The 65,150-nt window shown below is 47.3% G+C and overlaps 1 protein-coding gene across 1 annotated transcript; it reads right to left on the reverse strand.

The window, feature by feature from the left end:
* Nucleotides 1–25,895: 25,895 nt before the first annotated feature.
* On the reverse strand, nucleotides 25,896–59,894 carry USF2 (upstream transcription factor 2, c-fos interacting). The gene is made up of 10 exons (XM_056846825.1): nucleotides 59,793–59,894; nucleotides 45,386–45,432; nucleotides 44,133–44,248; nucleotides 43,108–43,227; nucleotides 37,672–37,825; nucleotides 35,862–35,949; nucleotides 34,327–34,385; nucleotides 32,524–32,618; nucleotides 27,216–27,344; nucleotides 25,896–26,087 (listed from the first exon to the last, which is right to left on the reverse strand). Exons 1-10 carry the CDS (start codon nucleotides 59,843–59,845, stop codon nucleotides 25,998–26,000), a joined length of 951 nt encoding a protein of 316 aa, XP_056702803.1. The 5' UTR covers nucleotides 59,846–59,894; the 3' UTR covers nucleotides 25,896–25,997.
* Nucleotides 59,895–65,150: the final 5,256 nt, after the last annotated feature.

A 65,150-nucleotide genomic window follows, 5' to 3' on the forward strand; every position in this document is an offset into this window, starting at 1 on the left:
AAAAACATGAATTTTATGGAATACGGCAGATAAAGGCGGTGCAGTGGGAACAGAAATTTAAACTCGTCTTGGATGCTTTCGTACTGGACACGTTTAAATTGTGAGGTAAGTTGCTACTGCGTTCACGGGCAAGGTTGGGTACCCCAATATTAAATCACAGTCTGTTTCCATGCCCTGAAATGCTTCTGCCACAGATTCCTGTAGATCAAATCCCTGTTAATAGGCACAGGAGCAGGCCAATGTGGATTCTTTGTTTCTGGTGACTGACCGTACACCTCATTACTCTTTTCTTTTATCATCCTAGGAAAGAGGTGTTGGAGGAGAGTGTTAACGGATTCCTTGGACTGCCAAAAAAACAAATCAGTGGGTTATAGATCAAATCAAGCCTGAACTGACCCTAGAAGTTAAAATGACTAAACTGAGGCTGTCGTATTTTGGTCACGTCATGAGACGACAAGAGTCACTGGAAAAGACAGTCATGCTAGGAAAAGTTGAAGGCAGCAGGAAAAGAGGAAGACCCAACAAGAGATGGATTGACTCAATAAAGCCACAGCCTTCAATTTGCAAAATCTGAGCAAGGCTGTCAAAGACCAGACATTTTGGAGGACTTTCATTCATAGGTTCGCCATAAGTCGGAAGTGACTTGACGGCCCCTAACACACACACACACAGGAAAGAGAAGGGGAAAGGGCAAGAGGAGGAGGAAGAACAGGAAGACTCAACACTGTATGTCAATGATGGAAATAGGGAGCAAGCGGTGTCTCTTAAAGAAGAAACGCCACCCAACTCTCAGAAGGAGGAGCAAATCAACATGTATAGCAAGCCCAAGGCAGGAGGGAGCCCAACTACTTACAAGGTAGGCAGTCCAGCATGGTGTAATGGTTAAGAGCGGTGGTTTGGAGCGGTGGACTCTGATCTGGAGAACCGGGTTTGATTCCCCACTCCTCCACATGAGCGGCGGATGTTAATCTGGTGAACTGGGTTGGTTTCCCCACTCCTACACATGAAGCCTCCTGGGTGACCTTGGGCTTGCCACAGTTCTCTTAGAGCTCTCTCAGCCCCACCTACCTCATAGGGTGTCTGTTATGGGGAGGGGAAGGTGTGATTGTAAGTTAGTTTGATTCTTCCTTAAGTGGTAGAGAAAGTCACCGTATAAAAACCAACTCTTCTTCCTCTTCCATGTGCAGTATAATGGTTAGAGCCCCGGACTTTGATTGGGGAGATCTAGCTTAAATATCCACTCTACTGTGAATCTCACTGGATGATCTCTGGCTGGCTATTCTATCTAAAGGGAGGATAGTTATAAAATTATACATGGGGTGGAGAAAGAGGATATGATGAAATTCTTTGCCCTCTTACATGACACTAGGACTGGGGGCACCCAATGAAATTGATGGTTAACAGATTCAAGCTGGAGAAAAGGGATTGCTTCTTCACTCAAAAAGTAATTATATTGTGGGATTCACAGCCAGAGGACAGAGGGATGGCCATGTGTATGGGCAGCTTTAAAGGGGGATTAGATGGGTTCATGAGAACATATGAGCACAAGGAAAGGGCCTGCTGGATCAAACCAAGGCCCATCAAGTCCAGCGGTCTGTTCACACAGTGGCCAACCAGATGGGAGAGAAATCCATAAACCATAACCAGGAAGAATAAAGGGAACCTCCACTTTCACCGGACATGATCCCCTGAATACCAGTGCTAGGAGGAAGTATTAAGGGGAGCCCCTTGGCTCTATGCCCTCTTTCTTGGCACATCCAGAACAACTGGTTGTCCACTGTGAAACACAATATTGAACTAGATGGACTACTGGTCTGATCCAGCAAGGTTCTTCCTGCGCTCTTCGAAACTCAGTTATAAAAAAATGTAGCCTTCTGTCACTTAGAGCAATTTATCAGCTCTGTGATAGACCATAATAAGGTCCAGGTTGTGGCTACAGCGACTGGCGGGAATGGCGGGGAGCCGGAGAGGCACGAGGTGGTATCTAGTTAAGACACCTACACAAACAGCCGTGCACTGTCGCCAAACGGTCAAGCTTTTGTGAGTTCAACACTCATACCTGACCAAATGAGCTTTGCCTCGCATCCGCTTATGCCCTGGAAAATTCTGTTGGTCTTGAAGGTGCTACAGAACTCAAACGTTGTTCTACTACTGCAGACTAACAGGGCTGCCCCACCAAAACTATCCACATGGTATAGGTTAACTTCCAGAATTCTCTGCAAAGTATGATTAGTACAATCCCTAGGGACCCCTTGTTGTGGGAAATATTAGCTTTACTTCCTGCTATATTGGTAGGGTTGCCAACCTCCAGGTACTAGCTGGAGATCTCCTGCTGTTACAACTGATCTCCAGCCGATAGGGATCGGTTCCCCTGGAGAAAAATGGCCGCTTTGGAGGGTGGACTCCAAATGGCATTGAAGTCCCTCCCCTCCCCAACCCCGCCCTCTTCAGGCTCTGCCCCAAAATCTCCCACCAGTGGCGAAGAGGGACCTGGCAACCCTATATATTGGGGGTGGGGGTATATTATGGAGTTAGAACAATAAAGAGAAGACAGAGAGGAAGGAAGGGGGGGTGATTCTTGACACGTATTCTAAATGGCATCACGTCTAAAAGAGGGATTTCTGCACCTGCTTATGTACACAGTGATGGGAGAATTTTTAAGTTCGTTGTGCATGGACTTTTCTCCGCCTGCCTCTTACCAAAGCAACGCCAGAGAGTGTAATAGGAAACCACAAACCATGTTCGTAGGACAGTCTCAGACCACACATTCATAGCAGTAAAGCATATAGGTTTATTGAACTTATAAAGGTTGTAAGGCATAGAGAAGAAGAATACTTTGATTTAACAACACCCTACATAGAGACTGATACACAGACAGACAGACAGACAGACAGAGCCGCTCTGGGTCATTCCAAAGGAGACAGAGAATGCTTTCTCCCTGGGAAGGACAAAGAAAGGATATTTGGACTGTCCCTTTTATAAGCTGGATCATCAGGAGAGGATCTCAAATGACCCCTCCCTGTCACATTCTTTAGGAAATGAGTTTTCACAAATCATGACTAAAATTGTTTTGTTCCATAATAATTCTTTCAGTGTCCGGGTCTGTTAACTGATTGTCCTGTCCATCCATCCATGTCCCAAAACAACCTCCTCCCTTAAGTGGACAGATAATTTGTTGTCTGTTTTAATGACCTTAGTGTTATAAACATAAATTTGGGGCATCTGATGTGCTGTGGGTGATTAACTGTTAGCAATGCAAATCTCCTGTTACTTTCTAAGGTCAGGAACCTAATGGAAAAGTTAGGGTCAGCTGAAGGGCTGCTTTCTGAAAGCCTTAGTCAGGTTTCGTGTGACTATAGGTTATAATATTAAGGTATGCATGTGGTTATTTTTAACCCAAACTCATTTAATATAAACAAATATATTTAATATGAACTAACGTCCAATACAAAAAATGGGCAAGTTGAAGTGTGGCTTTTTCCCCAGCGAGGCTTCAACTGGCCACTTGATTGGCTGTGCTGATTTAAATGTTGCTTTGGCAGCAGATTCCACCGCAGCACAAGGATTTTCACTGTGTGACAGAAGACAAGCTGGGGCAACCCTTTTGTAGCTGGCTTCACCTCCTGCAGCAGCCATTTTATGGCAGCCATGCTATGTATGGACCCTACAGGTGCCCACAGGCTCTAACGGGTTGGGGACCCCCTGGGTTAAAGGGACCAGTGGTCCGATTTGATATAAAGAAACTTCAAATGTGTTGTATTCACTGGTTAAGGCCAGTGGTTTGGAGTGGCAGACTCTAATCTGGTGAACCGGGTTGGTTTCCCTACTCCTACACATGAAGCTTTGGGCTAGTAACAGCTCTCTTAGAGCTCTCTCAGCCCCATCTGCCTCACAGGGTGTCTATTGTGGGGAGGGAAAGGTGATTGTAAGCCAGTTTGATTCTTCCTTAAGTAGTAGAGAAAGTCGGCATATAAAAACCTCCTCCTCCTCTTCTCCTTCTCCTTCTTCTCTGCTCTGCCTTTCTCAAGGATGTTTCTCGAAGTGTATAACCCCTGTCTCATTTCTTGCTTAGGATACATGCACTGAAGCCTACGAGATGATGGAAAGCAAAGACGAAAATTATGAGAATGTTGCGTCGTTGGGGCCTCTGGGGAATTTCGGGGACCTGAGCAACTGGCATCCCACTCCGGGGACTGACCAGATCTACTCCAACGTCTGAACCGAGACATCCCAGAATTTCTATTTGACAAGTGCTGACAGAACTAGATATATTAGTAGCTAAAGCAACTGGCGGGAATGGCGGGGAGCCGGAGAGGCACGAGGTGGGATCTAGTTAAGACACCTACACAAACAACCGTGCACTGTCGCCAAACGGTCAAGCTTTTGTGAGTTCAACACTCATACCTGACCAAATGAGCTTTGCCTCGCATCCGCTTATGCCCTGGAAAATTCTGTTGGTCTTGAAGGTGCTACAGGACTCAAACGTTGTTCTACTACTGCAGACTAACAGGGCTACCCCACCAAAACTATCCACATGGTATAGGTTAACTTCCAGAATCCTCTGCAAAGTATGATTAGTACAATCCCTAGGGACCCCTTGTTGTGGGAAATATTAGCTTTACTTCCTGCTATATTGGTAGGGTTGCCAACCTCCAGGTACTAGCTGGAGATCTCCTGCTGTTACAACGGATCTCCAGCCGATAGGGATCGGTTCCCCTGGAGAAAAATGGCCGCTTTGGAGGGTGGACTCCAAATGGCATTGAAGTCCCTCCCCTTCCCAACCCCGCCCTCCTCAGGCTCTGCCCCAAAACCTCCCACCAGTGGCGAAGAGGGACCTGGCAACCCTATATATTGGGGGTGGGGGTATATTATGGAGTTAGAACAATAAAGAGAAGACAGAGAGGAAGGAAGGGGGGGGGTGATTCTTGACACGTATTCTAAATGGCATCACGTCTAAAAGAGGGATTTCTGCACCTGCTTATGTACACAGTGATGGGAGAATTTTTAAGTTCGTTGTGCATGGACTTTTCTCTGTCTGCCTCTTACCAAAGCAACGCCAGAGAGTGTAATAGGAAACCACAAACCATGTTCGTAGGACAGTCTCAGACCACACATTCATAGCAGTAAAGCATATAGGTTTATTGAACTTACAAAGGTTGTAAGGCATAGAGAAGAATAATACTTAGACAGATTTAACAACACCCTACATAGAGACTGATACACAGACAGACAGACAAACAGAGCCGCTCTGGGTCATTCCAAAGGAGAGAGAGAATGCTTTCTCCCTGGGAAGGACAAAGAAAGGATATTTGGACTGTCCCTTTTATAAGCTGGATCATCAGGAGAGGGTCTCAAATGACCCCTCCTTGTCACATTCTTTAGGAAATGAGTTTTCACAAATCATGACTAAAATTGTTTAGAAATATCTTGTTCCATAATAATTCTTTCAGTGTCTGGATCTGTTAACTGATTGTCCTGTCCATCCATCCATGTCCCAAAACAACCTCCTCCCTTAAGTGGACAGATAATTTGTTGTCTGTTTTAATGACCTTAGTGTTATAAACATAAATTTGGGGCATCTGATGTGCTGTGGGTGATTAACTGTTAGCAATGCAAATCTCCTGTTACTTTCTAAGGTCAGGAACCTAATGGAAAAGTTGGGGTCAGCTGAAGGGCTGCTTTCTGAAAGCCTTAGTCAGGTTTCGTGTGACTATAGGTTATAATATTAAGGTATGCATGTGGTTATTTTTAACCCAAACTCATTTAATATAAACTAATATATTTAATATGAACTAACGTCCAATACAAAAAATTCTCGCGACACACAGTCAGTTAGAAATCCCAGCTGCAGCAAATACCGCAAAAATTGGGCTTGCAGCAGAAGTTGCATTCGAAATCAGCGCTCGAGCGCTTGGACCTCCGAGACACCTGTGGAGGGAAAAGGAAAGCTGTGAATGACTGGGATCCTGCTTGCCCCACATAAAGAGCTTACAGCCATGTCCGAATACACAGAATGGCTTTCAGAAACTGGTGGAACACACGATATAATGGAGTCATGAGCAGTTGCTAGGGTTGCTAGGGTTGCCAACCTCCAGGTACTAGCTGGGGATCCCCGCTATTACAACTGATCTCCAGCCAATAGAGATCAGTTCCCCTGGAGAAAATGGCCACTTTGGCCATTGGACTCTATGGCATTGAAGTCCCTCCCCTCCCTAAACCCCGCCCTCCTCAGGCTCCACCCCTAAAACCTCCCGCCAGTTGCCAAGAGGGACCTGCCAACCCTAGCAGTCGCTCGCTTTCCCTCAGAAGGGAGGCTGGCATTTTGCACGCCCAAAATGGCAGACAGGGCCTAGCCTGAACGTTAAGAGAGATGCTCACAGCTAAGGTTGCCAACTCTGGTTGGGAAATTCCTGGAGATTTAGGGTGGAGGGTGGAGTTTAGGGAGGGGAGGGAGCCCAGTCGGGAGAGGATGCCATACTGACTTGGCTGTTACCAATGACAGAACACTTTGAGGTTGGGGCAGGGCTTGGATGCAGAGCGTGGGAAGAACATCAGAGCAGATAGACTAGAGTCACAACCACCCCTTGGTTTCTGGTTCGATTTGGGAAATTCATTGATCTTCACTTGGTCAGCCTGCTGAGTGGACCAGCCCCCTTCTCAGCTGCAAAAAAAGGGCATGCTGCATGGAGAACGGGGCCATCTTTGAGTATTCACGCAACACTGTAAATTTGACAGTGCACGGATTTTGCCAAGAACTAGTTGATGCTATGGGTATCGGTTCTCCATATTCCATCCCAGGCCAGGAAAAACTGGCCTACTGGGTCATTCTCTAGGTTGAGTTGCCACTTTTTGTTTTCTAAAAACTCTTAGGCCATTTTTGCATGGTAATTAGCAGCGCCTTCCAGGCTCAATTGCCCTGCATACTTTTTTTTAAATTTTGCACTCTGAACCTTCATTCCGGAAGTGACTGCGAAGCCGGCGCATACCTGCTTCGCATTACTAAAGAGCCCATTTAACCCAACCATTGGAGTTTGCCACGAAGAATCTCCTTCTAGGAACCATGCAAAATAACAGAGGCGCGTTAGCTGTGCATATGCTAATGACTATGCAAACAGGAACAAAGGAGCAGGCGAGTGGGGGGGAGTGGAACTTCTCCTTTTGCATCGGGACCGTGAAAGGGCATTTTTAAAGTCACATTTAAAAAAAAATCTTTGAGCCAGCATCAAAATTGACCATGCAAAAATGGCTTTAGCTTCTTAGTGCCTCTAAACGTGTGCAGAGAACTTGCCCTAACAAAGGTGTTTCTGTGAAGGACTGACAGCCAGTAGAAGCTACACTCAAACTCTCCCTGGCAGTTTTAGTACCATTAAACAAACAAACAACAGAAACTTGGTGAATGCCCTTCCCAACATCACAAACAGAATGAATGTACCTTCTTCCGGTATCTATTTCTTTCAGTGCCACATCGCCCCCTTCCTTCCACAGTGAAATATTACAAGCCAGACCCAGAATCAGGATCAGTCTTACCTGCATGCCTGCAGTCTCAGCTATGCCATCTTCTGCATTGTGCGTTTCCAAACTGGCAAGGTCTCTCTTGACTTGTGTCTGTCAACAGAACGAAACACAGAGATCTGTTTCAATTCCTCTGTTTTGGAAGGGGGAAATCTTGCAAAGGTTTGTGAGTTTTTTTTACTAAGTTTCACTAAACCAGATGGTTTCACTAATCCCCCCCCCCCAATTTGCTTTCTCTCCTGAATGACTCTTTGTTTGGCTTTAGGAGCCCTGAGTTCAAATCCTATCTTTTGCTAGGTGTTTGTTGCTTCATGCAACACTGTAGGTCAGTGATGGCAAACCTTTTAGAGACCAAGTGCCCAAACTGCAACCAAAACCCACTTATTTATCGCCGAGTGCCAGTGCAGCAATTTAACCTGAACACTGAGGTTTTGTTTAGAAAAAACAACTCACACATTAACATCTTATTTTGCCTTAAAAGAAAAACACAATAACAGAGCTTTCAATGATACAAACAATTTTTTATCGAAAGGCATGCTTTTGAACAATTAATGTGATTTTTGCTGTTGTGTGCGTGCTGATAATTTGTCTACCCTTGGCTCATACTTTGTAAGTTTGAGAGCAACACATGCAGCACTCAGGTCATCTGTTAGTCTGTTTCTGGTGTCAGATTTGATATAATTCGAAGCTGAAAACAGCTGCTCACAAGCATAAGATGATCCAAACAAAGTGAGGAAAGCAATCCCAAGTTTTTTCATGGACTTAAAATTATTTGGCAGAGAATTCCACACTTTTAAGGAATTCTGAGTGGCAAATCCAAGGCAAAACCTCCCATTCATAAATGGCCAATAACCCCCCCATGCAGAGTTTTGAGAATCTGGATGGGGGAAATGTGCATCTGAGTGGCAAATCCAAGGCACAACCTCCCATTCACAAATGGCCAATTACCCCTCATGCAGAGTTTTGAGAATCTGGATGGGGAAAATGCGCGAGGGGCCAGCTTGCCCCAGCAAAGGGGTGTATTGGGGCGGGGGGGAGAGAGAGAGAGAGAGACCACCAGTCACATTTTAAAAAAGATCTTTGAGCGAGCATCAAAATTGACCATGCAAAACTGGCCTTAGCTTCTTAGTGCCTCTAAACGTTTGCAGAGAGCTTGCCCTAACAAAGGTGTTTCTATGAAGGACTGACAGCCAGTAGAAGCTACACGCAAAATCTCTCTTGCAGTTTCAGTACCATTAAACAAACAAACAACAGAAACTTGGTGAATGCCCTTCCCAACATCACAAACTGAATGAATGTACATTCTTCCAGTATCTATTTCTTTCAGTGCCACATCGCCCCCTTCCTTCCACAGTGAAATATTACAAGCCAGCCCCAGAATCAGGATCAGTCTTACCTGCATGCCTGAAGTCTCAGCTATGCCATCTTCTGCATTGTGCGTTTCCAAACTGGCAAGGTCTCTCTTGACTTGTGTCTGTCAACAGAACGAAACACAGAGATCTGTTTCAATTCCTCTGTTTTGGAAGGGGGAAATCTTGCAAAGATTTGCGGGGGGGGGGGGTTTGTTTGTTTTTTTACTAGGTTTCACTAAACCAGATGGTTTCACTAACCCCCCCTCCCTCAATTTGGTTTCCCTCCAGAATGACTCTTAGTTTGGCTTTAGGAGCCCTGAGTTCAAATCCTATCTTTTGCTAGGTTTGTTGCTTTGCATTGGAGACTATGCAGCACATCAAACCCTGTTTCAAATGGTTTCTGAAGACCGATTCTCACATTACAGGACAGGATAGGGTTACTGTTCTTATGCCATTCTGGCAATGTAGCACTGCAGAAGCCACACGAGGAAGTTGGAAGGGCTTGGAAAGAACCAGAACATTGGCTATGGTCAGGCTGGAGGGCAGAGGTTTACATTATTTTGAGGGGTCATCCCACATGATCCTACCTCTTTCGTGTGACTTCTGTTTTCCTGTATTATGAGGCACCAATATTAAAGTTGCTTTAGTGATAGCATGGGTGTCAAACATAAGGGCCGCTGGCCGGATCCAGCCCCTTGAGAGCTCTTATTCGGTCCGCAAGCCAGCTGAGGCAGCTACCCCCTCCTGCTCTCAATATGGGCTGGCGAGGCATGGCCCGTCCTGACCAAGTGACATTTATGTCACATCCGGTCCTTGTAACAAATGAGTTCAACACCCCTGAGTTATAGGCTAATTCACCCGTGTTTTTGCTCCACGAATAAACAGATGGTCCATGCTGCAAAAATCACAACCTCACACTCTTTATTAATTAATCTGGAACAGTTGCCAGACTGTGGTAGATTCATACTAACTAACTCATAGTAACTAATTCATAGACACAGTCATAGTAACTAATACTAGGGTGCCAACCTCCAGGTGGCACCAGGAGATCTCCAGCTATTACAATTGATCTCCAGATGATCAAGATCAGTTCCCCTGGAGAAGATGGCTGCTTTGGAAAGTGAACTCTGTGACATTATACCCAGTTGAGGTCCCTCCCCAAACCAAACCCCGCCTTCCTCAGGCTCCACCCCCCACCAAACCCCGCCTTCCTCAGGCTCCACCCCCCAAAAATTCCAGGTACTTCCCAACCCAGAACTGGTGGACCTAACTAATACCGATTACAATCCCCACTTCATTTTTAGGCCTTAAAAATGGAATCCACTGTTTTTTCCATCCACATAATGGTAATAATTCTGATATCTAAAAAAGGTAAAGGTCCCCTGTGCAATCACGGGGTCATTCCTGACCCATGTGGTGATGTCACATTGGGGTTGCCAACCTCCATGTACTAGCTGGAGATCTGCTATTACAACTGATCTCCAGCTGATAGAGGTCAGTTCCCCTGGAGAAAATGGCCCCTTTGGCCATTGGACTCTATGGCATTGAAGTCCCTCCCCAAACCCCGCCCTCCTCAGGCTCTGCCCCAGAAACCTCCTGCCAGTGGCGAAGAGGGACCTGGCAACCCTAGGTCACATCCTGACGTTTCCTAGGCAGACTTGGTTTACGGGGTGGTTTGCCAGTGCCTTCCCCAGTCATCTTCCCTTTACCCCAGCAAGCTGGGTACTCATCTTACCGCCCTCGGAAGGATGGAAGGCTGAGTCAATCTTGAGCCGACTACCTGAAACCGACTTTCGTCGGGCTCGAACTCAGTCGTGAGCTGAGCTTGGACTGCAGTACTGCAGCTTACCACTCTGCGCCACGGGGCTCCTAATACTGATATCTAAAATAATGTTAATGCTATTACTATCATTAAGTTACACTGTGTGTTGTTGAGCACCATGCTCATGGATTAAGGGTAATTAATCTGTGTGAAGTAGGTTGACCAAAAGAGAGAATAGGGAATAGAGGACAAAATGTACACAAAATTTGCATATTCAATTTACACAATCACTGTAGTTTAAATAGAAGTACTTAAGGATGCCAGCCTCTAGGTGGAAGCAGGGGATCCCCTGTAATTACAGCTCATTTTGAGAATCAGATTACAGCGATCAGGTCCCTTGGAGGGAATAGATGCTTTGGAGGGTAGACTTTATGGCATTGTAACCCCCTGAGGTCCCTTGTCTTCCCCAGGCCCCATCCCCAAATCTCCAGGAGTTTCCCAACCTGGCAACCCTACCCCGACCCCCCGCTAGAGTCCAGGGGGACTTGGCAACCCCAGAAATACTGCTCTTCACAGTATCACCCCTGTGTGCTAATCAGGGGCTAACTGTGGATGGGGCTAGTTGCAAGGTCCTTGTTTTCCCTTTCAAGGGTTCATAATCTTTAACACCCCCCGACCAAACAGCCCCGATAGCTTGAGCCATCCTGCTTCCAACTGCAAGGAGCTCCAAGCACTCCTTGGCTAGCGTTGCCACCTCCGGGTTGGGAAATACCTGGAGATTTTGGGGGAGGAGTCTGAGAAGGGCGGGGTGAAGAGAGGAGAGGGATTTCAATGCCATAGAGTCCAATGGCCAAAGTGGCCATTTTCTTTAGGGGAACTGACCTCTGTCGCCTGAAGATCCATTGTAATAGCGGGAGATCTCCAGCCACCACCTGGAGGCTGGCAACCCTACCCATGGCAGCTCAGGAACGGGGCCTCCACAACTCCTTTGGACGATTTGGCTGGACAGAAACAGAGGGCTGTCCTCTGGAAAAAGAGGACTTCTGGACTTCAGATACTCGCTGGAGATCTCCTGCTATTACAACTGATCTCCAGCCGACAGAGAGCAGTTCACCTGGAGAAAATGGCTGCTTTGGCAATTGGACTCTATGGCATTGAAGTCCCTCCCCTCCCCAAACCCAGCCCTCCTCAGGCTCTACCCCAAAAACCTTCTGCCGGCAGCAAAGAGGAACCTGGCAACCGTTCTTAATTTCTTCTCACCTGAATTATGAAGGCAGAGAGGCTTTGGGTGGTCACGCTGAGAAGAACAAAGACCAAGCAGAGAAGTTGCAGCTTCATGGTCCTTTCTTGTGGCCGGCCTTGGCTTGGGTTTTGTGTCCTTTCTTGGGCCGCCCGGTTCTCAGTCTCAGTCTGGGGAGGTTCTGTGATGCTTAAGGGAACCAGAGACCTACCTTTATACGCTGGAGAGCCCCTCCCTAGGCTGGAACTGGCCAATCTGCTGTGATTCAAGAAAGGACACTTTTGGGAAAGATAATCCTTGAACAAACAGGTCAATACGCTGATGGCGTTTGTAGAACTCATATTCTTCAAACACACACAGAGAACGGGCCAGATTTCCCAATGGGTGTAATTCAGGTTCTTCTATCAGGCTTACAGCCCTCTTACACCACATCCCTGAATGCTGTGCATGAGAAATGAATGGACAAAGTCAGATGTTTGGCAGCAGGAGTAATGCGCTTCAGTACATTTTTGGTGGTTTATTAATCGTTAATCCTTTCTAGGGCTTCCCCGAACATTTCAGAAGATTTACTGTAATTTTCTGACGTGAGACATTAAAAAAACAAACCGGCAAGTAAAGAACAAGGAAAGAACGCCTGTGGAGTAGAAATTTCCCTAGTTTTGCAACTCTTCTTCCACTCTGTGAGCAAAGCAAGTTTGACACATTTAAGAAACAAATTTGGAAAGACTGTCACCAGGAGGGGAGAAACCCCACTATTCCTGAGGAATGCTCAGAAAGGAGGACATGGTTCCATCACTAAATGCGGATCAGGTTTTGCTTGGCTACAGAGCTTGGAAGGACTGATATGAAAAGCGCGCCCAGATTTTGCATCTCATGCGTGCATGTTGATCGTTTTTAACCCAGATTTATTTCAGCTCTAGAACGCAAGGGGCTAGAACAGGTGTAGAGCTGGGGGCAAAAACAGCCTAATCGTTCCGTGAATGACATCTATTAGATCTTTGCAAACTGATTCAAGAGGAAGTGGCCTGCAGTTTTGTAGAGATCAAGAGAATAATCTTAAACGAGTCTACTCAGAATTGTATTCTAGTCTACTTCACTGTGCCCAGAAATGTGTTCTTCAGACTGCAAATTGGTAACAACAGCATCCTTTAAATGATCAAGACTTTCGAAGACTTTTCTTCTTGGCCAGAAATTTCCGATTCATGTTTTAAATGACTTTGGAAGGCTGCAAAAGCAATTTAATACCATGAACTAAACCCTGATGCATTTTTTTATCACGTATGCTCTTCACTGGGGAAAAACATTAAAAACTAATAACGGCATAAAAATCCAGCATCAATAGAAGATGTGCATTATGATATAAACCTTGATGGATTAGACCCAAACTGCCTCTAGTCCAGCATCTGATTTCCCATCATGGCCAACAAGATGCCCCAGGGAAGTCTACATTCAGGATATAAAAGCAGCACCCCTTCCCCCTGAGAAAATTTCACAGGTACACTGCCTCTATACCTGGAGGTTCCATTTGGCCAACAGACATTCTATTAGCCTATTAACATTTCTATCCTGCCTCTTTGCCACCAGGGAATTCAAGGGGGCATCTGTGCAATGACCAGAACAAGATTTATTTAGGTGCAGCAAGTTTGGTAGCCTTTGACAGAGCTCACATATATAGGGTTGCCAACCTCCAGGTGGTTGCTGGAGATCTCCCGTTATTATGACTGATCTCCAGGCGACATAAATCAGTTTCCCTGGAGAAAATGGCCACTTTTGGACACTATGGCATTGAAGTCCCTCCCGTCTCCAAACCCTGCCCTCCTCAGACTCCACTCCCAAAATATCCAGGTATTTCCCAACCCGGAGTTAGCAACCCTACTCCTTTATGACGTTGACTAGTCCTTTCTCAAGCTATCATTTGTCCAAGTTCTTTGTTTTCTAGAGTAACTAACATTTGTTTCTGTATATTTCAGAGCAAACTTTTCTAAAAGTAACAAAGATTTCCTAACATATTGAAATCAGATCATCCCTTGTGTCTGGTAGAAAGGAAATGTAAGAGATTAGGGATGAGAGAAAACAGATTTTATGTTCTTTATTCTGGAGTTCCCTTAAAACTACAACACATTGGCGAGGCATGCTTGAGTTTAAATTTGTTAGAGGTTTAAATTTGTTAGAGGTCAAATGTGTCTGTTTCTAATGAATTCAAAAAAGGCGGGAAACAGGGGAGCCGAATTCCCCGACTTCGAGGTGTTCGGCCAATAAATTCGGCAATATCGGGGTTTGGCACAGCAGCATAACCATCAGGCTCCCCCCCCCCCGCACGCCTTCACAAGCCTTCAAGGGGCCGTGAAGGTTCACGGAGGGGGGGGAGATCTGCGCCTAACAGCTGTTAGGTGCAGATCTGTTTAAAGGGCCCCCCCGCGTGCCTTCAGGGAAGCCCCGTGAAGGCGCGCATGGGGGGGGACAGATCTGCGCCTAACAGCTGTTAGGTGCAGATCTGTCCCCCCCCCGCGGGGCTTCCCTGAAGGCGAGCCGGGGGGGCCTTTAAACAGATCTGCGCCTACCCAGCTGTTAGGCGCAGATCTGTTTCCCCCCTTACACGCCTTCACGGGGTTTCCCTGAGGGGGCATGGTGGGCCCTTTAAACAGATCTGCGCCTCCCAGCTGGTAGGCGCAGATCTGTTTAAAGTGCCCCCCGCATGCCTTCAGGGAAGCCCCGCGGGGGGGGGGGAACAGATCTGCACCTAACAGCTGTTAAGCACAGATCTGTTTAAAGACCCCCTGCGCGCCTTCACGGGGCTTCCCTGAAGGCGCGCTGGGGGCTCTTCCCCCCCCCCCAAATTTCCCCTGAACTCTGGATCTCGCCGAATTTCACAGATCCGAAGCGGGGGAGTTCATCTTCAGCACGCCCCAAATTTAAAAGGGCCAAATTTTACTGAAGCCGAACTTTACCGAATTTTTTTTCAACAGCCCTATTTTGTATGAGTTCAACATTTCACGTTCATGTATGGACTGAAATGCTCAAATGATTGACATCGCTTGGAGAACACCTTTATCAAACATTCTGGTGAAGAATGTGCACTGCTCAAAACACGTTGGTCAAAAACAATCCTTTAGGGCCTCTGGGTAACATTTTGGTAGCGCCTTATTTGGTGTGAAGAGCAGTCTTAGAGAACACATAACATGGCATCTGGGGAGTACATGTGGAGGTCTTTGGGTCATATGACCTTCAGACAAAGAACCGTGGAGGTTGACTTCAAGGAAACTTGATGCTATAATTTCTCAAGTAGCAGCCCCCTTACGACAATCTGTTTTTGCAAATGAAATGGCTTTTAAAATAATTTGCGATGCAGCACGTTGCGTAGCGTTACTGCTTGGGAGGAAAAGTCCTACCTCAAAACAGGTTCATCTAACGTTGAATTTTGGAGCCTAGCCAAGATGCTTAGAAATGGTATTGTTTGCCTTTTAGGAATATTTACCTTTATTCCCAAATGTGTTTGGTTTTAAGGACACGGTGGAGGTAAGATTCAGAATAACAGTGTTTGTAGCAAGCAAAGGTTTTAGTTCAAAAATTTCCACAGTACAGTTTTTCTTACTTTGAAAACTGAAAAGGAGGCTCTAAATCTATATAAGTACCGTATTTTTCGCTCCATAAGACACACTTTTTTCTTCCTCAGAAGTGAGGGAAAATGTCTGTGCGTCTTATGGAACAAATGTGTGTGAATCCAGCCCCCGGGGAGAAGGGCAAAGCTTCCGAGAGGCCCTGGGAGCCACGGCCAAGCCACGGCCGTGGCAGCCCAGCGCAGAGCCGGGGGGCCCCGGGAGCTGCCTAAGAAGCCGCCAGCCAGCTGGGGGGCGGGAGGCCCCTCCCAGCAGCCGCCCAGGGGAGCAGGAGCCCGGTGCGGAGCCCACGCGCTCTGGAAACTGGCTTTAAAGCCACCAGCCAGCTGGGTGGCTGGAGGCCCCTCCCAGCTGCCCAGCGCAGCGGCAGAGGGGCGTGGAGCCTGGCCACCTCGGGAGCCGGCTTTAAAGCTGCCAGCCAGCTGGGGGGCGGGAGGCCGCTCCCAGCCACCCAGCGCAGTGGCAGCGGGGTGCGGAGCCAGGCCGCCCCGGGAGCTGGCTGGGATGCTTCCCGCCAGCAGCCGCTCAGCACAGCAGGAGCCAGGCGCGGAGCCCACGTGCCCCAGGAGCCAGCTTTAAAGCCGCCAGCCAGCTGGGGGGCGGGAGGCCGCTCCTAGCCGCCCAGCACAGTGGGAGCCGGGCGCGGAGCCCCCACGTTCCAGGAGCCGGCTTTAAAGCCGCCAGCCAGCTGGGGGGCGGTGTCAGGAGCAGGCCCTGGGAATGGTATGCTGTGGTTATTAGCAGCTGCTGTTGTGCTCCTCGCCCAAGGTCTCGCCATGTTCTGTGTTTAGACTTCACTCCGTGGGAAGCACCGAGTACCCCGTTGGTCTCTCGAGGGGGGTAATTACCATGGTGCCCTGTTATCATTCTTCGTTTTGCTACTTATGTTCTGTGCCTGCCTATTTCCTGCATTAGAGTCCATTTTATATTAGGCTTCTGTAACCTGTTGATTTTTCTGAATAAATCTGATTTCCTGGACTAAGCATCTCATGGAGTCTATTCCTGAAGTTATCACAGGGTCCCTTGCATTCGAATCCAACATTCTAACCACTAAACCCCAGTGGCAAATCTTTTCCCTTCACCTGTTCTAACAGGGTTTGATGAATTTTCTCTTCTGATGAATGCTTAACATTACTTGGATTTATCTTTTTAACAGCAAACAAACTTTACCCTATTTAGAAAAAAAAAAGTATCCATTAGTTTCTCTTAGGTTCTGTGCTAGGAGAGCATGTTGACCAGGTTAGAATTTGCCTATAACTATACACTTTCCTGTTATGTGAACAAGTTCTTTCAGAGACCAAACTAGGGCTACTTGGACATACTAGTAGCCTGCCATTAAAAAAAAAAAAAAAAAAAAGATTCTCCATCCAAGTTGAGGGGAGGGGAATGTATATAGAAGTTTAAAACCTGGGTGTATGGGAGGGGGGCAGTCCTCGATTTTCCTCCAGTTCTGGAAGGAATATGTGTCTTGCAGCCTAGATCTCTAACTTTTGGTTCACATCACCAATAAGGGTGCCTTAACTAATGGTTACAGCAATCTGTGTCAAGTTCTGCGATTGTAGGTTTCTCTGTTGGTCCATTAGAGAACAAAATCCCAAAATAACACTCAGTGAGACACCTTTTAATTTTTTGAGTTCCACAGAGCTCTGCATCATGTTGGATGTTCACTATACGCACAGAGTTGGGGAGAGGAAAAGATGTTTCAGGCCATGGTAGATCAGTACGCAGGGCTGACCTTTTTGCCTTCCAAGATCTGACTAGTCTGGGGCATCCAAGTCAGGGCTATACCGGGGAGGGGGTGGTGATGGTGGTTGAAATTTGCCATTCTCTCTGCCACAGATTCTTGTTGGCAACCTAGGAGGAGTGAAGAATACCCCCCGTGCCGCACCATGAACTGAACCTGGGGGCTCCTCGGGGCTAAGACTGCTCACCTTTCACCATTTGTGCTGCCGCCCTCAAGGTCGTGTTTTGTAACCCTGGACATTCGCAGTGTGATGTCATGGAGCGTTACGGGAAAAAATACCTCCCTTCGGCCCTGGTGCGATGAGTTCAGTAACAGACAGTCCCCTTCCAGGCAATGAGCAGGGCTCCCTCGAGTTAACGTATGGTCACTGCTGACAGCCGCTAAGCAAAACTATTTGCTCAGAGCCCGGAGCAGAGTTTGTTTGGCATTCCTCCACTTGCGCTCGCATCCCTGATGGGATTTGGCCGGGTGCCAGCCGATCTGGCTCCGCTCCGTCGCCGCAGCACAGACCCAAAGGTGCCAGGCGAAACACCTTCCCTTCCATGCCCTCTGCCCAGGACCGGTGACCTTGGCAGCATGGGTCCCTGCTGGCCCTCTGAGCAAAGGAGAGGGGAAAGGTGCCGCCATCCGAACACGGGGGAAACATGCCAGTCAGACTCAGACGATGCCATTCCAGTTGCCGCATATATGAGCATTTATTATTTTTATCTATTACAGGTAGAGTATCCCTTCTCTGGACATCCCGAATCCGGACCGATCCGAAAACTGGACCCTTCGAGCTGGCGTGCAGGCAGATCTGTGCTGCCTGCTTTCGATGTTTCCTCTCACCTAAAAAAATAAAAATACAGTGCACACTGCATCGTAGGTGGAGACTGAAAACCTGCCGTTGTTTGTGGTTGCTCTTGCTTAAAAGCTGATACAGGTATTCTGTTGAGAAAGTTTGCTTTCTGATGGTTCAATATACTCAAAATTATTAATAATATTGTTTAAAATTACAATCAGTCTACGTGTATAAAAACATAAATGAATTTGGGCCCCACCCAAGATATTATGTAGATGCAAAAATTCAAAAATATTCCAAAATACAGAAAGATCTGAAATATGGACCACTTCTGGTCCCAAGCAGGCCGGATAAGGAACTTTAATGCCATAGAGTCCAATTGCCAAAGTGGCCATTTTCTCCAGGGGAACTGATCTCTATCGGCTGGAGATCAGTTGAAATAGCAGGAAATCTCCTGCTACTACCTGGCAGTTGGCAACCCTAGGGATTCTCAACCTGTATACTATAAAATAGTGTTTCATTATAACTTTTAAATTTTTTGTCTGCGATCATTTCTTCTCTTTCCGCTGACCATTCATTCAATAGTCAGGGCTGCTTTTTATCCCCCCATCTCATTATCAGTAACTCTGCCCAAAGCTGCCTGCAACAATGCTGTTAAGATTTAGGTGCAGAGCTTAAATTATATTCCCTGCAAGACCTCCAGGAGCATCCGATTCACCCAGGATGTTATGATGGTCCCATCCTGAACTTGAAACACCTTTGCTTTCTGATGGTTCAATATACTCAAAATTATTAATAATATTGTTTAAAATTACAATCAGGCTATGGGTATAAAATCATAACATAATGTATATAAAAACATAAATGAATTTGGGCCCCACCCCCAAGATATTAAGTAGATGCAAAAATTCAAAAATATTCCAAAATACAGAAAGATCTGAAATATGGACCACTTCTGGTCCCAAGCAGTCCAGATAAGGAACCAATGCCATAGAGTCCAATTGCCAAAGTGGCCATTTTCTCCAGGGGAACTGATCTCTATCGGTTGGAGATCAGTTGAAATAGCAGGAGATCTCCTGCTACTACCTGGCAGTTTTTATAAGCTACTTTGTGTATATATAGTATCCTGTACTGTTTTCCAAACCTCTTGGTACGAGTACAGAGGTGCCGTTTTTCTCCCCACTACCTGGCAGTTGGCAACCCTAGGGATTCTCAACCTGTATACTATAAAATATTGTTTCATTATAACTTTTAAATTTTTTGTCTGCGATCATTTCTTCTCTTTCCGCTGACCATTCATTCAATAGTCAGGGCTGCTTTTTATCCCCCCATCTCATTATCAGCAACTCTGCCCAAAGCTGCCTGCAACAAATTTAGGTGCAGAGCTTAAATTATATTCCCTGCAAGACCACCAGGAGCATCCGATTCCCCCAGGATGTTATGATGGTCCTATCCCGAAACCGAACTTGAAACCCCCCAATTGCTGGTAAGTCTCTGAATGGCCTCTCCTGCTTATGGGATAGCCGCCCACCCATCTTAGTTTCCCAATCCAGCACAAAACCTTACTCTCAGACCAGTTACTGAACAGCAATCGGTGATCCCGACTGGGTGTCTCTGCAGATCCTGATTTGTTGAACCTTCCCACATTCAGATATTACAACTAAGAGGGCTTGATAGAAACCATGGTTCTTCTGGATGTCTGAATGCACTCCGGGGCACACGGCCAGGTAGAGCAAGCAGACTTCGCAGAAAACGGATGTGCCGACTCCAGTATCTTTCCAAGGAGAGCACCTCCTCCAACCTCTGCCGGGATGAAACCCTAACTCTGCAAATCGTACATTTCCCTGCATGGCTGACATTTGAAAGCTTAAACCCTGAAAATTTGGTTGGTCTCTTGAGATGCGACTGGATTAGTTCTTCCTCCATGCTTTGCAAGAAGGGAACAGGATTTGAAGAGAAGAGTTGATTTTTATATGCCGACTTTCTCTACCACTCTACCACTTAAGGCAGAAACAATCACCTTCCCTTCCCAACAAACACCCTGTGAGGTAGGCAAGGCTGAGAGAGCTGTGACTATCCCAAAGCCACCCAGCCGGCTTTGGGTGTAGGAGTGGGGAAACCAAACCAGTTCACCAGATTAGTGTTTGCTGACCATGTGGAGGAGTGGGGGAATCAAACCCGGTTCTCCAGATCAGGGTCCACCGCTCCAAACCACAGTTCTTAAACACTACACCACGCTGGCTCTCATGCTGAGGGGCGACTAGAGGTTGCTTTCAGCATCCCTTTGACAGCTGGGAGGAGGAGGAGGAGAAGGGGATGAAGGCTGCCAGGACAGTCCTGTGTGGTTGTGGAGGGTCACGCCCGGTGGGGAGAGGAGTCCATTGTTGCAACCAGCAGCCAAACTGGGAGTTAAATGGGAAAGTGGTATGATATAATCCTAGGATAAAGAATGACTTAAATTAGAAAATATATGCAAAGGAAAGTACTAAGAATATAAATGGATAGAGGAGGATGGTGGGGAAGTCAATATTTTTCTTTTCTTTTTTTTAAAGTAATGTTTATATCTTTTTAAATCAATATAACACATATTGTTCTGATATTATTAAAAATAATATATATATATATATATATAAAAAAAAATGGGGAAGTGGTGGAGACAGAGACCGCGTGGACTTTCCTTGTTTTCTGGCTTGCTCTTGGTCACACACTCTCCATTGACTACTGCCAGAGAGCCCTGAATGGTGTTTAGGTATCATGAACAACCTGAAGCTTGTCTGCGAGCAGGCCAAACCATATTATGCTGGGTTTGCTCCCACCATGGTCCCTCCACCTCCCTCCTAATTCAGAAATCTTCAGGGAGGTCCGTGGAGACCCACGTGGCTTTTCTGCCACTGCCACATTGAAGAGTTGGGTTTGATACCCCGCTTTTCTCTACCGAAAGGAGTCTCAAAGCAGCTTACAATCGCCCTCCCTTCCCCACAACAGACACCTTGTGAGGTAGGTGGGGCTGAAAGAGTTTGGAGAGAACTGCGCCCGGCCCAAGGTCACCCAGCAGGCTTCATGTGGAGGAGTGGGGAAACCAACCCCGTTCTCCAGATTACAGTCCGCCGCTCTTAACCACTCGTCCCAGCCCCTAATACGCTGGCTCTCAGTTGCAAAATTCTCACCCTGCGGGTCTTCTGGATCAAACAGAACGTTCCTTTTCCAGGCCTTTGAATCACAGCGGGAGGCATTTATCGAAGTTCATGTCTCTTAATGTTATTTTGTACCGATTTTACATTTAAAATATGAAAACTGAAATGCATGTTATATATGATCGTAGATATTTTGTTGTTTTATATGTATCGTTATTATTTATTATTTGCCGCTTTTGCCAGAACAGAGTATACAACTACAATCTTAAAAAAGGATTTTAAAAGGGTAGGTATCAAGTCAAACGTATCTCCATAGCTTAACACAAATACATGAAAATGGTAAAATAGTTGCAATAAATATATTACCCTAAAATTTACCTAAAAGTTAGTTGTGACCAATATTGACATTACCATTAGTGGTCTCTCTCAAACGACCTTAATACCCACTGAGCAAAATTTAGCAACTTGGGAAAGACTAAAGGTGTTCCCCCTTCCCACAGCAGAAATCTCATTTCCTCTTCTTCTGAATGAAACTCCCTTAGGTTCACCAGCGGATGAATCCACTTTTGTCTAATGTCCTTATAATAATTACACCTAAGAATAACATGGCCAGATTCTTCAATTTCTCTGGCCCCACAAGGACATTCCCACTGAGGTCGCCTGGTTTGATAGCCTCACAGAAGTTCAGACACCTGATGACGGCAGCCCCATATCTGATGACACTGGAGGTGAATAAATTTAGAAGGGCTTTCACGTGAGCCAGATGTGGAGCTTTGCCATTGGCCGTCTTAGAAGGCAGATATTTAAAAAATTCCTTTCTGAGTCTGCCCGTGCAATGGTGAAGAAATTGAGACCCGCGGACATGCCTTTGTCCATCATGATGCCCTCTCCATCATGAGTCAAGAGCTAAGACTATCCATGAAATTTTAAGAAATAATATAGGTCTACCTGATAAAATCTGCATCCAACGGCTACTGGAGGATAGCAACCCACGGACTTCGAGATGTGCTGCCAAATTTTGTTATGCTATATATAAGGCCCGAAAGGATGCAATTTATAAATTGAAAAAATCTGATTGATAAACATTTTAGAAGCTATCGTATTTGCCTCTTTAGATATGGGATTTTATTGATATATTTTACTTTGTGGATTCTCTGATTGATTGATACTGTTTTTATTGTAAATTTATGTTACTCCGGATTAGATGTGTTCTTTTTGGGGGTCCAATGACCATAAAATAAATGATTGACATTCCCACTGAGCTCTTGGGAGTTTTCTAAATTTTCTCCTCCAAAGCTGCTGAGGGAAGTACGGAACCTCTAGCGAGGGTGTTTTATATGTATTTTATTCTTCTTTGTGCTTGTGACCAGTTGGTCTTTGAGCAGTAAAAAAACTGAATGGAATGTACCAATTTTATCACAACTGCGAACCACCTGGAGGACTTTGGAGAGGAAAGCTGGGGAGGGGGGAGATGCTAAATTAAGTCCAGTGAGATGTGACCTCAGTGAAAGTAGTCCCCCCCCCCAATTCAACAGGATTCTTACCCCAGATTAAACCAGAGTTAAAAAAATTCAGTTACTGGCAAATCATCAAGTTCCATAGGGACAGTCCCTATGCCCGCTTGACATGATGGATAACTGATATCACTCTGGATGTGGAGTCTTCAGAAGTGGCACTGGCGGAAACGGTAGGCACAGAACAGCAGCATGGCGAGAGTGGTTAAGAGCGGCAGACCCTAATCTAGTGAACCGGGTTTGATGCCCCACTCCTCCACATGAGCAGCCAATTGTAATCTGGAGAACCAGGTTTGGGGGCTGGACTAGATGACCCTGGTGGTCCCTTCCAACGCTATGATTCTATGATTCCCCACTCCTCTACATGAGCCACAGACTCTAATCTGGTGAGCTGGGTTGGTTTCCCTACTCTTCCTCATGAGGCCTGTTGGGCGACCTTGGGCTAGTCGCAGTTCTCTCAGAACTCTCTCAGTCCCACCTACCTCGCAAGGTGTCTGTTGTGGGGAGAAGAAGAGAATTGTAAGCCGGGTTGATTCTCCTCAAAAAGGTAGGAATAAATCGGGGTATAAAAACCAACTTTCCTCCTTTCCCCCGCAATCTCCACCTCTAATCGAATGCTTTCAAATCCCCGAAATGACGACAGATAACCACATTATTTCTGTGCAGGTTTTTTTTTTCTCTTTTATATATAAACAGAATTATTTCCTACTTTCCAACAATCAAAACTCTTCAAGCCAACTCACATCTTCATTTTTGACAAAACCATTTTGTTGCTTTTCTTTCCCGTGATTTTGAAGTCTCTTCCCTTCTGCCTCACACTTGGCGCTAGAGGGGATCTGAATGATACAAATATTTTCACAATTCCAGCTGCAATCCTGTTATTTTTTTTCCAGGGGGATCTGATATATAGATTTATGCATATATATAAAAAAACAAACCTAAGAAACTTGCTATATTACAATATCTGTCTAGGAGTCATTCTTTTCTTTTTTCCTTAAAAAAAAATCTGCTTGAAGGGGGGGGGGAAGCACCCACCCCACCCCAAATATAGGCAATTACTTCTTTTAAAAATTCATCTTGGGATTTTTTTTTTAACCTGAAGTCCTAAAACACTGCTGAAGTTTAATTAAAAAATTATATAATATCAAAAACACAACAAAAAAAATCAAGCAACCCTGTTGTCAATTCAATCCACCACTAAAAATTTTCTCTAACTCGCCTGGGTTTCAGCTATCATACAAACAACGTACCTCTATACAAAAAAACGCGCCCCAAACTAATTAAACAAAAAGAGAGAGGGGACAGAAGCAGGCTTGGAGATTGCTTTCCGTTACAAAATTGGGGAAAAGAGTAATAGTAGAGTGGTTTGAGTTGGTGGGGGGGGGGGAACACAATGAAGGACTCAGATGGTTTTTTCCCTTTTGCAAATGAAGCCTCTAGGATTGGTTTATTAAGCATGATGAGAGAGGGGGAAATGTGTTAACTTTTTTGTTGCTTCTGCTCTCTGCCTGGAAAAGCTGCCCCTGAACTGCTTTTACCCTCACCGGAGTGAAAAACAAATATAGATAACGTGAGCTTTTCCACAAACAGGACTAAAAGCAAACTTACTCCCCCCACCCCCCCAAGGAGAAAGCTGCTTAGAAACAGTTTCTTTAAGCGAGTAAATTAAAAGGGGATGAAAGGGTTAAAAGCCTTCCGTTCCCCGGCTCGTCCGGTTTAATAAAGCAGTCCCAGCCCCTCGATTTGCAAAAGTTAAACAAGGGCCACTTATGCACGTAGGTTTCGCCTTGGATTTACAGCTCTCTAGCTGCGCATTTTCCCCATCCCAATTCTCAAAACAAAAATAAGCCCCCTTGCAGAGTTCTGAGAATTTGGATGGGAAAAAAATGTGCATCTAGAGACAGGCAAATCCAAGGCAATACTTCCCATGTATAAATGGCCAAGGTGTTTAAGATGGAAGAAACATCTGTGCATCAGGAGCAAAATCCAGCCAAATCTAGTTGTGAACGGAGCCCCACTGAAAGGGGGCAGAATGGGCCTCGGGCCAGGTTCACACATGCGGGGGAATGAGGTGGACTTGAGGAGGCAGAAGGAGGCGTGCCACTTCAGACAAGCAGGAGAGAATTCCAGCTCTGGGTGTTGCCACTGCATAAAAAACCTCCCCGCAAGCAGAAAACAAACACGACAGATACTCTGTTTATTGGTTTTCTACTTGCGGGGAGCAGCATTCAAAAACAGGATCCTTCACATGCAATCCCAAGCTGGGCAGCCTACTCTACTGCGCTATTCTTTGGCTTTAGGCCTAGATCAGACATGCCCGGTTTACACACGCAAGAGAATGAGGTGGCAGTTAGACAAAAAGAACGGGCTGCAATTAGAAAGCCAGCACAGGCAGTAAAGAAGGGGAAGAAGCTTTCTCACTGTGGTGCTAGCTTTCTACTTGCACTGAAGTTTTTATGCAAAGACTGGAATTCGCCACTTGCAGTCTGCTGTGCTGCTGTCCGGTCGACCAACGCTGGTTCTGCCGACTCATTCTCCTTGTTGGCGTGAATGAGGTCTCGGTTCTGACAATTCAAGCAATCTGCCTGTCATGGAACAGTGGCTGGATTTTGCAAAACAATCGCGTTAAAGGCTGCTTGCGGGCTAGCACGCAGGATGGACAGAGCAATACCCCCATGCCTTTGCGCAAGTAGCCCTCGTTTTGCGTATGCGTGCCTTGAATGAGGGAAGTGAGCCACAGATTGTGTCCAACACCCTTTCTTGAAAATTTACCCACAGGCGTGGGGGCCATACTCAGTTCGGCAGCCAGATCGGACAGGGCATAAACCCTGCCTCCTGGCAATGGCCAAGATGATCCGCCCATGTCCCGCACGAAAGGCCAGGGACAAAGAGAAGATACAACTGGATAGCTTGGATAGCCAAGTCTACCGGGGCGTGTCCTTGCCCCGGAGATCCAGCAGAGGAGGAACAGAAGTTGGCTAACCTGTGTTAAAAATCTACTATAAAAAAAAATTGCAGCTTTCGCCTCTTTATCTTAACATATCCTAAGTAAAGGATGAGAAAAAGGGGCAGGGGAAGAAGTTAGGAAAGAAAAAGGACAAGGACATTTGAGGACCCTTTCAGAATAAGTGGAGGGGCTGGGCTGGTGCGGCTAATACGTCACATGGTCAGACTTTCTCCACCCCTCCCCCAATTCCCCTTTCCTAACATCCCCACGCGGGGGGTGGGGGGTGGAGGCGAGGTTCACTAGGAAGAGGGGGAAAGGGTCTCTTTGCGCTATACAAAAGGGACAGTCGAAGTGGAGGTTGAGATCCCGCGTGGAGAGGCAGTGTGTGGGGGGGTTACTGCCCCGGGGCATCTCCCACGATCTCGATCCCATGCTGCTGCAGCTGGGCTCTCAGAAGTGCATTTTCATTCTTCAGCTCTTCAATCTTGTGGGGGGGGGGGTTGGGGAGGAGAAAGAGAGAAAAAAATGTTACGAGATAAGTGGTGAAGTCAGAGGCCTCGTTCCCACCAACGAGGGCTGTACCACTTCACGAGACCATACCACTTTACAGCTGCAAGTCAGGGGCCGCGAGTAAGGTACACTTGGCCGCATCAGATCAACGGGCCACCTAGCATCTCATTTCTCCACAGTAGCCAACTGGATGTCCCCGGAAGGCCTATCAGTGGGATACAGAGGCTAAAGCTACTCCTGCACTGCAGCTCCCCAGGGGCTGACATTCAGAGGCACAGTGCTCCTGAATATGGAAGTTCTGTTTAGTCCCAGACCTAATACCTAGTCTTCTCTCGCTTAATCCCCAGCGAAGAGATAATAATAAAAAAACTGTTCACGATAGGCTTAGACCCTGAACAACTACTGGAGCTAGGATTTAGGAACCCTAGTTTATCAATGCCTTACTGACATTGAGTTGCAGGACGAGACAGCTCTCCTTCCAAACTTTTACAGGCCTCTAAAGCCACGGGTGGGAATCTCCGCCGCACCATATTTAACAGCTGTCACCTTCTCTAAATACCGATGGGCTTTCTTCTCTAGAGCTCGGTTTAACGCCTTTCCATCAGCCCTGCTTAGTGGAAGACTCCAATGCTGGCCTAGGGAGGCACGGTTATGCCCCTGCAGTGCCAACGCGATCGAGTCAATTGCTCATCTTTTACTAAACTGTGAATTTTATAGGGATGTCAGAAATCACCTAATCTCGCCTTTGCTGTCCAGGTTCCCTGGACACAATAGCCACTCTAGTCCTGGTAGTGTCTTCGTGGTGAATTGTTTACTCGAAGAATCTCACCATCTCACATACAGTGGCAAAGGTTTGTTATATTGGTACCAGAACACGGAGATCGTTGTTGCCATGTGAAACAGCTCCTTAATTGTACTATTGTATGACTGTGTACTATTGTGATTGCTCCTCTTTAAATTTTTATTGTTATGCTGGTCAATGACTGTATCTAATAAATCTAATCTGTTTCGTCTCCATGGCTATGGGTGGGCCTCTTCCCTATCAACTTGGTCCACCCCCCCTCCCCAGCAAGAGGATACGGCGCACAACCGTGAAGTCTACCTGCTGCCGTAATAAGTCGTTATCCATCTGCAGCCTCTCGGCTTCTTTGAAGGTCTCCTGCATGCGCTGGTTCGTCTGGCGCAGCTCCCGGATGTAGTCGCAAGCTTTGGAAAGGATGCCTCCTTTACTCTGCGAGAGGTGAAGAAGTCGTCCTAAATCCCACAATAGCTCAGCTGCTGAGACACAGCCCCTTCCCTGGGAAGGAGAAACAGCTGGACTTTCCCCTTCCCTGATCGGAGATTGAGGAGGCACAAATATACCCCCCAAAGTCCCCGTTGGGTACACATCACACGGCAACTGGGCACCCCCGCTACTGCTCCATGCTAAGTTGGCCACTGGACCCTCAAGTCCCTCATTCCGTCTCACAATCTCCAAGGATTGCCTTTTGCCACATGCCACTTATAACAAGGTTGGTGTCCAACGGTGTGGCTACGGCAAGGACGCAGGGAAAAGCAGTAGCCATGAACTCAGTGGGGGAAGGGGGGTCGGAAAGGGAGAAGAGCCTGGCCCTCCTCACAACTGAATTTTAAAAACTCCCTGAGCAAAGCCCTCATAGAGGAGGTAAATGAACCTTGGATTACTTACTGTGAAGGTTCCTTCTGCTCTGAGGTAAGGAGGGCATCTTGAAACATTGGGTTATTCCCATCGGTTGCTCGGGGAGGCAGGAACAAAAACCTTCAACTTCCTGCCTCCTCTCGAGGGAATAAGCCCCTCCTTCTCCTCAGTTTGAAAGCTAGGAATGGACAGGAAGGAACCATATGCAGGCCGGAACAACAGAGATAAACACGGTAGAGGTAATCAAACATTAAAAAACCGTAGGCAGGTTATAACAAAAAACTTTGCCTTGGACAGGGAGCCTAGAAAAGACAGTTGGGGAAACTGGCAAAAATGTGGAAGGATACTCCCGAGTGAAGAGAACTCTTTCTACTTCCAGAGGAACTGCTGGAGAAATAGTTGTCGTTCTTCTCCTGACATCAACAGATTGAGAAAAAGCTGAATTGTGTAGTAGTACTGGAATACCTGCACCAGATGGGCAAGATGCCCTTCAGACCTCAGAGCAGTGCGTGATTCCCACTGGTTGCTCAGGGAGGCAGGATCAATTACAACTTCCTGTCTCCTGGTCTGGAATCACCCCTTCCTCAGTTTGAAGACTTCCCAGACTAGGAAGAGGCAGAAAGGCGTCGAAGGCATTCTTAACTAGACAAAAAACCCCACAACAGAATAGGTGCCAACGGTTAAACAAACAGAAGGACAATGGAAGGACTGTAGGAGATCACTAATTGACCCAGGTTGTCCTTTCCCCTATAAACATTCTTAAACCTTGATTTGAGATGGTTTATGACCTGAACATCAACCTGTGCCTGTAAGGTGCACGGCAAGCTTTGTAACCATATCGTCATTTTACTGACTTGTTGATCTTATTCATTTTGAGTGGGGCAAGATGCCCTCCTTACCTCAGAGAAGAAGGAACCTTCACGGGAAGTAATCCAAGGTTCATTCTTGCTCTGAGCAAGGAGGGCATCTTGAAACATTGGGATTTCCAAGAGCTGTGTCCCATTGTCGGGTGGGTACTAGTCTTCTTCCAACATTTGTAGTGGAGCCTGCATCCGCTGAACCAAAGGAATGTATTCCATATTGTCTGACTAAGGCAAACATAGGGGACTACATTGTTGTAACCATAACTCTTCTGTCAAGCTTGCCTATGTAAAGGAGAAGAAAAACTGGGGCTGCGCTAGGTGTAGTGTGCAGTACCGCCTGTTTGATACACTGTCCAGTACTGTGACAGATTACTATGACTCAAGCCTTAACCTTTCCCTTTATTCTGGAAGGTCCAAGATTGAAAACAACAGAGCTACTCATGGATTGGCTGCGACTGATATAAGCGCAAATAAAAAACCAGCTGGTTGAGCATTATGTTATTACATGTTATGTTATGTTATGCTAGAATAAGGAGATGGAATTCCTTATAAACTGAGCAGTTTCCATAAAGGATGAAGGTAGGAACAAGACATGGTACTATCTTGACTTTGAGAAATACACACACATAGAACCTTCCGGAACAACAGGGTTCTCAGTTTGGGTACCCCATGGGTTGACACTCGTGGTATCAGGATGATAACTCCCTTCAGGTTTATTTCCTTCCTTCCTTTCAAAATTTAAATAACACCACCTTGGAAAATACCTAGTGGATGAAGACATCCAGTAAGGGAACCTGAATATCAAAGGTGGACTGGCCTGAGATTTTGGCCACTATGTCCTGCTAAACTGGGTGTTAATGCGGCAGTGGTTGTCACTTGTCTGCACAAGGTGGAGAACTGAAGAGTCTGGTGTACGCCTTCCTACAAGGCCCCAAGTAACTGCCAAACCTAATAACTTAGGGTTCCATATGCTTATGCATACGCTAGAGGACACACATTTTTCACGAGTGAGAGCATATGCTCTTGGAGATTGATCTTCAAGGGTTAGAAGCATTTTCCGTGACCAGAGAAGCTCCCTCAAGTCACTGCCTGTGTTTTTCGATAACCCAGCAGTTGGTAGCGGTCCAGATCCATGGAATGAAAGCAGGCCATGTCGGCTAATCCTGGCATACCAGGAGCCTCCACAGTTCCTATATAGCCCAATTTCCCCTGAATGGAAACCATATTTTTACCTTACTCCACATAGGTACACAAATACAGCTACTGCTGGTTCCTGTCATAACCTTCTCAGGTTCATGGAATGCTCTATAGAGGAAAAAGACAATTGTTAGACCTTAAAACCAAGGAAAAAACAGGGGTGGGCAACCATCCCTTCCCTTCTGCCCTTGTGAGGTGATACCGGGAAATTTTTTCTGGCCATAGAGACTAAAGGCTAGCGTGGATAGTCCCACCTGTGGAAGCCCAGTTGAGCACTGAATCAATCCCTTGTCTTAATAGCAGAGAGAAAACAGGAATAAGGCTGCGGCTAATGTGCGTCCAGCTGCGCATTGTTTTGATAACTCCATATAGGTGTAAGCCTAGGGCAGCCACCAGCATTTGAATGACCACCCGGATCAAGAGATCCCGAGAAGGGCTTTCTTTTATCCCTGGTTTCTGCCAGGATGCTGTCTAATATCTCCCAAACAACTTTCCCCCTTGGGAAGGATATCCCTTTAGGACAGTTTTGGGACGGGAATCCACCTGCCAGGATCTGAGCCAAAGGGTACGTCTAATGGCTGAGCCTGCTGACATGGCCCTGGAGGCAAAGGATATCCAGGGCAGAGTAAGCCAGAAGGTGGTAGCTTTTAAGGCTTATTTTAAAATTATTATCAGGAGGGATACACTGAGAAGCTACGAGTCGACAGTATAATGGCCCTAGAAATAAGAGCGGAGGTTGCTGATGCTGCAAGGTCAGCGTTTCTATCTATTGCATCCCAACAAAGTCTAGGCTGTCCTCTGAGAAGAGATCTGAGGACTGTAGTGTGGCTACCTGAGCATCCATCAGGGGGAGCTGTAGCAACTCTGAGGCTTTAGCCATCATGTTAAAAACTTTAAAAATCTTCCCACTTAGCCCTAAAAGGGGTCTTGAAGTAATCAGGGAAAGGCACCCCCTGAGAAGGGGTGGCATGCCTATGGAATAACTGCTTAGTCCCTTCTGGCCTTTTTGGGGGGTGTGTGACCCATCGGGATCATCATTTAAGTCTAGAGCTGTAATGGTCAGCAGACTGATAGTCTTTGCTGCTAAACAGCCTGGTGTGTTTCTCTTGTGGTTCTTCATCATCCAAAGAAAAATTTGCCTTCTTCCCTATGTTCCTCAGTTGAGGAGCAAGGGGAAGGCTGTGCAAAACGCACTCACTAGTCTGAGGCAGGGAGCCTTCCTTGCTGCTTTAGTGGGCCAACTAGAACAGAACACAAGATTGTGGGGTATCCCTACAATATATATGGCCCTTGCCTGGGGATCCAAGCATGCAGGCACTGGCACCAACCCCTGGGATCCTCCGATTGAGGGAGTGGGAGAAGGCAGCTGCAATGAATGCCAGCCATCTTGGAGGCTCCTCTCCTAAGTAGGCCAGTTCTGCACAGAGGACTTGGAGACCACCCACCGGTTGGCTGGGGGGGGGGGGGCACATTACCAGCCACAGGCAAGGTGCAAGACTCAAGCAGAGGAGGAGACATCCTTCCTGAAGTGCCTGGAGCAAGAGCCATTTTCCATGCCTCCTTATGCGAGGCCTTTTTTCCGCTCTTTTTGGCTGGGGACAAATGAGGAAAAGGCTACATTACCAGTTGCAGGCAAGGTACACGACTCAGGCAGAGGAGGAGAAATCCTGAAGTGCCTGAAGGAAGAGCCATTTTTGATGCCTCCTTCTTATGCAGGGCCTTTTCCCCCCGTTCTTTTTTGGCTTGGGGGAGGGGAGGAAAAGGCTACATAACCAGTTGCAAACCAGGTGCATGACTCAGGCAGAGGAGGATAAATCCTTCCTGTAGTGCCTGGAGCAAGAGCCATTTTTGATGCCTTCTTCTTATGTGAGGCCTTTCCCCCCTCCTTTTTGCTGCAGCAATATGCTGGCACATAGAGGTGATCGGCTCTTTCCCCTCTTTCAACTCCATGAGACCACAACAGGGCTGTTGGAGAACTGGCCCAAAGCGGGCTGATCCGAAGTGCTCGGCAATGCCAAGAGCAATCCCACGATGAGGTCTTCTAGTAAGAACAAGGTGAGGTTCTGGAAAGAAAGCAAAAGTAGCAGAGCTCTGCTGAAAAGCTGCTTCCCCATGCAAGGCAGGAAACAAAACTGAGGAGAAGAAGGGGCTTATTCCCTCAAGAGGAGACAGGAAGTTGAAGGTTTTTGTTCCTGCCTCCCCGAGCAACCGAAGGGAATAACCCAATGTTTCAAGATGCCCTCCTTGCTCAGAGCGAGAACTCTCCGTCTTCCTCCGGGTCCTGGGAGAAAAGGAAGAATATGAGGGGTCCACACCAAAACAAAACGAAAGTGAAGAAACAATCGGTGCATGGGAAAGAAATATTTTAATAAATTCTGTAACCCCAACGCGTTTTGTGTAAGCTTCTTCAGGGGTATCTTTTTCTACTTCAGAGTCCCGTGCAAGCAATAAAGCCAAAACAACATTTGCTTCATTGCTTGCATGGGATGCTAAAGCAGAAAAAGATCCCCCCTGAAGCACCTTACGCAAAACGCATTGGGGTGACAGAACTAATTAAAATATTTATTTCCCTTGCACCAGCTGTTTCTTCGCTTTTGTCCTGGGAGAAAAGTCACATGGGACTGCTGATCCCTGACAGCAGCCAATGCCTCCTGTCCCCATTATCTGGCCCCGCCCCTTGCAACGACCCTCACCGCTCCGGTCTTGCTGTTGTCCGTATTGCAGTCTGGAATTATTTTCGACAGCTGGACGATCCAATTGTTGATCTTGTCCCGCCTCCTCCGTTCGACTGGGGACAAAGAGACGAGAGGCCGTCGATTATGCAAAGCCTGGGTTGTCGATTATGCAAAGCCTGGGCCCCGGTAGTGACACCGTCCACCCTCGTAGAGGAAAGCCATGTAACACGGCCCATTAGGGAGGACAGATTAGGACCCTGGTTCAAATCCCAGCTCTACCGTGAAGCTCCCTGGGTGACCGTGGGTCAGTCGCTCGATCTCAGCTCAGCCCACTTCAATGTGTTGTTGTAAAGATAAAGGGGGGGGGCAAAGGGGAGAACCACATACATTACCCCCCTGAGCTCTTTGAAGGAAGAGCAGGGTAACAAAATAATACAAATCAGCAGTAGCCAACGTTGGGGGCAAACAGTAATCTATCACTTGGAACAGTGCTTATGGCCACTTTTCAAAATTACCTCCATAAGCACCACAGAAAAAGCAATGCATAAAACATAGATTCAAAGAGTTGGAAGGGGCCATCTAGTCCAACCCCCTGCTCAACGCAGGATCAACCTAGAGCATCTCTGATGACTGTTTGTCCAGCGTCTGCTTGAAGACTGCCAGTGAGGGGGAGCTCCCTAGGCAGCTGATTCCACCGTCGAACAACTCTTACTGTAAAAAAATCTTACTATCCAGCTGGTACGTTTCCGACCGCAATTTAAACCCATTATTGTGAGTCCTATCCTCTGCTGCCAACAGGAGCAGCTCCCTGACCTCCTCTAAGTGACAGCCCCTCAAGTACTTCAAGAGAGCAATCATGTCCCCCCTCAACCTCCTCTTCTCCAGGCTGAACATTCCCAACTCCCTCAGCCTTTCCTCGTAGGGCTCCGTCTCCCGGCCCCTGATCATCCTCGTAGCTCTCCTCTGCACCCGCTCGATTCTGTCCACGTCCTTTTTGCAGTGAGGCCTCCAGAACTGCACACAATACTCCAGGTGCGGCCTGACCAATGCAGTGTACAGCCGAACTATGACATCTTGCAATTTGGATGTTATGCCTCTGTTGATGCATCCCAAGATCGCATTAGCGTGTTTTTTCCCCGCTGCGTCACACTGGCTGCTCATATTTAACATGTGCCAGATGGAACTGAACACTGGACAGAATCCACCATGTGGATCCACAGCATCTCAAAACTCGTTGAAGCACATGCAGGAGAAACAGTTCTTATCCACACTGTTGGTGGTCTTGTCCAAAAGTTCCGGGACGAGATAACGACAATACAATCCTAAGCAGGACGATACCCTTCCAAGGCCATTGAAGTCAATGGACTTTGAACACACATGAAGCTGCCTTATACTGAATCAGACCCTTGGTCCATCCAAGTCAGTATTGTCTACTCAGACCGGCAGCGGCTCTCCAGGGTCTCAGGCAGGGGTCTCTCACATCATCTACTTGCCAAGTCCCTTTCACTGGAGATGCCGGGGATTGAGCCTGGGACCTTCTGCATGCTAAGCAGATGCTCTATCACTGAGCCACGGCCCCTCCCTCACTTTGAAAGCCGCAATGTCGATTAGAATGGCCCTGTCAGTTTCGCTGCAAAAAGGCTAAAGGGTAAATTTTGAGAAGGAGAAGTTACACCTGCCATGGCTATTGGCCTATGATACAATTGCAGGAACTTTTTTTTAAACAAGAGACAAAGTAACAGCGGATGTCGAAGCCACCCAACATTCCTTGGGTACAAATAAACGGTATAGAAAAATGAAGGCTCCGCTCTGCTTGTGCACCTTCGTTGTGCTGGGCTCTTCTCCTCTCATCTCGCGGCGTCCGCGTCCCGTCCATTTTCCTAGGTTTTCAAGAAAACAAAAAGGGTCACTCCGAAAAAAACAACAAAAAAACCCCCAAGAGGCTCCTAACAGCCACATCCACTCCCTGGAGCAGGAAATAGCATGATCATATTCCCCCCCACATTTTTTTAAATTAAAAAAAAGGGACAGGATGGAAGTTCCCAAATCTATTATCCCACCACCATCCTGGAATTGGGCAATGGAGACAGTGTGCGTTCTTTCCACCATAAAATATGAAGGGAAAAGGGGGTACTAATAGGGTTGCCAAGTGCCCACTGAGGGCGGGGGGGGGACGACTCCTGTCCCCACCCGCCATTGCTCACCCTTGGTCTTGTGAGCAACAGGAGGAAAATGGGGGGGGGGGAACCATGTTGCTATTTTGATGGCATTACCCCCTGCCACTCTCAGATTAGATTGCTATGGTGTTAAGTTTGGGGGATTCATACAGCACGTGGATCTGGGAGGGCAGCGATGCGCTAGTGATGCTCTCCTCTTCCAGGCCCCGCCCCTAAACAGCTACTGGGAGCACAGCCCTGGCATCCATAGGCACTAACGTTTCCCTCTGCAAAGATATATAATTGGATTGAAATAACGTATGAGACATATCTAATAGTAGTTTCTTGTTATGGTTAGGTATAAATACAGATGCTATAGGTAGAACTGTTTAAAAAAATAACAATATTATATTGTACCTAAAGTTTAAACTAATACAGTAACTGGTATAAAATAGTGGAATTTATATTTTTGTTTAGTAATAATTTTTATTAGCCGCGTGGCGCAGAGTGGTAAGCTGCAGTACTGCAATCAAAAGCTCTGCTCACGACCTGAGTTCGATCCCAATGGGAGTCGGTTTCAGGTAGCCGGCTCAAGGTTGACTAAGCCTTCCATCCTTCCGAGGTCGGTAAAATCAGTACCCAGCTTGCTGGGGGTAAAGGGAAGATGACTGGGGAAGGCACTGGCAAACCACCCCGTATACAAAGTCTGCCTAGGAAACGTCGGGATGTGACGTCACCCCATGGGTCAGGAATGACCCAGTGCTTGCACAGGGGACCTTTACCTTTTAAAATATAGCAGGGATACTAATAATGTTTTAGGTGGTTCTTCTACCTTGCTTACGTTTATGATTTTTTTCGTTTCTCCCCAATATCCCTTCTTCAATGTTTGTATCCCACACTTAAAAAAATCAATTAAAATTTTATTTTAAAAAAAGTTTCCCACTGTGGGAAAGGGTCATGGGATGACAGCCATAACGTCTACGTTCTCATACAGGGCAGCACCAGATGCATTTACCGCCCACGGTGAGAATCTCCACACTACAGCTATCATTGGCCGCTTTTCTCCTTCAAATGAAAACCTGAGCAGACGGTACTTCCGGACCTGTGGCGATACCCGGGGGACGTGGTTACCAGGTGGAACAACTGTAGCCAGCCAGGCTCAACCCCTGTTGTCCCCTCTGCTCCAAAAGCCATACGTACGGAGAATAGGGATGAGTACGGGGGGCGATGGTACGTTGCGTTCCTGTCTGCAATACGTCTGGCGGCGTCATCATTACATAGAACTGGCCTGATGGGAACAAAACGGAGGAGGGATTTGTCTTACACTGACAGCCAGAGAGAGTAAGAATGGACCGGGCAGCAGAGAAATCCTCGCCCGTGGTAAGTAGAAATTCTACTTGGGCTACCGCTAGGTTCTGGAAAAGGTGCTGAAACATAGATGACGCAGGACAGCAGCTAAAGCACACAACATGGGTTTATGCTTCCTGAAAAGCTATTTCGATTTTAGAGACAAAAAAACCAGCACGTTTCTGGTCCTCACAGCCATGGAGACTTGCTTGAGAGGTGGCTTATGAGTAGGCAAAAAGGGGTCTGAACAAAATCTCCCATCAATGGGAGGGTAGCACAACAGTGATGTACTTTTGGCACCCTGACCGTTGCTTTGACTAGTACAACCAATGAAGCAAAGCTGCAGAATTACACAAAATAAGGTAAAAAAAATACGTGGCAGAATTAAGAACATAAGAAAAGCCATGCTGGATCAACCAAGGTCCATCAAGTCCAGCAGTCTGTTCACACAGTGGCCAACCAGGTGCCTCTAGGAAGCCCCCAAACAAGACGACTGCAACAGCATTGTCCTGCCTGTGTTCCACAGCACCTAATATAATACGCATGCTCCTCTAATCCTGGAGAGAATACGTATGCATCATGACTAGTATCCATATTGACTAGTAGCCATGAATACCTCTCTCCTCCCTGAACATGTCCACTCCCCTCTTAAAGCCTTCCAAGTTGGCAGCCATCACCACATCCTGGGGCAGGGAGTTCCACAGTTTAACAATGCGTGGTGTGAAGAAATGCTTCCTTTTATCAGTTTTGAATCTCTCACCCTCCAGCTTCAGCAGATGACCCTGCATTCTGGTATTACGAGAGAGGGAGAAAAGCTTCTCCCTGTCTATTCTCTCCACACCATGCATAATTTTATAGACCTCTATCATGTCTCCCCTTAACTGCCTTTTTTCCAAGCTGAACAGCCCTAAGCGTTTTAACAGCATTCATGACTGTGGCTATCAACACAAGTCCTCGCATGCTACTCTAGAGAGGATATGCTTGACGAACCTAGCTTCCTTTCCTTTATCCCTTAGAAGCACCTCGATTCATAAATCTTGAGCCACACACTTCTAAATCTATTGTTTTGGGGATATAAGGGCTGAGATCAATTTTGCCACTTCCAATGTAACCTTAGGATCGCTGTCACTTAATAAAAAGGGCATTAGCTTAGACACAGAGTTACGAGTCTGATCAGTTAGAAGAGGAATAGTGTATCTTGATCTCAGATCCTCGTAAAAATGACATTCCAGGAGCACATGTGCTAGAGAAGTAATAGTACCAGATGAACGCAGGCAGGTCCTTTCCAAATATGGCAGGTTCACATATCTACCTTGCATAACCACAGAAGGGGTTAGCATTCAGTCTAGCAAGAAAAAAAAAAGCTCTTAAGCGACGAGGGGTTGTCAAGAAATAGGTATAAACAAGAAAGCACCGTGGGGGAGGCCCTCCAAAAAACTGCGGCGAGCAAAAGCGACGAGCATGAAACGGTATGCTAACATAATCAATCTCTTTAACACACTTATTTTATCTCAGAGAAGGTGTCTGATTTCCCAAGATCTCTTATTATATCCCACGATATGCCTACCAACGACAATTTCTCATCAAAAAAATTTCTGCCACGAGGATCTATACGAGCCATGTCACAAAAATATATAGGTAGATACTGAATCTGGATTCCTACCTCCGGCCTGGGCTAGCGACTGATCCGTCGTCTGCACCGACACCGCTGTGGCATCCCCCACTGTGGAGGCCGGGAAATACGCAAAGCGGGCCTCTCCGCTGACGGCGTCCGTCGCTGGGCTTCCGCCATTGCTGAAAGGGTTCTGGATCACGGCCTAGAAAACAGCACAAGGAGGCGTCAGCGTTCCGTGGCGGGGTTCCATCGCCGGGGAAGGAACGGAAGCTGCCGTTGTAACGAGCAGAGGCTGCTGGGAGAGAGGAGGCCGGATTCTGTTCCGGGGTGGGAGGAATAGAACCCGGGACACGTGACCCCATGGCTGAACGTCGCCATCCCTCAAAATCTGCAAGCGCTTTTTGACTTATAAGGATTAGAAAATATTAATACAAAGGAGACACCAGATATCTGTAGGGAGGGAGGAAGTCGGTGGGGAAGTCAATTATAATTAATTATATTTAATACTGAAGACATGCACCTAATAATTTTTTAATTTTTTATCGAGTCAAAGATTGGTATATAGGTTGTATTGTCAAATGAAATGTATAGCAATTATTGAAAAATAATAAATAAATAAATAAATAAATAAATAAATAAATAAATAAATAAATAAATATATATATATATATATATATGAAAAAAAATCTGCAAGCGCTTCCTCGGCGGAGCGCAAGGCCATCTTCTTACATTCAGAAACAGGATGTAGACTTCATGCGCTCACGGCACTAGCAACGGTGGAAGTGGTGCCACAAACGGTTCTTGTACATGTGGGCGGCACCTGATCTCGTAAGCCCGCCTCCCCTCCTTGAGTCATGCCCTTTTAACACCCCAGTGCTAAGTATCTCCTGGCTTTGAAAGGAACGGATAATTTAACCCTAATATGAACCTTCAGAAAGAAAACAGTGAAACCGCTGGGGAGAGGGTGCCTTGTCCTGTATTTAGACAGAGCGGCGTGCTCAAGACCACCCAACTGAGTTCACGGAAGTGGCAAAATTCAAACAATTTCCTGATTTATCCCTCCCAATCTTACTTACTCTACTCCACGCCTTGGGGATTTTTTTTTTCAAATTAGAAAGGTGGGATAACTAGTTTAATCAATAAAAGCAAAACCAAAAATAGAATGATTTAATCCAGGGGTGTCAAACTCATTCATTACGAGGGCCGGATATGACATGTCACTTGGTCGTGCCGGGCCATGCCTCGCCAGCCCAGATCGAGGATGGGGGCTGCCTCGCGGGCCGGATGAGAGCTCTCGGGGGGTTGATCCGGCCCTCAGGCCTTATGTTGGACACCCCTGGTTTAAACCCAACAGCTTATAGGAGCATTCCCGCATTGCTGTGCTATTTTAACTGATGATGGGCCAGCTTGATCCACTCTCGTTTTCTTTTACTTTTTACTTTTAGTAACCGAGCTCCTTCGGCCTGAGATCTTGAGCCGTACAGTAAGACTGAAATTAGTTACACAGTGTTATTAAACCATACCAGAAAATGTATAAAACACACACATAAAACATAAGACAGGTCAAGTATCCCTTATCTGGACATCGATATCCAGACTTGTCTAAAAACCAGACCTTTTGAGCCAGCATGCAGGCATTACTCACAGGCCCTCAGCAGTGCCACAAAAGGTTCAATGTACACAAAATTATTACAAAATATTTTTAAAAATTACATTCAGGCTATGTGTATAAAGTATATATAAAACAAATGAATTTCGTGTTTAGATTTGGGTCCCATCTCTAAGATATCTCATTATGTATATGTAAAAATTCCAGACTGTTCCAAAATACAGGAAGATCCGAAATACGGACCACTTCTGGACCCAAGCAGTCAAGGTAAGGGTTACTCAATCTGAAGTAAAAGCTAGCGTCATTTCTTAATTTTGAGCATGAGAGCACTTTAAAGATATGACAGCAGAAAAAAGTTTAGTTACTGATCTTGTAGTTTCCTGGCATACCCGCTAACAGAAAGAAGACTGCCTCTGAATCAGGAGCAAGTTGATAGTCTCAGAATAGGGATAATCCACAATTCTCTAAGCGAGGCCCATTGCATGCAGATTAATAGCACATGGCCGATAGTCTCAGTAGAACAGAAGAATAGTCTCAGTAGACTCTGATCTGGAGAACCAGGTTTGGTTTCCCTACTCCTCCACATGAAGCCAGCTGGGTGACCTTGGCCTTGTCACAGCTCTCTTAGAGCTCTCTCAGCCCCACCTATCTCACTGGGTGTCTGTTGCGGGGAGGGAAAGGGAAGGTGATCGTAAGCTGGTTTGAATCTTCCTTAAGTGGTAAAATCGGCATATGAAACCCAACTCTTTTTCTTCTATACTATGAAATATATTTATTATAAAGCGTTCATGAAGATATAAGGCTGATAGTCTCAAACCACATGCCAAATGCATTTTGGCCCTCAGACTTTCATCAGTGGGCTATTTGTATCAACCGTCTATTTGGTTGAGTTATGCACACCTCGTATGTACAGGGTTGCCAACCTCCAGGTGGTGGCTGAAGATCTCCCACTATTACAACTGATCTCCATTATAGTTTGATTTACCTTGTAGCCTTTTGCTATCTGCAAATAAAAATATTTACTTACTTACTAACTGACCTCCAGGCGACAGAGATCACTTCCCCTGGAGAAAAGGGAATCAATGGCATTGACGTCTCCAAACCCCACCCTCCTCAGGCTCCACCTCCAAAGTTTCCAGGAAGTTCCCAACCTGGAGCTGGCAACCCTATGCATGTAAAGTCAGCCTGGTCCAGAAAGAAATATTCAGACGGCACTTCACGTTTGTCTGCCTTTACAATTTAAAAAGTATTTTAATGACAATCAAACATTGTAGATGGAATGCATCCTTAAATACATACCTGGGCTGTTACAAAATTGTTTTATCTGTACATTAATGTGTGTGTGTGTGGGTAAGATGTTTTAGTAGATCACTGATGAAGGTGTGAGGGCCAAAACGCATGTGGTTTTAGACTACCAACCTTGCACCTGTTGCCATTTAGGCTTGTTTTTAATATCTGCATGAGGGCTTGTTAATAAATATATTTCATAGTATAACTGAGTTCATTTCCACCAGCCTTTGGGTACCCAGAGAACTAGGAGAGGCCCTGGTTCAAATTCCCAATCTGCCGCAAAGATCTTGGGGTTACCTTGAACACTCCGCCCAAAGAAGTCCTTTTGTCAATATTAATTTTTTTAAAAAATCAAAAACTGCATTTTATTTCGAATCTGAATCATACAATTATAAAATCGCATCGATTATAATGGAATTATTAAAAAATGCAATGGCCAGCAATGCTAATTAATGCTTGGATCCCTCCGCTGTTCTGTCCGGGAAAGGCCATGCTATTGCTGATAGCTAGCCTAACCTCTGCCAGAGGTGGCATAGGAAGCAGGGCTGCGAAGGATCATCTGAGCAACTGGGGGGATCCCTTCTGGAAGCACCCAGTCCTTCAAAGACGCCACCCCCAGACTGATTAGGGGTCTCCAGGTCAAAAACCCGGTGTTTTAAGTTGCAGGTGGAAACTAATTAGAAGCCAGAGTTCTATGGGATGCACAATAATAATAGGAAGAGTTGGTTTTTATACCCCGGTTTTCTCTACTGTAAGGAGTCTCAAAGCGGCTTACAATAGACCCCCCCCCCCCCACATACACACAGCAGGCACCCTGTGAGGCAGGTGCGGCTGAGAGAGTTCAGAGAGAACTGTGACTAGCCCAAGGTCTCCAAGCAGGCTTCTGCCATCTTGATGTAGTGGTTAAGAGCGGTGGTTTGGAGCGATGAACTCTAATCTGGAGAACTGGGTTTGATTCCCCACTCCTACATATGAAGCCTACTGGGTGACCTTTGGCTAGTCCCAGTTCTCTCAGCCCCACCTACCTCACAGGGTGTCTGTTGTGGGGAGAAGAGGTGACTGTGAGACAATTTGAGTCTCCCTTACGTGGTAGAGAAAATAGGCATATAAAAACCAACTCTTCTTCATGTGGAGGAGTGGGGAATCCAACCTGTTTCTCCAAATTAGAATCTGCCGCTCATGTGGAGTAGCAGGGAATCAAACTCAGTTTTCCAGATTAGTCTGCCGCTTTTAGTCATTATACCACTGCACACAATTTGTTTCTGTCCTTTAAAGCCCTTGGCTTGGCATAGGGGCCATCTTCTCCCTTAAATTCCTGCCTAGGAATTAAGATCACAGGGACAGACCCTCCTGGCTGTCCCATCAATCAAAGAAGTTCCTTTGTTGGGGTCACGAGAGAGGGCCTTTTTGGTGGCAGCCCCACAATTACGGAACAACCTCCCTGGGGAAGTGCGTCGGGTCCCCTCACTTCCCACCTTCAGGAGGCAGTTGAAGATGGTTTCATTTAGGACTGCATCTCACTAATTCACTGTTTTATTTATTGGCGATACTAGTTGTGATTTTAAATTGTGGTCTTCTGTGTATCTTTTTTGCGGTTGCTTTATTTACAGTGTAAGTCGCCATGAGTTCTGCAGGGTAGCAAGAAGGCTCTTTAATGATTGTCTGCAAGTGGATTTTGCCGTTTCACCCAGTAAAATCCAGCTGCAAAGTGCCTTGAAAGTGGATTGAAAGTACACTATAGATATGTGTGAAAGCGCCCCGACATTGAGGAGCCCAGGTCTGGTTTAAACACATGAAGCTGCCTTATACTAAAAACATTTATTAGCCTTCTTGCTACCCTGCAGAACTTAAGGCGGCAAGAGAAGGAAAAACCCCGACACTAGGGAGCTTTCACATATGCTGAATGCACTTTAATCCACTTTCAATGCACTTTAATGATTGTTTGCAAGTGGATTTAATTAATTGACGAGGAAAAACCCAGACACTAACACTGAGGACACCAGGTCTGGTTCAAACACATGAAGTTGACTTATACTGAATCAGACCCATCAAAGTCAGCATTGTCTTCTCAGACTAGCAGTGGCTCTCCAGGGTCTCGGGGTGAGGTCCTTCACATCACCTACTTGCCTAGTCCCTTTAATTGGAGATGCTGGGAACTGAACCTGAGACCTTCTGCGTGCCAAGCAGAGGCTCTCCCACTGAACCACAGCCCATCCCTTGCAAGCAGAATCTGGAAAAGACAGCCCTCCCCCACTATACGTGAATGGTGTCCATTGAGTCCTTGGGGAGGAAAGAAAAGTGCTTTATTGGGGGCTTCCATCACAGTCCTTACGCCCCTGGCCACCACCTCTGATCATGATGAAGGGCATGATGCTAGTCCTCAAGAACAACTATGGACGCTGCTGTATTCCACTGCAGACGCACTTCCGGGAGGGAAGAACCACAAGGGGATTGTCTGAACTCTCAATCCGGCAGAGAAAGAGATGCCCCATTAGTCCACCTTCCTCGTAGCACGTGGATCTACCGATGGCAGAGTCTAACTGTGAAACAGCTCGGAATTCAGGTTCCAAGGAGCCAATCCCTACCTGGGCAACAGCCTGTTGGCCGCTGGCGAACGCCGCCGTCGAGACCACGCTGACGGCTCCCGTTGCGTCCGTCTGTCCGTCCAGCTGACTGTCCGTCACCTGGACTACTCTGTATGTTACCTGGGGAGAAGAGGCAAAGAAGAAGTAGAGTTGGTTGTCATATGCTGACTTTCACTACCTTTTAAGGAGAATCAAACCGGTTCGCAACCTCCTTCCCTTCCTCTCCCCGCAACGTACACCTTGTGAGGTAGGCAAGGCTGAGAGAGTTCTGAGGGAACTGTGACTGGCCCAAGGTCACCCAGCTGGCATCACGTGTAGGAGTGGGGAAACCAACCCGGTTCACCAGATTCGAGTCCCCACTCTTAACCACTACACCACCCTGGCTCTAACAGTCACCCTTGAGGGGGGGAATCTAGTGGCGGTGGGGTGCTCAAAAGCCCTATGATTTACCTGGCTTGAAAAATATGGCTGGAAGAAATGGGGGGGAAAACTAATCAAAACATTAAACAACATTTCTGAGGTTGAAGAAAAGGGGAAAACTGGCTGCACCTATGGGTTTGCAAACATTACACAAAAACACACAACTCTGCTTTTTTGTAAAAAGAAAAAAAAGAGTGCGGGGAAAAAGGAACAAGTACTCATATGTAAAGGTTGTACTGAATTCCACCTGAGGACTTGGGACAGGTCCCCCGGTAAAAGGCGTCATACTCAGACCGCTGAGTACCACCACAAAAAAGGCCCTGCGACAAACTAGATCACCCAAACCAAGCTAGAACTTCTTCTCTCTCGATGGGCTAACTTTCTACAAGCAGAGAGTTTGTCTTGACATGCATCCGCTCACATGACAACCCCACCGGTCAAATTATAAAATGGCACAGTCCCTGGAATTGTACCGCCACGGACATACCTCCAAGCCGACATTCACTTGAGGGGGAGCTGGCCAGCGTGCGCATTGGTAGGCCCCAAACCCTTACACCTCCCGTCATACTCAAGGCGTACAGGTGGGCCAGCCTCCCCAAAGTTACCTGTCCTCCATTGTTCTCTGTGCGGAACTGGTATTGGATATTGTGGTCTGTGAAGGCCGCTTGCTGGACGCTGGCGATAGCCACTGCAGTCTGCTCATCCGCATTCGTGCCGTCTCCTGAGAAACGGAGGGAAATCCGCTTACCAATAATGAGGATCGGAGGGGATGGGACCCTGGCCTCCAGTGGGTCACAGAGATGCCCTAGCTTATGGAAGGAGGCATTGGGGAGGGTGAGAATGGGGGAAGTAGGGTAGGAAGAACCGAAGGAGCCCTTAAGTCCATCACCATGGGCCTCTGTGGACGACCATTTTGGGATTTAAGGGGGAGAGACTGCACAATCTTGAACTCACAACAACCTTGGGTGTACCTGCCCGTCGTGCCACATGTGATATAAAGTAGCAGGGGACTGTGGCAGCCCTAAAGAGGGGCAGGAAGGCCAAACTCGAATGTAAGAGTTAGCGCCCCACCCCCCCGAATCTAGCCTACCTCTCCCACAGTGCACTGCAGTCTCTTCCCCAGTTCAGCTGGATCAAAGCCAACTGAAAAATGGGAAAGGCTCTTTGATCAAGTGTATGATGAGTCTATCAATCTACTATGACTTCGCAACTCAGGCGGGCGACCACCCTCACTTTTGGGAAGATAATATCCTGCGAGGGACAGGTAGTTGGCTCAAGGTTGACTCAGCCTTCCATCCTTCTGTGATCAGTTAAATTTGCATCCAGCTTGCTGGGGGTAAAGTGTAGACCAAAGCTTCTTAAACTGTGGGTCGCGACCCCATTTGGGGTCACGTAACTGAATGTGGGGCTCGTGAAAAATATGGCAACAGTAAAAGGTTTCTTTATGATTGATTATCAGTAAATGTCTGATTTGCATACCTATTTTATATACCTACATAAAAATTTCTCGGGCGAAAAGGGGTCACAAGTGGAAAAAGTTTAAGAAGCCCTGGTGGAGACGACTGGGGAAGGCAATGGCAAACCACCCCATAAACACAGTCTTCCTGATCAACGTTGTGATGTGACGTCACCCCGTAGGTCAGTAATGACCCGGTGTTTGCACAGGGGGACTACCTTTACCTTTAAGGGAGGCAAACACCACACCAGAAGAGGTGTGCAAGATCTGGGGTTCCCATTGCCAACTGGGGCGACGGTCTGATGGGAGAAGACCAAAAGCTCACCTGTGCTCATAATACAGACATTCTGCACGTCTTATTTAATTGGGTGGGTTCTGGGCCAGCCCGGGACCCCTCCTCACCTTCCTGCAGCTCGACTCCCTCTTCTCCTTCTTGAGCTTTCTCGTGGCTGTAAATAAAAACAGAAGGGAGGGGAAAGAGACAGTCACCTCCAGTTGGAGAAAGAACCCGTGTTTGCTGAGCTCCTGCCCACACCCAAGTTACCAGAATCCACTCCCTTGCAAAATGCTGAACATTTGGGCACAAAGCTACCGCACGATTTCTGGACCCGGGGTCCCCAACGTGGTACCGGTGGATGCCAGGGCGCCCACCAACACTTTCTCTGGCGCCCGCCAAGCGTTTTTAGGATACGGGTGGGGCCATGTAGGGCTTCTGATTGGTTATTGGCGATCTGATTGACCGTGGAGATTATTTTTAAAATGTTGCTTTGGCAACACCTACCAGTACAGCACAAGGCTAAATGGTGGAACTCCCTGCCCCAGGATGTGGTGAGGGATGCCAACTTGAAAGGCTTTAAGAGGGGAGAAGACATGTTCACAGAGGATATGGCTATCTATGTCTACTAGTCAAAATGAGTACTAGTCATGATGCATATGTATTCATTCCAGGATCAGAGGAGCATGCCTATTATATTGGGTGTGGTGGAACACAGGTAGGATGGTGCTGCTGCCGTCGTCTTGTTTGGGGGCTTCCTAGAGGCACCTGGTTGGCCACGGTGTGAACAGACTGCTGGACTCGATGGGCCTTGGTCTGACCCAGCAGGGCTTTTCTTATATTCTTATGACTGACACTGGGTTGCTGAATTTAAGCTGCGGCAATCATATTTTGGCTGGCTCCGCCTCCTGCGGCAGCCATTTTGTCACTGCGCCCACCGTGCCGTGTCAGAATCCCAAATGCGCCTGCAGGTTCACAAAGGTTGGGGACCCCTGCTCTGAAACAATCCCCACTAGCATGTGTGACAATCAGGGGCAGAGAATCGTAGAGGTACACACCGTCGGCACCCTCCACACCGTTTTCTCTGTGTGGACCTCTGCAACAACCACTTTTTCGCCCGCAACTAAAAGTACCGTTCAGGTTTTTTTTACATCTTACTTGCCCATCTGGCTGTTGTTCATGTGGAACAAAACCCTCTAGGGACATGGAACTCTACGGGACACACACGGGGGTTCATACGAGGTCTCCCCCCTATTCAGGCACTCCTGTCTTGCTTCGGCATGACTGAGTTATAATACCTAGATACTGTGGAATCAATGCATGTGGAAAGAATTTAGGGTTCACTGCAACCTTATCAGAGCTTCCGCAATGGGAACAGCCAGTGTGGAGTAGTGGTCGGGTTAGGATGGGTGCAGGCCTGGGTTCAAATCTCTACTCTGAAGCACATACTCTGCCCAGAGTTTATTGGAGAAATAGTTCAACATTTGCTCCCCCCCTATCCCCCTACGTCTGGGAGAGCAGAGATCTACAAAAGAAAAGGCAACAGTAATGTGAAAGACAAAACCCCCCCCCCACATTTCTTCCATGCGCAAAGAATTTTGGCAGGTGAGTGGCAACCACAAATTGCGGCTGGCTAATAAGCCGGACCAAAGTTTGCAGACCTCTGTTATCAGAGTGTAGCTTTGTATAAAATTATGCATGGTATGGAGAGAGTGGACAGGGAGGAGCTTTTCTCCCTCTCCCATAATACTAGAACACGGGGTCATCTGCTGAAGCTGGAGGGTGAGAGATTCAAAACTGATAAAAAGAACGATTTCTTCACACAACGCCTAGTTAAATTGTGGAACTCCCTGCCCCAGGATGTGGTGATGGCTGCAAGCTTAGAAGGTTTTTAGAGGGGAGTGGACATATTCATGGAGAGGAGGGCGATCCATGGCTACTAGTCAAAATGAATACTAGTCATGATGCACACCTATTCCCTCCAGGATCAGAGCCTATTATGTTAGGTGCTGTGGAGCACAGGCAGGATGCTCCTGCGGTCATCTTGCTTGTGGGCTTCCTAGAGGCACCTGGTTGGCCACTGTGTGAACAGACTGCTGGACTTGATGGCCCTTGGTCTCCATGTTACATGACAGTAACCACACTTTCCAGTGTGGGTGTACTGGATAAGAGCAGCGGACTCCAATCTGGTGAACCGGGTTGGTTTCCCCACTCCTACACATGAAGCCAGCTGGGTGACCTGGGGCTAGTCCACAGTTGTCTCCGAACTCTCTCAGCCCCACCTGCCTCACAAGGTGTCTGTTGCGGGGAGGGGAAGGGAAAGGCGACCGTCAGCCGCTTTGAGATTCCTGAAAAAGGTCCGGAAGATCGGGGTAGAAAAACCTCCTCTTCTTCTCTCCAACAGTGTCTTGCAGACTTTGTACATGGAGAAAACCCGTTCCACAGAGACCGGCCTGGGGCATCATCTGTTTGCACACCGCACCACACCCTGAACGCTCCCCTGCACATGGCTGTGGACGATCCGCAGTGGCGGGTCAAGCTGCCTTTCCCGGAGATTCGCTCACTGACCCTTGCCTTCTCCTTCTTTGTTACGGCCCAGGTTTCCCCACGGTGCAGCCTGAAAACCACAACTCTATCGGGAGCAGACAAGCATGCGCCGACTCAGCGCAACCAGCTTTTTTGCGGCTGTCAAGCTGTGCTCTGCAAACCTTAGAGCGGGGAGGGTTCATCTGCGCGCATCATAATTCTGCCCATCTCGGGGAGAGGCTACGCGTTCGGTTGTTGAAACGTCAACGTTGCCAACCTTCGAACGCTGACTTTTCCACCCCAGGACGAGATCTGGCCTTGCACAGTATGGCTATAGAATACCCATCAACACACCTCTGCTCTTCGCTGCCTGAATTCGGGCAGTTCCAAAACACACCGGGCGAATTACATGCTGACATCTTTACTTCATGCCGCTGTGCCAAGGAGAGCGTCGGGGCTCCTCACACTCAGAATCTTTACCTTCACAACAACCCTGTGTGGTAGGGCCAGGCTACGCGAGAGGGAAGGGCTCAGGGTCACCCAGAAAACACCGTTCTCACTACAACCCTGTGATGTAGGTTAGGCTGAGGAAGAGAAAAAAAAAACACAAGCGCAACAGACCCGAAGTCACTTGGGTACACAAACAGCGAGCATATTTGAACGTATGTTGCATTCTCTATATCTGTCCTAAAGAAAGTGGAAGCAATAGAACATGTCCTGCTGTGACGTCCTTTCTACAACGACATAAGATCACAGTATATTCTCCCCATATTGTCATCCTTTCCTGGGAGAACGGAAGAAGCTAAAGTTTCCCTTCTCTTAGCACACTGGTTCCCAACAGGGGATCCACGGACCCCCAGGGGTCCACAAGAACTAAATTAAGGTCCACGAAACAAAGTTATAAACCCATAATAAATTAATATTTTCAATTAAAAGTTCTCTATTATAAAAATATATATTCAAATATTATTCTAACTTTAATGTTTAACTAACAGTTATGATTAAAGTTTATTTTCGAATTCTCTGAATTTTTATTTTGAACCTTGGGGTCCCTGCACCGCACAAAAAAGTCCTAGTGGTCCCTGGTCAAAAAAAGGTTGGGAACCACTGTCTTAGCAGACTCCTCTCGGGAGATACCCACTCAAGTAGCCAAATTCTGCCTCCCGTCTAGTGGGATCCGTAAACGGCAAACTGAAAATGTTTCCCACTAGAAGATCTTTTTCTCCTCTTCTTCAAATCATCCTTCTCGGAATCATCAACTTTTATTATTTTAACCTAACTTTGATTTTTTACCTGATATTGTGTCGAAATAAAACTGGACTTGAGGTATCTGTCCTAAACAGTGGATCCTGAAGTTGCCCCGTGCAGCAAAACCAAACACACACCGAAAAAAGAACAGAAAATATAATGATCGACACAGGGAGCCAGTACGGCAGAGCTGAGGATTGGGAAAATCCGCATTCAAATTAGGAGCGTACACCCAGGTATTTCCAAACTGAAAAGGTGCCTGAAATTCTGCATCTCAGCAGAGAGTTAAATGAGCGTTAGGGAGAAATGGAGGACTTACAAAATAATTAATTTTTAATGGAAATAATCAAATGCTTTTTATTATACTAATCCATTTATTATTAGTGAGATTTATTATTTCTCTTCTTCCTTTTATTTTTCTTTCCTGTTTTCTTTCCTTTATATATTACTAACTATTCATATTTTCTTTTTTCCTTGAAAAATACAAATGTCAAAGACACCAATAAATATTAACAATAGTATTAGGATTAGAATTTTGTGCAAAAGAGATTACTAATTTATCACAAGATGAAGGGAGGTGTAGGGGAAGCCAACAATTTTTGATTATATATAGATTTTTTTTAACAATGTTACTTATTTGTTTTTACTTTATATTCTTTATGTTATTGTTAAACTATGTGATTAATAATTTTGGAAAAATAATAAAAAAATTACTTAAAAAAAAAAAAACTAAGCAGAGAGTTTGGGGCACGGTTTTGGTTCAGAAATGTCCGAGTGCACAAAACTTCTCTGAGTGACACAGCTCACGGGCGGCTTTAGGACGGTCGCGCTTTCTTTCCACCTAAACTACCCTGCAGGGATACTGCAAGGATCAACAGGGGAAGTGGAGAAACATGTACCCCACCCCGAGAAAGAGCGGGATAAAAATGCAACCGATGAGGTGGAGCTCAGGTTATTTAGGAAATGGGATTCTCCCTTTCTTAAAAAGAAGCAAGTTTCTAGCCCCCCATGAATGCCAAGACACGCATAAGTGATGAGGCAACAACGGTCACTATTTCAGCAGCAAGTGAGAGGTGACCATGTCAGCTTTGCAGAGGTCAGTGGGAAGGGCTTTGCATCTTTCACTATTAGCAAAACCAGGATAACACATATATATATATATATATATATACACACACACACACACACACACACACACACACACACACACACACACACACATATATACATACACATATATACATACATACACATACATATAAATATATATATATATGTATGTATATACATATACATATATATACACACATAAATATAAATATAAATATATATATATATATATATATATATATATATATATATATATATATATATGCGCAGAATTATTCAAAACACACAGAATCTCTGCCGTTAGCATGTTTATCTGCAAGTTGCTGAACTGGTACGGAATTCGGATGGCTGGATACCATCTCCCGCCACGGTGCCCCAGATTAACCCAGTCTTGCACTTGCTTTGGGGGGGGGTATTATGGAGCCTAGCTCACTGGCTCCGAGCAGCTTGCTACTCCGCTGGAGCGCTCCTGGAAGCAGGAGATCTTCTCACTGATGACTGCGCCGAGGGTCAAATTAATATCCTTTGCTTTCGCGGAGACAGGATGGAGATGGGCACGTTGCCGCCTGCAGAGAAGCGGCCTGCGATGCCGGGAAAGCATTAAACCGTCTTAATCCTCCGCGCTGGCAGGGAGAGATAAGGCCTCCATATCTCGACAGGATGCTGCTGCAGAACAGAAACGCGCCGAGGCCGGCAAGCGGGAGGAGGAAAAAACACCCGACACATACCGGGGAGGCCGGGTTGAAGAGCTCCTGAACGGGCAGCCATTTGGACCTAAGCTATCTCACGGGTCTCTCGGACAGGATCCCGTTTCGGCAGCTCCTTCCCAAACTTTCTGACGCATATTGCTTTTGTTAGCCGCTCTGAGCCTAGCTTTGTCCAGGAAAGGGTACCCTATAAATCTAATCGATCAACCAGCTTTTGCTCCGCACCTAGGAAAGAGCTATGTAGTATTTTCTCAGTTGGCTACCAGAACAATCAGCAGACCCTCCTGGTAGCTCCGCTGGAGGAGAAGAAGAGTTGGTTTTTATACCTCACTGCCCTCTACTGCAAGGAGGACAATCGCCTTCCCTTCCCCTCCCCACAGCAGATACCCCTTGTGAGGTTGGTGGGGCTGAGAGAGTTCGGAGAGAACTGTGACTAGCCCAAGGCTTCATGAGGAGGAGCGGAGAATCGAACCCGGTTCTCCAGATTAGAGTCCACCGTTCTTAACCACTACTCCACTCCGGAACCTACGTTAGAACTTAAGAAAGGCCATGCAGGATCAGACCAAGGTCCATTAAGTCCAGCCGTCTGTTCACACGGTGGCCAACCAGGTGCCTCTAGGAAGCCCACGAACAAGATGACTGCAGCAGCACCATCCTGCCTGGGTTCCACAACACCCAATATAATAGGCATGCTCCTCTGATCCTGGAGATAATAGGTATGCATCATGACTAGTGTCCATTTTCACTAGTAGCCATGGATAGCCCTATCCTCCATGAGCATGTCCACAGCCCTCTTAAAGTTTCCAAGCTGGCACCCATCACCACGTCCTGGGGCAGGGAGTTCCACGATTTAACGATGCGTTGTGTGAAGAAAGACGTCTTTTTATGTTTTGAATCTCTCATCCTTCAGCTTCAGCAGATGACCCCTCATTATGGTATTATGAGAGAGGGAGAAAAGCTTCTCCCTGTCTACTCTCTCCCTACCATGCATAATTTTATAGACTATCTTCTCTTTAGCCAGGCAGTCGGGGCTCAGGGAAGGGACTTTGCTTCCTAGGCAGCGATGCTTCTGGGATCCCGCCCCCCCCCCCGACCCTATGCTCTTGCTTGGATCCCTGCCCTATGGGAGATACCCAGGCTTTGAGGTTAAGGGATCGACGCCGTTTTCCTGCTCCAATGGGAACGAACAGGTAGACGCCATGTACGTGGCTTAACTCTTTCATGTACATTTCCGTCAAATTTCCCAGTGTATCGCTGCACCCTAGGACGGTCTGAGATGCTCCGGCCAAGGCTAATGCAAGGATCCTTTTCCAGCCCAGCAAAAGCCTTTCAAATTATAGCTATTTTCTGATTCTCACACCCTATCCTAAGCTGAAACTGAAGGGCGTTTCAGAAGGGTGAGGATGAGAAAGGGTACTATCAGAAACGTACTTACTTTCACGCGGGAGCCAGTGTGGTGCAGTGGTTAACAGCGGTGGTTTGGAGTGGTGGACTCTGCTCTGGAGAACTGGGTTTGATTCCCCACTCCTCCACATGAAGCCAGCTGGGTGACCTTGGGCTAGTCACAGCTCTCTCAGCCCCACCTACCTCACAGGGTGTCTGTTGTGGGGAGGGGAAGGGAAGGCGATTGGAAGTTGGTTCCACTTTTCCTTAAGTGGGAGAGAAAGTCGGCATATAAAAACCAACTCTTCTTCTACTTAAAAGGTGCTACTCATTTAACGGTTTTGAGGAGAGTCAGAATCCGCACAAACCAGGAAGAAGAATCATCTTTAAATCATTTTCTATCAGAAGCTGCAGTCTAAACCCCCTAAATTAGTCTCTTTTCTGGAAAAGAGAACCCTGTGCTTACTGTGCAGCACAAGATCCAACAGGCAAGCACGTTCAGAATCATGTCAATAGTCCTCATGGTTTCCAAAGAAAGGGGGGGGGAGAGATTGCACCATGGAGAGGCCACGGGAAGCTCCGCCCTCCCACCCCACGATGGCATCGCAGCAGCCAATTGGATAGGCCCTGATGCCAATAAGGTGCCGCCCCCACCTCCCGGCCAGCTATCTGGGAAAATGGCTTAGGGCTGTTTAGCTTGGAAAGAAGGAGGTTAAGGGGAGACATGATAGAGGTCTATAAAATTATGCCCGGGGTGGAGAGAGCGGACAGGGAGAAGCTTTGCTCCCTCTTTCATAATACCAGAACGCGGGGTCATCTGCTGAAGCTGGAGGGCGAGAGATTCAAAACTGACAAAAGGAAGCATTTCTTCACACAACACATCAATTGTGGAACTCCCTGCCCCAGGAGGTGGGGATGGCTGCCTGGAGAAGGGGAGGTTGGGGGGGGGGGATGGGACCCTCTTGAAGTATCTGAAGGGCTGTCACTTAGAGGAGGGCAGGGAGCGGCTCCTGTTGGCAGCAGAGGATAGGACTCACAATAATGGGTTTAAATTGCAGGTGGAAAGGTACCAGCTGAATATTAGGAAACCATTTTTTTTTTACAGTAAGAATCGCTCGAGTGGAATCGGCTCCCTAGGGAGCTGGTGAGCTCCCCCTCACTGGCAGTCTTTGAGCAGAGGCTGGACAAGCACTTGGCAGGGATGCTCTAGGCCCATCCCGCATTGAGCAGGGGGATGGACTAGATGGCCTGCATGGCCCCCTTCCAACTCTAGGGTCTCTCTGTCTTGCACTAATTCCTCTGACATTAGGAAGGTATACCTGACTCTCCCCTCCTCCGATTTATCCGTTCAACAACCTTGTGCATGGGTGGGACGGGACGGCTTATGGCCGGCCGAGGACTCAAACCCAGGCTCCTGCCTTCCTACCTCTGCGCTTTCCTGCCTGCCCCACACTGTGCCCCATCTCCCCACCCCTGCCCACGACCCATACCAAGTAGGATGCAGGCATACAACAGGGAAAAATGTGATTCTGTAGGAACTAGAACAAACTTGCCCCTAAGGGAACTCTCCCTCCCCCCCAAAAGCTTTGCTTTTATTAGTCCTTGAAAAAACAGCAAGATTCTAATTATTCCTATACCCTGCGGGGTTAAGGAAATATGAAATTTCTCTCGAATAGGGAAAAAACATACCCAGGCACACAATTACAGATGTTCAGTGCAACTGGGATTATACATAATGCTGTAGAGATGTTACGTGAACATAGCGAGATAGCAGATAGCCAGAAGGTCATCCAGTCTATCCCCACAGCAATGCATGCTATTTGTCGTTACGGTTTAATAGAACCTCCAAATCCAGAGGCAGCATACCACTGAATAACAAATGCTGAGGGCTACCAGCACAGGAAGAATGCTGCCTCTCTGCATGTGCAGATTCCACTGACGGAGGAATCAACTGAGATTTCTTGAACTGGGAAGCAGCCTTGTACAGAAGACAAAACTTTGGTTTCGAGAACTCCCCGACGCATGCGCTTCAGACGCATTTTGGGTCACTGGTCAAATGCCTGCCATTATGTGGGTATGCCTATGTGTGGCTTCTCAGCTAGGTCTCCAGTATGCGCGGGTGAATGATCCACCCCAGACATTCCTCCGCGAGAGGAATGTCAGGGCTCACAGCGTTAGGCAGGGGGTTTTCACCGAAGTAGCGGCTCCATAACAGTTTCCATTCACGCATGTAGGGGTGGGAAGCGAAGAAGGGCACAGGAAACCGAGAACCAAACCTGCTCCAACCTGTATCCTGGGTTCCACGGCTTGAGTTTCACAACGTCGGGAGAAAAGAAATAGAGGCGCACATATGAGATCAATCAGAAGCTGCCCCCCCCCACATCTATTGGGCACTTTTTAATCCTACCCTTCCTCCACGGCAGTGAACAAAGTTCTCCTATCCCCCGTCTCATCCTCACAACATCCTTGTGAGGTAGGCAAGGCCTAGTGTATGACTGGCCTAAGGTCAGCCAGCGAGCTCAGGGATTGGAACCCAGGTCTCTTAGATGGCGGACCGTGACCGCTACACCACAATGGCTATCACCGTCACCAAAGTGACTTATTTTATTCCACTTTTTTTCAGATCTGTACAGCATTAGACTCTCCCCTCAAAATTGCTTGGGCGTAGGACAAGAGTCTCCCCCACTTTTATGGAGGCCTCTTTAAGGAGAGCCCCTCACAGCTGTGCAAGCACATCAGACCACTCGGGATTTGCAGAGCTTGGGAAGTTGCAGAAAAGAGCAACCAAAAATGATCAGGGGGCTACAGCAACTGCCCTATGAGGAGCGGTTGAAACGCTTAGGGCTGTTTAGCTTAGAACGACAGCAGTTAAGGGGAGATATGACAGAGGTCTATAAAATTATGCATGGTATGGAGAGAGTGGACAGTTTTCTCCCTCTCTCGTAATACCAGAACGTGGGGTCATCTGCTGAAGCTGGAGGGTGAGAGATTCAAAAAGGAAGATAAAAGGAAGTATTTCTTCACACAGTGCATAGTTAAATTGTGGAACTCCCTGCCCCAGGATGTGGTGATGGCTGCCAACTTGGAAGGCTTTAAGAGGAGAGTGGACATGTTCATGGAGGCGAGTGCTATCCATGGCTACTAGTCAAAATGAATGCCAGTCATGATGCATACCTATTCTCTCCAGGATCAGAGGAGCATGCCTATTATACCAGGTGTGGTGGAAGACAGGCAGGATGGTGCTGCTGCAGTCATCTTGTTTGTGGGCTTCGTAGAGGCACCTGGTTGGCCACTGTGTGAACAGACTACTGGACTCGATGGGCCTTGGTGTGATCTGGCAGGGCCTTTCTTATGTTCTTATGTAAGGGTGATGCCGGCAAGGTGGCCATTCACTTCTCAGTTATATGTACAGCCAGTGAGGTGTAGCAATCAGTGTGCTAGACTAGGATGTGGGAGACCCGGGTTCAAATCCCCCATTCGGCCACAGAAGCTTGCTGGGGGGGGGGCTTGGGCCGGTCACTCAGCTTAGCCTATTTCATGGGGTTGCTGCTGTGAGGATACAATGGACAAGCGGAGAAAGTGGTGTAAATTGCTTTGGGTCCTCCTTGGTGGGGGGAGAAAGCAGAGTATGATTATGCGTGTGTGTAAAGCACCGTCATGTGGCAGCCGACTTATGGCAACCCCTTTTTGGGGTTTTCATGGCAAGAGACTAACAGAGGTGGTTTGCCAGTGCCTTCCTCTGCACAGCAACCCTGGTCTTCCTTGGTGGTCTCCCATCCAAATACTAACCAGGGCCAGTCCTGCTTCGCTTCTGAGATCTGATGAGATCAAGCTAGCCTGGGCCATCCAGGTCAGGGCATATTTATATACAAACACACCCAGACGTTCAACAAAAATAAGAAGTAATCCTGGCCCAGCTACTTCAATACCTGAAAGCCAATGTAAAGTGGAGGCAAGTAGGGTTGCTAACTCTGGGCTGGGAAATTCTTGGGAGATTTGGGGGTGAAGCCTGGGGAGGGCAGGGTTTGGGGAGGAAAAGGACTTCAGCAGGGTATAATGCCATTGAGTCCACCCTCCAAACCAGCCATGTTCTCTCCAGAGGGACAGATCTTTGTTGTCTGGAGATCGGCTCTGACTTCGGGAGGTCTCCAGGCACCCCCTGGATACTGGCAACCCTGGTGGCAAGGCGTGGAATCCGCGCGCCTGAAGCTCCAGGTTCAAATCTCACTTCAGCTGCAAAACTCAACACCTGGCCTTAGGCACGCCACGATTCTTTGGGTCACAATCGCCTGTCATCTCCACCCTGCCCCCAAAACATGTCCTAATAAGGATAATAACAGGCTTATTTTACAGGGGTGGCGGTTGTCAGGATTACCGAGATGAAGAATGTGAAGTGCTTTGAATACTTGCATCGTGCTATGTAAAAAATATTACTATTAGCATCTGCTATCTGCCGTCCCACCCCTCTGACAACGTATCAGCCTTCAGGCCAGAGAGGGTCTCAGAATGACTCTCGAGTCATCTAATTTCCAGATGTCAACAGCTGCTGCCGCCGCTGTGCATCTCTGGCCCAGAGATCTTATTCCCCTCACCCTTCACTCAAACCCAAGCCGAGATCCTAACCTACCATACATGTCTGATAGAATCATAGAGTCGGAAGGGACCACCAGGGCCATCAAGTCCAACCCCCTGCACAATGCAGGAAATTCACAACTACCTCCCCCCTCCACACCCCTAGTGACCAGAAGATGGCCAAGATGCCCTCCCTCTCATCCTCTGCCTAACGTCACAGAATCAGCATTGCTGACAGATGGCCATCTAACCTCTTCTTTAAAACCTCCAGGGAAGGAGAGCTTACCATCTCCCGAGGAAGCCTGTTCCACTGAGGAACCGCTCTAACTGTTAGAAAGCTCTTCCTAATGTCTAGACGGAAACTCTTTTGATTTAATGTCAACCCATTGGTTCTGGTCCGCTCCCTTTGGGGGGGGGCAAGGAGCTGAAAGGGCAACACAGAAACTCCTCCCAAAGAGGAAAACTCGCATTTGAAAGCAGAAATATATACTAGCCTATGTTGGTATTCCAGGGTGTATCGGCCAACTAAATGAAAAACAAAACCCATTGTACAGTTCACCAAACCTTCTTTACTGGGACTACTTAATTTTACTCACCACAGGTGACCAAGCAGGCAGTGCCAGGGTGGTGGTTAGACTAGAAAGGGGGAGCGCTGAGTTCAAATCCTCTGCCTGACTCCAATCTCACAGGGTGACTTTGGGCCAGTCATTTTCCTTTCTGCCCGATCTACCTTACAGGGTTGTTGTAAGGATATGAGGAAAGGAAAGTCAGGCACATTGCCCTGAGCACCTTGAACAAAAGGTGCAATAAACATATACAATGTTTCCAAGCCTGATATACAATGTTTCCAAGCCTGAGGCAAGCGCACGCAGCATTCACATGAGACTTAGGACACCCTTTCCCACTGGCTAGTCTATCGACTGGAAGAGGGGCCAAACCTCTCCCGTAACCGGGGAGCAAGGGAAACCCCGGGGGGGGGGCATCCTTGACACTCTCTCAAAAACCCTTTTGCACATGACGTGGCAGCGAACCCGGGTCTGCCACCCCGGGTACAATCCGTGGGGAGCCGGAGCCAACCCCAGTGTCTCGCCTACTGCGCAGAACATGAGTAGAAAAGGGCAAGAGTCCAGTAGCACCTTAAAGACTAACAAGAATATTTTCTGATAGGGTATGAGTTTTCGTGAGCCACCGCTCACTTCTTCAGATTGAGAAAAGAGCAAGAGTCCAGTAGCGCCTTAAAGACTAACAAAAATATTTTCTGGCAGGGTGTGAGCTTTCGTGAGCCACAGCCACAGATATCTGAAGAAGTGAGCTGTGGCTCACGAAAGCTCATACCCTGCCAGAAAATATTTTTTGTCATTTTTTAAGGTGCTACTGGACTCTTGCCCTTTTCTACGACTGCAGGCAGACTAACACGGCTACCCACTGGGAATTGTGCAGAACACACGTGCACGTTTTCAGTCGTGCATTCACACGTCTTAGTGTATGTTGCAAAAGCCTCCACCCCAGGAACAATAAGGGAAAAAAAAAATCTGGCACAGCCAGGGGGGGGGTCTCCCGCCAACAAGACCCAAGCAAGACTCCGATTCTCACCCCCCCTTTTATTTTGTGCCACCCAGATCCTCTGCCCAGCGATCCACCCCTCCCAGGACGGCCCCGTCGCTTCCCTTCTCCGCGATCCTCTCCCCCCACCCATCAGCCGGCCCTTCCCTTTTCCCGGCGTCACTTTCCCACGATCGGCCAACCAGCCCGCCCACCCCACCCCCGACGCCCCAGGGTCACTCGCCTCCGGCCCCAGTTGGTCCTCCCCCCCCACCTCCACGACACCAAACACAGAAGCCCATTCCGCTGCCCCCCACGATTTACCCCGCGGAAGGGGACCCCAGCCCCGCCCCTTCTGACAATACATTTGAAGACGCGTGAAAGAGGAAGGAAGGAAAGAAGGAAGGAAAGAAAGGGAAAGGAAGGAAAGAAGGAAGGAAAGAATGGGAAAGAAAGGAACGAAGGAAGGAAAGAAAGGGAAAGAAAGGAAAGAAGGAAGGAAAGAAAGGGAAAGAAAGGAAAGAAGGAAGGAAAGAAAGGGAAAGAAAGGAAAGAAGGAAGGAAAGAAAGGGAAAGAAAGGAAAGAAGGAAGGAAAGAAAGGGAAAGAAAGGAAAGAAGGAAGGAAGGAAGGAAGGAAAGAAAGGGAAAGAAAGGAAAGAAGGAAGGAAAGAAAGGGAAAGAAAGGAAAGAAGGAAGGAAAGAAAGGGAAAGAAAGGAAAGAAGGAAGGAAAGAAAGGAAAGAAGGAAGGAAGGAAGGAAGGAAAGAAAGGGAAAGAAAGGAAAGAAGGAAGGAAAGAAAGGGAAAGAAAGGAAAGAAGGAAGGAAAGAAAGGGAAAGAAAGGAAAGAAGGAAGGAAAGAAAGGGAAAGAAAGGAGAGAGGGAGGAAAGAAAGGGAAAGAAAGGGAAAGGAAGGAAGGAAGGAAAGAAAGGGAAAGGAAGGAAGGAAGGAAGGAAGGAAAGAAAGGGAAAGAAAGGAAAGAAGGAAGGAAAGAAAGGGAAAGAAAGGAGAGAGGGAGGAAAGAAAGGGAAAGAAAGGGAAAGGAAGGAAGGAAGGAAGGAAGGAAGGAAGGAAGGAAGGAAGGAAGGAAGAAAGAAAGAAAGAAAGAAAGAAAGAAAGAAAGAAAGAAAGAAAGGAGGCCCCGTCCCTTCTTCTCCAGCTGGGACACGACTCGCCTGGGCCCAGCCTCCCTGCTCACTCGTAGACCCCCCCAGTAGTTCACTGGGATCTCCCCCCCGTGTCCCCCCCCAACCCCCGGCCCCCTAAGAGCCGGTCTCCCGAGCCTCGTCCTCCATTTTGTCCTCCCCCTTCTCCGTGTCGCTGCCGCAGGAGGAGGATCATGGCTGGTTTCCTCTCCCCTCCCCCACCCTCCCTAGGCCCGGACGGGGAAGGCAGGATCGAGCCCCGGGAAGGGAGCCTGGGGAGCGAGGGGGTGTCCCTCCTCTTACCTGGCAGCAGCAGAGGCAGTGGCTGTGTCCAGGCCGGGATCCAGCATGTCCATGGGGGGAGAGGGAAGGGGGGGGAGGGGAAGGGAAGGGGGGAGGGGAAGGGGGGGAGAGCAAGCGACCCCGCCGCGACCAGGGGGGAGGGAGGGGCGGGGAGGGGGGGGAAAGGAGAGAGGGGGCGAGCCGAAATCTCACGCCGGATGGAGGTAGAGGGGACGCGGAGGAGACACGGGAGCCGAGGCGCTGATCACGGGGACAAACACTCGGGTCATGTGAGGAGGAGAGAGCGAGCGAGAGAGGGAGAGAGCGAGAGGCTCGCCCTCCCCTCCTTCCCCAGCTGGGAAGCCCGGGACACGTGAGGGGGAAGAGCCGGGAGAGCGTGGGAGCCCCGGCCCGGAGGGAGGACGCGGCTGCAGCCCGGCGGAGGGGGACGGCGCGGCCCGGGCTTTGGAACGCGCGGATGGAACGTTGCAACAGCCCGAGCGGCGAGGGGGAGGGGATAGAACGTTGCGACGATCCGGGGCGGGGGAAAAAAAAGGCCGCCGCAGGAGGAGGCGGAGGGCGGGATGGAACGTGGCGGCGGCGGCAGCGGGTGGAACGTTCGGGCGGGTGGAACGTTCGGGCGCCGCGATCGAACGCGGCGCCGCGAGATCAAAGGGCGGCGGGGAGGCTCGGGGGCCGGGCGGCTGGGTCTGCGGGGGGGGGCGCGCGCGCGCGACCGGGGGACTTTGTGATTCTCCTTTCCTCCCCCCCCCTCTCTCGCTCCTCTTCCACCCCCCGCCGCTTTTTGGTGTCCCCCCAGGGCGCATGCGCGCAGGGTAGAGGCAGCTGCTGGCCGGGCCGAGTTGGGGAGGGGAGTGTTGACAGCTCGGGCGGAAGCGGGAGCGCCCTTCGCCGCCCACTCCCGGTTGGGCGGGGTGGGGAGGCCGGTGCAAAAACAAACCTCTTTCCAGTGGGTAGCCGTGTGAGTCTGTCTGCAGTAGTAGAAAAGAGCAAGAGTCCAGTAGCACCTGAAAGACTAACAACAATATTTTCTGGCAGGGTATGAGCTTATATATATATATATATACATACATACATACATACATATATATATATATATATATATATATATATATATACACACACACACACACACACACACACAATTCACAGTGGGTAGCCGTGTTGGTCTGTCTGCAGTAGTAGAAAAGAGCAAGAGTCCAGTTGCACCTTAAAGACTAACAACAATATTTTCTGGCAGGGTATGAGCTTTTGTGAGCCACAGCTCACTTATCTGAAGAAGTGGGCTGTGGCTCACGAAAGCTCATACCCTGCCAGAAAATATTTTTTGTTAGTCTTTCAGGTGCTACTGGACTCTTGCTCTTTTCTACCATTAAACCTCTTCCCGTGAGGTTGCGATCCTAAGCATGAACCTGGCTTGGAAGTGGATGTGTTGATGGCTGGCAGCTTGGAAGGCTTTAAGAGGGGAGTGGACATGTTCGTGGAGAACGAGGGTATTCATGGCTACTAGTGAAAATGGATACTAGTCATGATGCATGCCTTATTCCCTCCAGGATCAGAGGAGCAGGCCTAATATATTAGGTGACGTGGAACACAGGCAGGACAATGCTGCTGCAGTGGTCTTGTTTGGGGGCTTCCTGGAGGCCCCTGGTTGTCCACTGTGTGAACAGACTGCTGGACTTGATGGGCCTGGGTCTGATCCAGCAGGGCTTGTCTTATGTTCCGATGGAGGATGGGGCTATCCAGTGGCAGACTGGCCATAGTGTCTGCTTGCCCGATGGCAAGGGGACCCCTGATGAAGTGGGCCGCCTTAAACGTTAGACAATATGTTAAAAATAAAAATAAATGAAAAATTTAATGATAGCCTTATAGTTTTGGGTGGGCCCCCTTTTGTCTCCTGGCGACCAGTATTTTTAGACCCAGTCCGCCACTGGGGCTATCCATGGCTGCTAGTCAAAATGGATACTATTCCTGATGCATACCTACTCTCTCCAGTCTCAGAGGAGCATGTCTATTGTATTAGGTGCTGTGGAACCCAGGCAGGACAATGCTGCTGCAGTTGTCTTGTTTGTGGGCTTCCTAGAGGCACCTGGTTGGCCACTGTGTGAGCCGACTGCTGGACTTGATGGGCCTTGGTCTGATCCTGCATGGCCTTTCTTATGTTCTTATGATAAGGGCCTTGGAGTGTTGTAAAGTCTCAGACGTTTCATTTGACCAGGCGGTTTCGTGACTTCAGCCCGCTTCCTTCCTGTGCCATTTGCAGCTTCTTGTATCTCGGAAAAAAAAAGGGGGTGGGGGTGCTCTAGTCCATGTATGCTTATTTCTGGAATAAAATGTTGTCTTTCAGGTTGTTCCCCAAACCACAGGTTTGTTGCAGCCGGATTAACGCGGCTACCACTTTGGAATTATTGCTAAGTAGTAAATGCATTTGAGCTGAACCGTGCATTGGATTGCATTTAATTCTGTGTAAATGCACAGCTCATCAAACTGTGTTTTTCCCCCCAAGGTCTCCTGAACTTGCTTGTGGGACCCAGTGAGATAATTTTGCTTTAACAGCACAACCTTGTGTTTGCTCAGAAGTAAATCTTTTGTTGCACTGCGTGGGGTTTGGCCCAGATTCTCAGGATCGCACCACTCTTCTCCCAAGAAAAACCCCTTCCTGGTGGCCCAATTCCAGCATTTGGTAACTGGATGCTTATTTTCTATGAACAGAGAGCTGTTGAGTCTGTATATGTATATAGTTGTTTCCCACACACTAAACTCACTTTTCCTGACCCAAAGGGTGCCCTTCCCCTATGTTTTATCATATTTTTAAAAAGAGAGTGAATAATTCTGTTCAGGGGGGCTGTGGCTCAGTTTGCAGAGCTTTTGCTCGGCATGCAGAAGGTGCCAGGTTCAATCCCTGTCATTTCCAGTTAAAGGGACTAGGCAAATAGATGACCTGAAAGACCTCTGCCTGAGACCCCGGAGAGCTGCTTCCGTTCTGAGTAGACAATACTTATTTCGATGGACCAAGGGTCTGATTCAGTATAAGGCAGCTTCATGTGTTCATATTGCAATTAATTCCATACATGAAACAACTAAATATGGGTAGCTTAATAAAAAATAAACATGTGTTATTATCACATTTGTTTGCATGCTAGGCATGTTTGTTAAAACATTCGAGGAATTTTTAGGTGGAGGGACAATAATATCTTTGATGGACCTAGGGTCTGAATCAGCATAAGGCAGCTTCATGTGTTCATGTGTTCATTTCCTCCAGGCAATTCACAATTTTATAGACCACCATGGTCTATTTTGTCACCCTGAGCACGCTCAGTCGCTTCAAGCCTTCTCTCCCTCCGCATCAGGTGTATGTTCCTTAACCAGAATGCAAGCAAGAGGGATTTTTTTAAAGAGAGAAAAAGGAGTGCGGATCATCCAGTTGCTTGTTAGAACTGAAGAACACTAAAGCTGGTAGGGGGGGGGAATTGAAACTTCTGGAAAAGAATGTTAAGGTAGCTGGAAAAGTAGGAGTTGTAGAACTGACCGGGATAGGGCATGCTCAATAGCCCTCTGTAGCCACTGCCCTTTTTTGAATTTACTTAATGGCTGTTACCGCACTTGTATTCCCAGCGATGTATTAAGAGTTTGAAAATGCTATAAAAAATACTGCTCGCACTTTCTATGTATTCCCACCGATGTATTAAGAGTTTGAAAACGTTATAAAAAATACTGTTCGCACTTTGTTTGGCCCCTTTAGCTGTGAAGACGTCTTCCGACCACTGATAAGCCGTGGTATCCAAAAACCCTTTTAAAGCGATGTTTTTTATAACATTTTCAAACTCTTAATACATCGCTGGGAATACAAAGTGGGGTAACCCCCAGTGTCTCCCAAGAAGTTACTTCCTCCCTGTAAACAACTGAGCAGATGATCCAATTAGAAAATGTATGTGTTCGTGACACAGGAAGGTGAAGATGGATATTGCTCAATCCCACATTTCTTTACTTAGACGTTAGATCTACTTATGCCAATGAGCCTTACTCCTGTCTAACGTGCATAAGACTGCAGTGTGAATGTTAGCGGCTTGCCTCTGCTCTAGGGTTGCCAACCTCCGGGTAATTAGCAAACATAGAACAGCACATAGACTGTATGCAAAATAATTTATCAATGTAAAACTTAGAAAAAACACAGTTTGTGCACTGTTAAAGCAAATATTTACACTGTCCATTTATAGCTGAATAATACAGAGATACGTCTAAGACTCCACACTCCGTGAAAAACGCCACTGAAGTGCACTGACGCGTTCAATGACAGGAAATGTTTTCCTGTGTCCAAGAGGTACAGTCAATAGTCTTTTCAACAGAAGACCGGTATCCTTTCTGTTTCGGCTTGCCACAGCCTTCCTCAGGGACCACTATTCAAATAAATATAACGCGAACCATAAATAATGTCATACAGTAAACGGCATAATACAAAGGAAACAACACAATACAATATTAACAATTAAAAAATAAGCAGAGTACTTACACGCTGGCTGTTAGTAACATGCTTCAGCGTTGGCAAAGTCGCCATGCTCACACAGCATTTTAAGTACTGGAGTCACCTGATTACAATTTGTAAAGTAGAAGCTTGAAGGAGACCCATTTAAAGAGACAGAGCACACCTGATGATTATGCCTATATATTCATAAATAACATGTTAGATCCAATGAGGTATTTAATCCTCTAGGAGATAGCGTGTCAAACAAAAGAATGTACTTAGATTCCTGACGTTTTGGCCATTGGACTCTATGGCCTTGCAGTCCCTCCCCTCCCCAAACCCTGCCCTTCTCAGGCTCCACCCCAAAAACCTCCTGCCAGTGGCGAAAAGGGACCTGGCAACCCTACGCAGCTTAGTGCCCCCCCCCATAATGGAATGAGCTTGATCTGTGGGGAATAGTAAAGGCCAATCCAGTTTTCTTGAATGCTGATAGGCCAGAGCCGGTCATTTGGTAAGGCTAGTCCTATAAAAGCCTCTGACTCAGCAGAAGCCACGGCAAGCTAGGAACCCGGAGGGAAATTCCATCTTGTTCCCAATGTGGCTTTCGATGACTTTTGGGAAATTCCCCATCATGCTGAATCTTCTTGTTGCTGAGCACATACCACTGTATTCTGTGTCTTGCAGACATCTTTGATGCCAAATCAGGGCTGCCACCTAGCCAGGAAAAAAATGTCCCATTAATAGAGGCTTAATGTGTGGAAATGGGCAGGTGACGTTTTTAATGGCGTAGAGGGTAAATCACATTGCCTGGTGTTTGCTGCAGATCAAAGCTGATATGAAAGGGACAGCTAGAGGCACTGGCTAGAGTTTAAAAGGTGACAACCGTACGCCAAGAA

Source organism: Euleptes europaea, chromosome 3 (assembly GCF_029931775.1).
Source record: "Euleptes europaea isolate rEulEur1 chromosome 3, rEulEur1.hap1, whole genome shotgun sequence".
In the NCBI taxonomy this organism is placed as follows: domain Eukaryota; kingdom Metazoa; phylum Chordata; class Lepidosauria; order Squamata; family Sphaerodactylidae; genus Euleptes; species Euleptes europaea.

What these genes read in the sequence shown, in the direction of transcription:
- USF2 (XM_056846825.1), bottom strand. Translation starts at nt 59,845, where the DNA reads ATGGACATGCTGGATCCCGGCCTGGACACAGCCACTGCCTCTGCTGCT. An exon ending in AAGAGCCCAGCACAACGAAG is followed by an intron (nt 32,619 to 34,326) that starts GTGCACAAGCAG and finishes CTTTGTCCCCAG; the next exon opens with TCGAACGGAGGAGGCGGGAC. An exon ending in ACAACAGCAAGACCGGAGCG is followed by an intron (nt 27,345 to 32,523) that starts GTGAGGGTCGTT and finishes CACCTCTCGCAG; the next exon opens with AGTAAAGGAGGCATCCTTTC.